This window comes from Alexandromys fortis, unplaced genomic scaffold (genome assembly GCF_014885135.2).
Source record: "Alexandromys fortis isolate MF-2015 unplaced genomic scaffold, M_Fortis_MF-2015_v1.1 scaffold_15, whole genome shotgun sequence".
Classification (NCBI taxonomy): domain Eukaryota; kingdom Metazoa; phylum Chordata; class Mammalia; order Rodentia; family Cricetidae; genus Alexandromys; species Alexandromys fortis.
Window position 1 is genome coordinate 3,992,473 of NW_026067911.1, and position 72,089 is coordinate 4,064,561.

The window sequence follows — 72,089 nt, forward strand, 5'->3', positions numbered from 1 at the left end:
TTTTTGATAATAAAGCCACACTGGAAGCTGGTGATATGATTCAGGATCCATCCACTCAAAACCATCTGATGATGAATTGGATTGATTTATGAATGAATTGAAGGAAACAGCTTCATTCAGCACCCACATTTGTGTTTTTCCATTGTGATTTATACCACTAAATTTGCATTTCAATATAGTAATTACAACAGAATTTCACTTCTATTGCATAGATTGAGCCTGAAATTTCTATAGAAACAACTGAGGAGAAAGGACACAAACACTCAGGATAACTTTAAGAGTCCCTTAACTTCTAAACCAAAAGAAACTGGCCCAAGAAGTAATATATTCTGATCATGTAACTAACTTTATCTTAAGTTCACAGTCTGGTAGTTGTGGCAATAGGAGCAGAGAGGCCGAGATTTATTTCATAGCAGCCAGCCCAGTATGATGACACCTGCCTGTAACCTCAACCCTCAGGAAACAGAGGCAGGAGGATTGCTACAACTTAGAGGTTAGCCTGCTCTACATGGCCAGTCAGTGAGAACGTGGCTCAAAAAGAAAAACAAACAAACAAACAAGAACAAATAAGTGAGTGATTTCCTAGTATTTGTTTTCTCTCACGTCTCTATTAATTTTTCTGGAAACCTAATTTCAATTTTGTTAAACAATAGCGTCTAAGCTCAGTATGAAGTAACTCAATGAACTTGAACCTCAGAGGAGATTCCAACAGTTAAAACGACATCTTTAACCAAAAATTAAGGACAGAAAGTGGCACTGAACCTGAAAAGGTTTACAAAGTAATTAAAATATTTCCAAGAACAAATATCATTACAGGGGCAGTTACACACACACACACACACACACACACACACACACACACATACACGTGTTTGTGTATTTAAAGCAAAAAGAACTCTAAAGTAATAATCCAAAAGGAACTAGTACTGGTTATTGATTTCACATCATCCCATTGTTTGTATTTAAACTTACAAAAACAGATCACAAAGTATAAGTTAGTGGATATATAATGTGATCATTTTATACTTGAATATTTATTTATATCCTATAAGGAAAATGATTTTATATAGTTATTTATTTAGCATGAATCAAAGTTTCCTGGGAGATTTCTAATATTGTTACAGATTTGCACTCAAAATCCAATCAGTAACTACTGAAAGATATTTCCAATGTCCCCTGAGTTCCACTTAGAGCAGTGGTTCTCAGCTTTCCTAATGCTGTGACCTTTTCACACGGTTTCTCATGTTGTGGTGACCCCCACCCCAGCCGTAAAATTATTATCATGGCTACTTCATAACTATAATTTTGCTTCTGTTGTGAATCATAACGTAAATATCTGATACACAGGATATCTATTATGTGACCCCAAAGGGGTGGAGACCCCCAGGTTGAGAACCAGTGACTTAGCAGCTCATGTCCTTGCACATCGGCTGCCACTGCTTGACATGCGCTATCAGAGACACAACCACCTGTGAAGAACGATTACTGACTGCAATCCATGACTGAGGACACAGACGTCCATAGATCCTGAGTTGCCCAGGCTGTGTTTTTCAGCCCCAAGTCTCTGACTGTTCTTGTGAAGGTACGCACTGTTCTACACAGCTGTGCCATTCACTGTTAAATGACAGCACCTACAATGCCACCTGCTTCCAGCAGACCCTCTAGTGTGTCACACATGTGGCTGCTGTGCTTCTCCAGACTGGCACATCCCTGAGATGGCATCCTCCACAGTATCGCGTGTCCCTCACCTTCCTCTCAGCCGAGGCAGTGCTGCCGCAGTGAAGTCATCTTCGTCGGACAAGACAAATGGTCACGCAAACGCTTTAGACGGTGAGCAGGATGGTTCCCTCGTGAATCCCTTTCGGAAGCAGACATGTGGCTGTGTCTTCCAGTTCTGAAAGATTAATTGCACGCAGCAGCAGCCCCATCGTCAGCAGGGCTGCGTCTTCAGTATCATGCAAATGAGGCTGCCTTCATCATGTCTGATTATTAAGCTGAGTCCGTTTGAAGATTTCAGGTAGACACACAAACTAGCTTAGGGTTCAGTTTTCTCGCGGGTAGTGTAGCTGATGCCCACTTACAGACCCAATGTAGCCATAATGGTGGCAATGACCAGCCCAATTAGAAAATGCATTGCTGAACTGTGCTCATTAAGACCTCAAAATAAAATTAAGTCCTGGATGCTTCAAGGTATCTAAAAACGGTCTTATGTTTGATTTTGACTATATAAATAAATTACTCACTTAAATATATGGATATTCAGCTATGTCCCAGGACTGCATTTGGATTTATTTTTCTCATATGATGCAAAACATACCTAAAATCCCAGTGTCATCTGTTGCATAGAGGCCCATCTGTGAAGCATTTCTCTATTTGGTGCATCGAGAATAAAACTCGGTGGGGTTCAATTGGGAGTCTGTATGTCTAGTATCTGCTATAAATTCCTTGAGCCTATATATTCATTTAATTAAAATTGCATAAAGCTTAAGCTCCCTGGACTATGAGAGCCCACGCTGTCTTGCTGGATTCATTGCCAATGTAATTGCACCTTCTCTGCCAATGACAGCGCTTTATATTCTTTGGGTTTTGGGCAATCTTTTACTATGAACTTTCTCCCCAGGTATTTTACAACCCTGTATAACACGATTAATGAAAAAAATTTTATAAGCCATCTTAGAGAGAAAGAGAAGGTAAGAACGTATTAGTCATGAGAGAGGTTTCTGGGGTGAGATCGGGAAGGGGGACAGTGGTCAACACAATGCTTTTGGAAAGCCGCTTCGGTGTCTACCGAAGCCAGCACTTGCTCCAATTAGCACTGACCTGCTGTGGCACACATCCTGAGGTCTTAAACAGCTGCTGGAGAAAGTTGCTGGCAAGAGTGGAATCTTTTCAGCTGGAAGCTAATTGGGACCAAGCTTTCTCTGGAGTTCCCAGGCTGAGCCTGGGCGGCCAGGCAGCTGGGCAGCTGCATATACTTTGATTCTGTGCATGTGAGCCCTTCAGGCTGGAGCTTTCAATGAGCATTGACCATTCGGGAATCCTGTAAGCGGAGAGGAGGGCTTGCATTCTTGAATTTCCTCCTTGGCCTCTAAAGACATGCAGTCTCTAAGTTTAATTGTGTGTTTTGCTTGGGGCCTAATTTATTTTTCTTTTCTTCCATTCCTACCTCAGTCAGGTTTTAAAAATGTTTTGTAGGGTGTGTGTATGCGTTTTCCTCCCTCCCTCCCTCCCTCCCTCCCTCCCTCCCTCCCTTCCTCCCTCCCTCTATCCCTCTCTCTCTTTTTCTGTGTGTTCATATTCTGACTTGGCTAGACTCACTGGTGAGCCACCCCAGGGTCTACCTTTCTTTGACTCTTCCCAATACCACTATTACAAATGTATGCGGCTACCCAGGGTTACACGTGGGTGCTGGGGATCTGAACTCAACTACTCCTGCTTGTGTGGCAAACACTTTACCCACGGCACCAACTCCTCAGACCCTAAATCAAAATTTCATTCCATAAGGTTTTCTAACATGCAGAGCAATAAAGAGCTGTAAAGAATTATTCTTAGCGCACCATGGAAAGTTAAGTGTCGCACAGAAATGAATTTTTAAAAGATGTATGTTATTTCTATGTGTTTCTGTCTGTGTGAGTGTATGTTTGCCTGTAGTTATAATATGATACTTTGCTCTTTGGACTCTTTGGGGAGCCTACTACCCAGCTCCCAAATGAATCACACATGGAGGCTTATTTTTAATTATAAATGTCTGGCCTTAGGTTGGCTTATTTCTTGCCTGCTTTTCTTAAATTATCTCATCTACCCTTTGGCCTTTATGTTTTCCCTATTTTCTTACTTCTTTAAATCTTACTCATACTCCATGGATTGCTATGTAGCTGATGGCTGTCTCCTAATGTCCTCCTCCTTCTCTGGCTACTTCTTCAGAACCCCTTCTCCCAGTTTTCTCCTTCTATATATTCTCTCTGCCTGTCAGCCCCGCCTATCCTTTCTCCTGCCTCACTATTGGCCGTTCAGAGCTTTATTAGACCATCAGGTGTTCAAGACAGTCAAAGAATCACAGCTTCACAGATTTAAACAAATGCAGCATAAACAAAAGTAACACAGCTTAAAATAATATGCCTCATGGGTGCAGATACCCCAGGAAGCTAGAAGTGGATGTCAGGGTCCTGGTGCTGGAGTTGCAGGTGGTTGTGAGTGACCTGTTACAAGCTCCAGTCCAGTGGGAGGTAAAAAGGTGCTCTTGAGAGCTGGGTCAGCTCTCCAGCCCCATAATCAGGCAATGTCCCACTGAGGTTTCTGAATACAGTAGAAAAACTTCCATAATCTCAAAAATGGAATAAGCACATCGAGAAGAGAGTGTCACAATGGAGTACTGTCAGAAGGGCAGTCTTGGGACTTCACTGGGAAGGAGACTTCCTAAGCATTGGGTGCTGTAGAACACCCTTCACACCCATCCATTATCTCTTGGATGCCTCCCTCCCACTTTGGCTAGAATGGTGAGCCAGTTTCAGTAGGAATGGCATCCACCATAGGCTCATATATTTGGATATGCAGCCGTTAGGGAGTGGCGCTACTTGACAGAGATTAGGAAGTGTGAATTTGTGGGAGGAAGTGTGTCGTTGTGGGTAGGCTTTGTGATTTCAAACGCTCAAGCCAGGCCCAGTGTCTCTCTTTTCCTGCTGCCTTCGAAACAAGATGTAGAACTTTTAAGCTACTTACCCAGCACCATGTCTGCCTGCATGGGTCCAGGCTTCCTGCTGTGATGACAATGGACTAAACCTTTGAAACTGTAAGCAGCCCCCATGAAATGTTTTCCTTTACAAGGGTTGCTGTGGTCATGGTGTATCTTCACAGCAGTAGGAATCCTAACTAAGACAGCTGGCATTATTTTTTTTCCTAATCTTGCACATGGGAAACATAATTAATCTAATTAGACCTCTACCGTGCTAACTGACTTGTGTTCACTTTGGTTTCTGAAATCTGACGGCCCCTTAGCATCTATTCTAACCATTTTCAAGGCTGGTGTTCCCTTCACTTTGGTGTCTGGAATCTGATGGCCCCTTAGCATCTATTACAAACTATTTTTAAGGCTGGTGTTCTGATATTTGATTTCCCATGAGGTCCAACAGACTCGGAATGCTATCACGCTGGGCAGTGCATAGTGCCTTCTTGATTGTCAAGTCAGGGGAGGGCAAGTTCACAGGAAAGGCAGTCAAGAGGGCCAAGGAGAGATGAGAGAAACCAACAGAAAGAAAACAGAATGAAGAAGAGGAATTAAAGATGAGAATTAGCTATCTGAGTCTGCATGTCTCCCCGAAAGCAGCGTCTCGGGCGCACGAGCCAGCAGGCGCGTCTTGTTCGGTGACAACACTGAGGCTGCACTGTGTGGCACTGAGAATCTAATGCAGTTTGACTGGCTTAATCCCAAGGAAATGACACGCCAGAAACGAGCCTGTCAGCTTGTGTAATTGAAAGAGAATAAGCTCTTAGAAATTGTATTTTTGATGAACTTCAGGAATGTTAATAAACTTGATCAGCAAACTCAGACGAAGGGTCTCTCTTTCTAAAGCTGTTCTGCTCTACCCCTGGAGGCAGGGATCCATGCACGGGAATCACTTGGTGAATGGCTGCGTTTGAGCCCTGCCTCTGTGAGTTTACACAGCTGCACCCACTCCCCAAGAGAAGTCCCTTAACTTCATAAATCGTACTTTGATATCTGCCGCACCCATCTAACTCTCTCCTTCCTTTGGAGAAGAAAATGAGCAAAGGATAAATATGGTAGTGTCTTCTCTGACAGGTTCCCTCCTCTCAGTCCTGTGTGTAACTCTTCTGAGTTACTATAAAAGCCTCCTATTGCTCTTTGGTAAAAATCCAGTGAATATTGTCTATGCTGTTAACACGGCTGTGCCAGCTGCTGGCCTCCTGAAGCCCAGCTCAGCTGACATCCATCTCTGCAGGGATGTGTAGTCCTGCACAGCTTTGGGGCCATTCAAGGGCAAGAAGGTCAGTATCAGTAGACTGGTTTTAATCTTAGTTGCAGGGCTACAGTGAAAGGAGTCTGGTAGGAACCTTGGACACGGACAAGCATGTTGTTCCATAGTCTGCTCTTAACCAGATGCATGAGCCCACCATCCAGCTGAGCAGCTTTCTCAGCAGCTTTCTGCTCTATTGCCATGCTTCTGCTGCAACCACATCAGCCCACTTGTCTGGGGCCTGGCCTTTTATTTCTCCCTCCCTTTAGGGATCAAAATTAGTCACCAGATTGAAGGAGCACAGCCTCTCTGGCCTTCAGATTTCCTACATTATCTGAGTTTGAGGCTAGGTGCATTTCTATATGGGCTGAATGCTGGCCATGGCTGGCCACCCTAGTTCATCCAAAGCAGATATTGCCTCTTGCAGCATATCTCAAGACCAGCATTTCTCCAGCTGCAGTCTCACTGATATGCAAGACTGCCTCCCCTTTTCCAGCAGCACAGACATTTAACAAACCAAGCATACCTTGTGGCCGCTTCTCTACCTTGAGTTATATTGGATTTCTGTGCATTCCACTGCATAGAGAGAGAATCCTGCACTTCAAAAAGCAAGACAGAGCTGACCACAATCATCTGATGGGAGAATTCCAAATGATGATTAACGATGCCTTATCAAACCTTGTAAAATAAGCATGTTAAATGATACCTTACAGGAGTGGAAAACAAGGCCATCAGAAGTGGTGGACTCATGACACAGTGGGTAATAGATATCTCTGAGGATTTGAACATGGGCTCTCTGACCCCAAACCCTAAGCCTACCACACTAGTTTGTCTTTCTGATGTGGGATTCTCAACAGCATTGTCTGAGCTCCATCTGTCCTTCAGAAATGCCCCCCTACCCACTGCTACCACCACTGCTACCACAGAGAACCATCACCTTGTAAGGTATCAGAGCTCAACACTTCCTTACAGATAAAGTCATGTGGAATATTACTTGAAGATGTGTTACACTCGTTTACGCCATGGAATGTTTGTTTAATTCTCTCTCCCTCTTCCTCTCTCTCTCTCTTTCACACACACACACACACACACACACACACACACAGAGAGAGAGAGAGAGAGAGAGAGAGAGAGAGAGAGAGAGAGAGAGAGAGAGAGATATGTTTATGTTGAAATAGTAACAACAGGTGTAGTTTCTTGATCCTTGTGTCTGGGTGCCGGGTTCTCTGTTGGGGGTGAGGAGAGCCAGACCCACCGGACTCTCCCCAGAACTGACCCCGGAGCTGAGCAGGATGCTGAGTGTGGAATGACCCAGCCCCGCCCCCCCCCCCCCCACCAGGGAGAAACACACGCACTGAGTTCAGAGTCTGTCAAAGCAGGATCTCGTTTAATGGTGTCAGGCAGGAACTTATATAGGGTTCTGATAGGGTAGAAAAGCTTGGGATGGGATGAGGCAGAGTAAAGAATAAGGGCCAATAATATTCTGCCACACTAGTGGTGGCTGGGCAGAGGCGGGTCTAGGTTGGGTAGCCAGAGACAGGTCTCCAAACTCGAGCTAGGCTCAGGAAGTTACACCGGGCCACACCGGGGTGCCTCAGTAGTGGCTGGAAGAGGGAGAGACTGTTTTCCCTGAGTATAGTGCCTACTACATCAACCATGTTCCAGAATATTATGGATAGAACAAACTGGTCTTGGAGGATTAATAAAGCACACATACACATGTGCGCACACACACAAACCTGGGAGGTAGGTAAGGGGTGTTTTTCTGGGAAGAGTTGTATTTGGGGGTGATAAAAATACATTGTATGAAACTCTCAAAAAACTAATTTTTTTTGTCTTTTTTTTTATTGAGAATAAGAAAAAAAAAGTTTCCGCCTCCTCCCAGCCTCCCGTTTCCCTCCCCCTCCCCCACTCTTCTCCCCCTCCCCCCTCTCTTCTCCCCCTCCCCCCACTCCTCTCCCCCTCCCTCTCCTATCCAAAGAGCAGTCATGGTTCCCTGCCCTGTGGAAAGTCCAAGGTCCTCCCCCCGTCCCCAGTTAGTCCCTTGGGAAGCTGAGGATAGGGAACCTGAACTGACCCTATCCTATAGCATTACTGACGAATATCTTTCATATCACCATAGAACCTTCATCTGGTGATGGATGGAGATAGAGACAGAGACCCACACTGGAGCACTGGACTGAGCTCCCAAGGTCCCAATGAGAAGCAGATGGAGGGAAAACACGAGCAAGGATGTCAGGACCACGGGGGGTGCACCCACCCACTGAGACAGTGGGGCTGATCTATTGGGAGCTCACCAAAGCCAGCTGGACTGTGACGGGAACAGCATGGGATAAAACCGGACTCTCTGATCATGGTGAACAATGAGGACTGATGAGAAGCCAAGGTCAATGGCAAGGGGTTTTGATCCTACTTCATGTTCTGGCTTGGTGGGAGCCTAGCCAGTTTGGATGTTCAAAAAACTAATTTTGAAAAGAGAGGAATCTGAGAAACTTAATGACAGTGAGCAGTGCTGATGTGGCTGTAGGGAAGTGAGTTCTTCTGTGGTATTGGTCAAGGTATAAGTTAGTAAACCACTCGTAGGGACAAGTCAATGCTTACTATTTACATTCAGCTATACATTCTAATTATTTCAACAATTTGTGTACTAGAAACCACCTATTAGAGTGACATGCACATACAAAAGGATGTAAACACGGGCTCAAGGATGGCTTACTACAGTATAGGTACATGTATGCATACTGCATGAGAGAGCAATGTTGGAGAATTGAATGGATTACTAGCTGTAGAGCAAGAGAGGAGATGGTGGAAAATGTGTACTTCTCATTTTAAACCCAAGTATTTTTTCATCTACTTTTCATAAACATGCATTGTTTACTCATAAAACACCTATTGTTCTTTCAAGTTCAATTGGTAGCCACAACTATCAAAGACTATTGGGATATAGAAAAGTGTTTGGTTCAAATTAATCTATATCATTGACTAAACAAATTATTTCTTTTTTAAAAAACATTTATTTATTAAGCATACAATGTACTGCTGGCAAGGAAGGCACTAGGTCTCATTACAGATGGCTGTGAGTCACCATGTGCTTGCTGGGAATTGAACTCGGGACCTCTGGAAGAGCAGCCAGTGCTCTTACTCTCTGAGCCATCTCTCCAGCCCCCACAAATTATTTCTTTTAAAAACTATTCTTGTCATCATCATTTGTATACACATGCTGTGATCATGCCACTGTATACATATGGCAATCAGGCAGCAACTTATGGGAATTTGGTAGCCTCCTACTGTGTGAGTTCCAGGGACTGAATTAAGGTTGTCAGTCTTGGTGGCAAATGCTTTACCAGTTTACCAATCTCACTGGCCCGAACCAATTGTTTTTAGAAATTCTCAATATGTATCATTCATTGAAATATCTGCTCAAGAAGGTCTTTACAACTTCCATTGAGTAATCAATTATCTTATGGAATGATAGCTCTCCCTGAGTTCCCTTTGGTTATCGAGGGACTTCAACTCAGTTTGGTCAGGCAACAGACTCTTTAAGACCCAGGTACTGGTGGGAGTGCAGTCGAGCGGAAACCAGTTCTCAGGTCAGCGACAAGAGAAAAGGGGGCTCCAGTCTTCACTGCTCTGTGAAGCCTGCATAGTCTTGAGCTCAGATGCGTGTAGCAAGCCATGCATGGCAAGCTCTGGACAGCACTCAGCTGGAGTTCAAGCCCAGCGTGGGCTAGGAGTCCCACAGTGGCTGTTTGGCTTGTCTGACAGCATCACTGACAGCACCAGGCTCCAGAAGGAGCCATCCCCAGACAGTGATTTTACTGTTCAGCCCTGTCTACCCCACAGCATCCGAAGCAGCTGCAGCAGGAGGCGGTAATTGATGGCTTTGATTTACCGAGGGAGAATGACCATGGGCAGTTGTCTAGTCCAGGGACAAGACCTTGCAGATGTGAAACTGTGCCCTCTCAGCTAACAGGGGACTATCGTCCATCTTGAAACTGTCATTTCTGCTGTTAACCATCCCCAGTCAAGTATGGGCTTCCCTCTGGGAACTGCTGTCTCTGATTAAGTCCCAGAAGATTCCGGAAACTCACCAGAGCTCCATCGCGGGTTAACAGCCTCCCTTCCCCCACCTGGTGGCTCCTTTACAGCCTAGGAATCCACTTGTGGTGTTTTGTGTTACTCACTTGACTCTTTGTTTTCAGGTTGTGTCACACACACACACACACACACACACACACACACACACACACACACACACACGTCTGCTCTCCTGTCTTAGACACAGCTTGATGGAGGAACGAACAAGAGGCAACAATGCCAAACAGTGCCTCCTTTATTAACAAGTTTCCAGTGAAGCCCTGCGCAACCTCGCAGACGTGCCAGCTTCTGTTCTTCGTTTTTTGTTTTCCCTGTCAGAGAGAGGAAATATTTCTTAGGCATAGCAAGGCTGCTTGCAATAGCCTCCAACTTGTGATTTACCTCAAGAATTCTGCAGATTTTGATCCTTCGTCCTGAATCAATATATAGATAATAATTGAAATTTCCTGAACAGACAAGCAAGTGGGTGTGCCAGCAAAAGGGCCTATGCCATAGTGGCTCAAATCACACGGCTGCACTGGAGATCTGGAGAAGCCAGATGTTTTAGTTACTTTGCTCGCTGTTGTGATACAATATCTGATTAAAGCAATGCAAAGGAGGACAGATTTCTTTTGATTCGCAGTTTCAGGACACAAATCCATCCTAGTGGGGAAGGCTTGAAGCTGAGAATCTGAGGTGGTGGGCCACATTGTGTCCGCAGTCAGGAGGCACAGAGGGACGAACCCTGATGCTCAGCTGTTCTTTCTCCTCTTTATTCGGTTGAAGAACCCTAGACCTAGGGATAGGGCCTTCCACATTCAAGGTAGGTCTTCCCCTCCTGTCAAATCTTCCTGGATTCACCCTTATAGACACATCTGGAGGTGTGCCTTCCTTGTGATTCCAAATCCGATCAAGTTTAGGAGGAAGATTAACATTGCACACGCAACATCCCTACTAGAAAAGCATTGCTGTCTCTCTTTTAGAAGCAAGCCCACTAAACCCCAGACGAATTAAACAATCCACTCAAGGTCACAAACTAATGTATGGCAGAACTGGGATCTGAATATGGTTTTGTCCACTCAGCCCTGTCACAGAGGTCCTATTTTATCAGTTTTATCTCTCTCCTTGCTCTCTTACCTTAGTGGCGAGAGGGTGCTCTTTATAAGTAAAAACATATAAGAATTATTAAGTGATGAATTATCTTCTAAGATATTTACATTTTAGGCAACAGAGATGAGGTGAAGGGGAGGCCAGTGCTTTACCAGAAGCCTCCGTGTGTGTGTGTGTGTGTGTGTGTGTGTGTGTGTGGTGTGCATACACGCACACACATACGCATATGCTCACAGGTAGACAAGTGTGAAATGAAACTAGAAAGGGGATCTGAGAAGTGGGACCCGAGTTCACAAAATTTTCAAAAGTGCTTAGCAGAGACCTGCCAGAGTTACCGTCTGCCTACCTGACAGGATTGGCAGCAAGCATCACATCCAAGTTCCAACGTGTAGCATGGGGAATGATTTCTCTTTTATGGGTGATCCCTAAATTTTCTGTACCTTTCTGTCTCTTGTGTTGTTGAGGGAGTTGGGAATGAATTCAGTGGTCTTTGAGGTCCTCATGCAGATGTTTTCCTCTGGGGGAGTGTGAATGGAGGTTAGAAAAAAACTCACACCCTCTAGCATAGAATATTCATAATATTTCTTGGGAAGTTATTTGATTTTTTTGGATAGGGTCTCTCTTTGTAGCCTGTAACTCACTATGCTGGCTGGGAAGTCAGAGACCTCAACCTGTCTCTGTTTCCTAAGTGCTGGGACCACGCCTTGCCCAATATTGGTGGTTTTTAGATAGTATTTTTCTCTCCAATACTGATACTCTAGATCTTTTTTTTTTTTCTTTTCTTAGATAGCCCTGGTGTCTAAGGTTTTACTATAACTGAACTGCAGGCCAAAACTGGCTGCTTCCCTCTCTCCTGGAAGGCTTATGTCAGTGTTTGGTCCTGATTCCCTTGACTGTCAACCGTCTGGACAACACCAAGACCTTTGTGCCAGCTTCAGCAAGGGCATGGTAGACTGTGATTAGAATTTCCAGTGCAATGGGTCCTCCTTGTCCCAATGTTACTAGAGACTTGCGGTCTTCCATCATGGACATAATAGAAATGAGGTCTAGTCTAGTGCTTGGGAAATACTTACTAAGCCGAGCTCTAATTAAACTTTTGCTTATGTGGGGGTTTTCGTGACAAATGTCCCCACAGGCTCAGATATTGGAATATGTAATCCTCAGTTGGTGGTGCTGCTTAGAGAGGTGGCTCATACTTGATGGAGGAAGGACATCACTGGGTGTGGGTTTGAGGGCTCATAGCCTTGCCCACTTTTATTTCGCTCTCTGTGTTTAGTGTTTATGGTTGAAGATGCAGCCTCTCAGTTTCCTGCTCCTGCAGCTGTGCCTATTTCTTGCTGCCATGCCTGCCAATCATGATGCATGCTTATCTTTCTGGAACTGCAAGCCAAAATAAATTCTTTGTTCTATAAGTTGCCTTGGCTATGGTATTTTCTCACAGCAACAGAAAATGGACTGATTTAGCTTGCTAACATAAAGGAGTCAGTACCAAGTAATCAAGCCATTCTCTGAATAAAGAGGAAAGCAGGTTTTTAATGTTTTTCAGGGAGGGCTAGCTAGTGGTCATCTTACTATAAGGGTTTCAGCTGCTTATGAGAAGGAGGCTGGAGGAGAAGCTAATGAACGCTCGTTGCTTAAGCTGCTGCAGCTTCTTAAAATATGCAAAGTGGTGGACAAGCTCAACTGGCAATCAATATGTCTGCATTTGGAGCTGAATAGAGCTTTGCCCAAAGAATAAGCCAGCCAAGGAGAATTCTAGAGATGCCATGTCTTTTTATCCCTTTCCAGACAGATACCGCCAAGGCCACACAAAGTTAAGGGTTTGGTTTCTTCTTGGGAAGCACATATTTTTCAGCCTCCCTTGCAGCTATGATGTTGGCATGATGTGCTCTGCCAATCAAAAGAAACTCCCTACAACTTTGGTTGGAAAGAGAGCAGCACAAGAAAGGAATTTCAGGGCATACCACATTCCTGTCGAGGGAAGTAGCAGCAGCTTTCTTGAGGCACTGGCAGAGGTTTTGACAATGTGTGCCCTCTAGTGTGCTGTTGGAATGCGTACTTAGGGGAGCTGCTGGGACCTCTCGGTCTGGGGCCACTGTACCTCCCAGATGGTCTTTGGACAGGAGTTAAACTTTTTAATTTTCCTAGTTTACAGCGTTCTGAGTTTCAACTGCTAAGATCCCTATGGAGTTTTAATACCTTCTTATCAGCTCCGAACAAGCACCGGTGCATCTAATCATGCCCTTCAAGACTTCCAACAGGCCATTTAACATCCTCCAGAAAACACTGTCATCAACATACTCAATTTTCAGCCAGTCTGAGCTTGCTATTTGTCAAGTGCTATTTAAAAAAAAATGTTTATACCTACAATGATTAGCTTTAATTGTCATCTTGACACAACCCAAATTCACCTACAGAGAATATCTCATGAAGGATTGCCTAATTGGTCTGGCCTGTGGGCATGTCTGTGGGGGACTGTCTTATTTGTGTTAACTGATGTGAGAAAATCTAGCACCCTGCAAGCTGTGGATGGTACTATACACATAGGCCCGCACTATGTAAGAATAGAGTCACTGAGTTGAGCAGCAACAAGCAAGCCAGTATGTGTGCATTCATTTCTCTCTGCTCTTAATTGTGGGTGTCTTTAGTTGCTTGGAGCTCCTGCTTTGAATTACCTGTAATAATGGATTAGAATTGTAAGCCAAATAAATCCACCCTCCCTTGTTTCTTTTCTCTTCTTTCTTTCATTCGTTTTTCTTTTTCTTTTTGGCCAAGGTATTTTATTAAAGCAACAAAAACGAAACAAGGGCACTAGTTTTTAGATTCAGCTCAGTGGTAGTTCTCTTGCCTAGCCAAGTCCTGGCTTCCACCCACAGCCCTGCAGCAAAATGAATTTCACACATCAGCAGTTCCATGGGTTTGTGAAGCCTGTCTTGGTGGTCTTACTATGGTCTCAGCCTTTATGTGACCCTGTAGAACTTCTTTTCCTTGTATTGCAATCTTTTGTTCATGTAACCATTCATACATCAATCCATTAATTGTTGTTGAGAAAATGCAATGTGCCAAGGTGCGGAGCTCAAATCTGTGTGATGAACAGGAACTACCCACGTAAGGGATGGAGGAGAGCCTGTTGCTATGAGCGTTAGTGTGGAAAGCTGCTAGGTGTCGTCACGGAGCGTATCACACCAGCAGAAGGAAAGCACACGGGCTAGGGATGGATGGCACGTCCACCTGCCCTCTTCTGTATGTGTTCTGGAGCCCGTGGAAGTTTGACTCTGTGCTTTCTGTTCAGCAGAACCAGAAACAGAGTGGACAGTCAATGACAATTTGCTGAATTAAGAAACGAAGGGCCAAATCTCATCTTACCCTGTGACTTCTTTTTGATGCCCGAGCGACAAGAGACAATTTTGGCTTAAAATTTTATATTCATCCATTCAAGACTAGCATATAGTAAATGCCTGTCATTACCAATTCAAATTTCCCCTTTCCTCATGCTGGCAATTCAGTGTTGCATTGATATAATCACGTTAGTTCAACACCACAAGTGGGTGATTACTCAGCTGTCATTGGTTTGTTTATCTTTGAAAGCTTATTAACACAGCAAATATTCCCAACCTTCCTTGCTATCTGATCCTGACACCGCATCTTCAGAAATCAGCTCTCTGACATATCCTAATATAGTAGTCTGAGCAAAATAAGGAAAATAATCTTCTGATCACGACACAGGAAACCAATGGCAGTTACCCCTTTAGACCTCTTAATCACAGCTACAGAGCCACCTTCAGGTAACCTAAGAATCAAATGAAGCAAAGCAGACATACTTTAAGGAATTGTGTACAATCGCATGGGCCCCACTGGGGGCTTCTACACATGTGGCATCTGGAAGAGAGCCTTCACGGTGAGGTTCTGACCAGAAGCACTCAGGTTTGGTGTTATCCACACAGCATGGACTTTAAATGCAAGCCACTGCTCCTTTGGACAGTTTGGAAAAGCCTCTCCTGCGATCAGACAGCAATGATTTTCCTTTGATTGGGTACCAAAGTAAAACTGAATTTTAATCACCTCCTTAATTCTTAGCTTCACAGAGAGTATTAGGGATATGTCTCTGATGTTTTCAGTGAACCAGAGGCTCAGACTCCCTGTTATCTTCAGCCAAGGACAAACTGTAATTGGCTAGACCAGCAAATTGCTTTTCTTCTTGGAAACTGCTATTGGCACATTAGATTGGAAGTAAAATCCTGACCGCATGGATATAGTGTGTCTTTTGACCATGCATCTGTAAGGGAAGCGTTTTTCTAAACTAATTTTTATAGAGATAATTCAGTTTGTGACACTGAGGGATATAAATTTAGGTGATTACTGGGCATGATTCAGCTGTCAGTGTTTTTCCTCAGAATTCTTGCAATTGCCTCTTTCCCCCGCCTTAATCGTGTGATGGCATCCATCCTGTAAGGAGCATCCTTGGTGGATATAAGTGAACAGTCTTCTTAAGAGAAAAGTGAAAACTGAAAGGAAGAATCTGCCATCATCACCAACACTGTTCTCTGGTGGCAGACAGGGGACTTTATATTATAGCCATCAATCACAGGGGGGGTCGTGACTGTCTGCTATCCAGTCTCAGCTAGACACACTTCTGTGTGTCTGCAAGGCTTATTTCTAGGGGTTATAGATGGTTGGCTCTGTGCTCCATTTTAGGGCAGGCTTCTGGCAACGGGAGACTCTTTCCTAGTCTGTATGAAAGGCATTCTGAACCATTTTTTAATTAGCAAGAGAGGCATTGCAAGTCTCCGATGCAGAACAAACTGTTCTTTAGGTGTGACCAGCCATTCCTAGATGAAGCAATGGGCTAACCTCGTTACACCAAAGACTGGGAAACTTGAGAGGGTGTGTGTTATATAATTCTATTGATTTTCAGAACTCCTCACTCCTCCATATCCAGAGCAAAGATAAGCATGGGGAGTACACCCCGGCAAAGCAGACACAGCAGTTTGGAAGCAGATTCTCCAGAAAGATCAGGGTCAATGAAAAGAGCAAAACCAGGCATGGTTGTCCATGCCTGTAATCCCAGTGTTAAGGACGCTGAGACAGGGGCTTGCTATAAGTTCCAGGTCAGTCTTGGCTATAAAATGAATGCCTTTCTCAAAAAAAATAATAAAAATGAAATAGTGTTAAGATTATATGACTAATGTGGTTTTCCTGAGAAACTTGGTATTCACCAAAAATCTAAGGGGAATTCTATCCTCAAATGGGATATGAAGAAGTAAGTTCAGCCATGCCACCCAGTTCTGTTCTTTCTGTGTCCTCTCAATCAGGGGATTTTGAGGTTAGCCTGCTGCAGTTTTAGTTCAGGGACACCAATTACAACTGTGACCTTGGGTGAACATATTTGGCCTCAATTGCTTTTGAATTAAAATGGGGGTGATAGCAGTCTCTGCTGCATTTTGAGGAGGGTGAAATAATACCTGTTAAACATTTAGCACACAGTACATGCATACAGGAAAAACTCAAGAAAAGCAATTGTTTTCCTTGATCTTCCAACTTATTGATATAGAGAAGTTGGGATTTGGCTTATCACTGTCTGCATTCCTGATGTCCAAAGTACCCATCTGTTGTTCTGGTGTTTGCCAGGTATTGGGTGGACCATAGCTCTCGTGACAGTGCCTACAGGATGCAGAAGACTGAGAACGTCTGTGAAAGGGTGTCCCACAAGACAACCATGAGAGGATATCTTTGTGTGTTGCGGTGGGAGTTAAATTCCTGTAAGATGTGAAATGGAATGTCAAAATGTAGGATACCTTTGTGGTGTACGGTGGATCATTTTAGTTAAGGATCAGAAGATCAAGATCATCTATGGTTATATAGTGAGTTTGAGGCCAGCCTGGACTACACTGGACCACACACACACACACAATCTCAAGAAAATTGTTGGATATGAAGCTGTCCAAGAGTGTCACTCACTGTTGACTAGCCGGGCTGATGAAGAAGGACACTCTTTTGGAGAAGGAGTGCAGTTCTATCTTTGAATCAAAGCTGTTGCCTTAGAACCTAGATGCTCAGTAAATGTGGATTAATGAATGAAAGAATGAATAAAGGGACCCAAGAGGTAGAATTTCTATGTGTAAGATGGGGGTTCCATGGAATCAAGCTGTTACCTATTCGTGAATGCACTCACCCTTCCATCATCACGCTTAAGGAATCCAGATAGAAGTAAGGCTTTCTGTTTCCGATGCTTAGATTTTCGTGGAAAGTCAACAACTCTGATTTTGTACCTGGAGATGCTCTTTTGACTTGGAGTAGTTCATACACAAGTCTGGGAAGGCTGTCCAGAGGTCTCACATAGCACTATGCCCTTGCTCATTGTACTGCATCCAACATGTGGTTGTTTCTCTGCGGTGTTGACTGCAAGCCCCTGGTGCTACTGATCCTTGCATCCTTCCTCAAGATCCTCAACATATTTTCCTAATAAATACTTATACTAGATATGGATGTTTTGGACTGATGTAGACATAGAAGTACCTAAATTTCTGAATTGTGGAACAGAATTATTATAGCTGAAGAGAGAAGTCCCAGGCAGGGTGCCAGCTCTTGAGAGGAACAATTTCAGGAGCTCAAAGTGCCTTTTGCTATTGATGGTAATTCTGAACCCATGGATCAGTGCCTCTCTGGTCAGTGTCAAGGGAAGAGTTAAGGAAGTATTTTTATACATAAACATCTTAAATTGCCTGAGTCTGTCTCCTTAATGATGAGACCATGATATTAATGAACCACTATGAAATTGCATAGTGTTTTTTGACTCTCAGGAAGTTTCCATGTCCTCTAGAGGTGGATGTTTGTATTGAGTTTTAAGATGCTAATGAGAGGCACTTCAAGCATAGTGTTCTGACTGAGGCCACAGAAGTAACCAAGGTTCAAAGCATTGTGGTTTGAATGTAAAATGTCCTCCACAGGTTCAGGTATTTGAACCTTTGTGATGCCCTACACCATCCTAACTTTTGTTAGGGAATGGTATGGTCTTTAGGAGGTACAGACTTTGATAGAAGAAGAGAATGGATAAGGGTGGTTCTTGATAGCATGGTCCCACCCTTGGCCTTCTGTTTCCTAAGTGTGGCTGTAATGTGGCCATCAAGCCTTCTCTTCCTGCTACCATGCCTTCCCTGCATGTTTCTTTTCTTCAGTACCATGCTGGTCTGTATGATTCTGTGACACCTAAGTAACAGACTCTGTCCTGTTAGTTGTTGTCAGAGTGTTGCGTTATAGCAATGAAACAGTAACTAATACAACATGCATGATGCATAGCAGACTAAAACATCATGGTAGGTGAGAGGAAAACTTTCCATGTATTTGTGTGTGTGTGTGTGTGTGTGAGAGAGAGAGAGAGAGAGAAAAAACTCTTGCGACTTGGCTCTCATAGCTCTTTTTGGTTAAACTAAAACTTAACCATTACTTTGGTTAACTGGAAACGGTCCAATAACTCAGAGACCAAGAACAATGAATATTTTTAATGAGAATGATCTCATAGGAAACCTGTAATTTGCTACTCCTCTTCATGTTAATGAATATTCATATTTATGAAATGCTTCTGAAGAGGTTAAGGCCTGTCTAGATAAAACTGTACTCCCCAATTTGCACTGTTCTCTAGTCTGTAAAATGAAAGAGGGAGATGAGATGATTACTGTGTCATTAGCTCTGACACCCTCAGGTCTAAGACTTCCTGAACTATGAATCTTTACTTCTAGGATTACTTTAAGAACAAATACTCACAGGAAGAAAGATGTGCATTGACATAATGCTGCATTTGTTTCCTTTCTTGTTGTTATGACGAAATGCCTGGCAGAAACAATGTCAAGGAAGAAAGTTTATTTTAGCTCAGTGTTTCAAGGGATTTGCCCATCATGGTGAGGAAGGCACGATGGAGCTTGTGGAAGAGGGAACATGAGGTGCTATCTGGTCCACATGGTAGCAGACAGAGAGAGAACAGAGAGCTAGAACAGCTGGACTAGAGTGGGTGTGACCTTCAAGGGCCCTTCCTTAGCAGTCTATTTTCACCAGCCAGACCCCACCTCCCCAAGGCTCCATAACCTTCAAAGGACTGTCACAAACAGTGGAACAGGTACTGAAAATGTGAGTCATGAGGAAGATTTCAGGCAAAGGCCATGATGTGACCATATACTCATCTTTAAAACAGCCAATGGATCTATAACTGGTTGATTGACAGATTATGAGGACTACTGCACCCTCATACTTTCTGTTGACTCTGGAACTCAGGACGGATTACTGGCGATTGCGCAGTAGCACTGGCACAGGTGGACAATGTGGAAGGAAATTCCTAGGAGATTGCTGTCTGTCCACCCTCAAGCTCCTCCTCTCCATCCTCGCCGTGCAGTGGCTTGGTTGGCTCAAAACCAAGAACACTGGGCTTCACCACCATATGGTTTACCCGGCTCCATTCTGTGTGATTTAAATCATTCAGTCACAAAACTTGAAGCTTATAAGTTAGTGGAGTGATCATCTGTATTTTGAGTCTTGGAGAACAGCATGTGGATCAGCATGAGTCTCGGAGATCAGCATGTGGATCAAAAGTCCAGACGCAGAAGCAGCTTAATAGACGCTCCTGTAGCTGAGTCTACTTTCCTGGACCAGAACTCTGTGATCATCCAGTATGGTGAGAATGGATGATGTAATGCCTGGGCGGAGCTACCCTGTGTCCCTCTCCAAGGGACAGATTGGACCTTAGACTAGGGAGAACGGCATTTACCACTTTGACTACATGACACTTCAGCCAAATCTTAGGAAAAGTTAGACTTGAACTTTATAGAGAGATGTATTGAAAAATTTGCCAGCTGGTTCTCCCTGGAAACTGATCATTTATAGAGCTGCTAAGAGTGACATTGTAAATTAGGAGGACAAGGGCAAAAATTCTATCGTCCAGATATCGATTCCACTTTAAATGGCAAAATCTAAAAGTTAAATGAGAAGTGATATACAGCGCAAAGGAAGCACGAACCCCAAGTATTTCTTAGTGGCTGGAAATGATGCATGCTATTTTCAATAATAGAGACTTGGGTGTGAGTTCGTGAGGTGTAGATAATGCATAGCCGGAAAGTCTTGGCAAGATTTCCTAAGTATGGAAATATATACCTGTATTTTAATATGATTGAACACCAACACAAATACATGCAAGATGGAAGAGCAACAGACTACACCGCTAATCACGCCTGCCATTTCTGATTGCAAGACAAACAATTGCATGAGATAAAGACGGATTGAATCCTGTGCCTTGCTTTTGGAAAGTAGCAGAATGCCATTATTTACAAAGATGATGAAGATATTCACGTCAAAGTGCAGTCAAACATGACAGCCATTAAATGCTTGTTTGGAAGATGGCTGTTAATTATGGAGGATATTAGATACAGTTGGATTGAGAAGGATTATTGGCCAAGTCAACACAATTACTCTCAAGACTAGCTTCATGCTATACTGGGGAATTTAATCCGATTGTATATTTTCAACTACACACAGACCTAGGGCTTAGACTTTCCTGCCTGGGCCCATGCTCAGCGGCTGTGTCTCTTTGAAAGGAGTGTTCTCATAGCCACTGAGGTTTATGGAGTGCAAGCTGTCAGAAAGGTTGCTGATGCTGAAGAACTATTCCCAGAAGCTTTCCGCCAAGTTAGAGCACTGATGGTGTAGAAACAAGCAATATGGGAAAAGCAAGGGTAGATGGAATTTGGGAGTTATGCCAGGATTGGGTCTCAGGCTCATAGGTGTGGGTTCTCTTTCTTGGAAAGTATTGGCAAGACGGAAGCAAGCTTCCAGTTCTGCAAGATCTGGTTGCTATGGACTACTGAATGCTAAGAGGTCAGTCAGAATTGTTGTTTTCCAGTGCTAAGCAATGTATATGTGCTTTGTTTAGTGTCTGTTTTTTCTTATATCCCTGTCTTAGTTAGGGCAACTATTTCTGTGAAAAGACACCATGATCACAGCAACTCTTATAAAGGAAACATTTAATCGTGATGACTCACTTACAGTTCAGAGGTTCAATCCATCATGGCGGGGAGCATGATGGCATGCACACAGTCATGATGCTGGAGAAATTGCCAGGTGTCCTACATCTTGTAGGCAACAGGAAATCAACAGACACACTAAGTGGTATCCTGAGTATATGAAACCTCAAAGCCCACTCCTCAAGGACACACTTTCTCCCACTCCAACAAAGCCACACCTCCTAATAGTGCCACTCACTATGAGATTATGGGATTATGGGGGCCAATTATAGTCTTAATATCACATTTTCCTTCTCAGGCATTGAGAGTCTAGAAGACTTAGTTAAGATTACATGGTTAGAACGTGAACTTATGGTGGCCCATTGTGTGAGCTACTCCTCTCTTTCAGTGGTGAAATAAAAACCAGACAAAAAATATGTAAGGAAAAAAAATACTCATACCGCAGGTAGCCACACTTGTGCCAAAATGCCAACATATGTTCAGAAAAAAAGAATTAAATATAAATAAAAAATTCAATGTTAAGAATTCAGTGTTAAAAAAATATGTAAGGAGTGAATAGAGGGCTTATTTTGGGTTATAATTTGAGAATAAAGCCCATGATGGCAGGGACGGCACCATGCAGGAGCACACAGGCAGTTGGTCATGTTGCATCCACAGTCAGAATGCAGATGTGGATGCTGGCGCTGAGCTAGCGTTCTGTTCTCCCCTCATTCAGTCCAGGACCCATTCACTGAGTAGTGCTACCCACAGTCCAGGTGGGTCTTCCCTTCTCAACCTAACTCCATTCTCAAGACGCCTCCTCATGGGGTGCACAGGTCCCCTCCTAGGCTAGTCTAGATCTTGTCATCATCTGTGACTAAAGAAATGGCATGATTTCTGGTCTTTCTGTACTAAAACCAGATAACCTCAGTAAACAAGGATGGGATTCCTCACCCTTAAACTGATAAAGAGCTCAGAGCTGGAGATATCTATCCTCATGCTAGAGACTGTTTTCTTAAGTCAGAAAGTCATGTTCAGTACAAGGTACAAACGACAGAGAGGTTCTTTGTCTAAGGCTCTGCTACCAGGTGTTTAACACATAGAAAGACTACATTACTATATATTAACACATGGGAAGACGACATTACTATATATTAACCCATGAGAAGACTACATTACTATACATCCAGAAACACAAAAATCAAGATGGCAGCTTTAAATCTTCACTTTAAAAAATGAAAACATCTTCCAGGGTTGGGTTTATAATTTTGACCCAAGGCTGACACCTTGTGGAAGTCTCTGGTAATTGTGAGCTTATTTCCTGGTCTAGGTACAGTGGTTAAATCCTGGCAGGAGAAGGAAAGTGTGCTGGCAACTTATACCAAAGAGAAGCCGGCGAAGCAAAGCATAAACAAAAGGTAAACAAACAGAACGAAACAAAACAAAAAAAAAAAAACCGTTGAATTTTTAAAGCCTTTGGGGAACTTATTTCAGAATTTAATATGAATTTGCTTTTATTATTTACTTGCTTTTAGTACTTTTCCAGCAAAAAAAAATATGACCAATTTATAATTTCTAGGTTCCTTTTCAGGCTGTATAAACCATAGGCCTCCATTTTCTGCTCTACATGTATTTTTGGGCCAGCTCTGCAGCTGATGACCGACCATCCGACTCCCCATCACTGGCTGGCTGAACAACAACACGACACAGAGGCCAGTAACAGTGCTGGAAAATTGATCAGTTCTCGGGTGGCCGTGGCCGAGCATTGAGCAAGCCCAGGGTCCTCATCATCACAGAGCCCTGCCTCCTGGCCTTTTGCTAGTCACTTTCGTGTCCACAGTATCTCTCTAGTAAATATATGTTCTTTGCTAGCAGATATAAATCACAACCTTAAATTGTCTTTAATGCAGTCGCTGTGACCATTTCCCTTTTTCTTAAAACCCCATCTTTAAAAATGAGGAAATAAACTGGGCAGTGGTGGCGCATGCTTTTAATCCTGGCACTCAGGAGGCAGAGGCAGATGGATCTCTGTGAGTTCGAGGCCAGATTCATCTACAAGAGCAAGTTCTAAGACAGGTTTCAAAGCTACAGAGAAACCCTGTCTCAAAACAAACAAACACACACACACACACAAAAAAAAAAAACACAAAAAAGAAAGAAAGAAAGAAAGAGGGAAAAAATGAGAAAATAATCCTGCTTGGGTTGATGCTGGCCTATAGCAACTTGGTGAGTGTGGACTGGGGTGAGCGTCGGTGGCCTGTCTTAACCATGCATCAGAACAGCAAACTCCTGTTTTCCTTCACCCAAGTGGCTTTCATGAAAGTCTCCCATGCAGACCATGACAAATCTCCTTTACAACCCATTCCTTGGGAAGCTCCCCATGCATCAACACAGGGCCCAGGCTTTAACTTGATCTACACTGATCTGATGCTCTTTGGATTAAGACTTCGAGGGATAGAATAAAGCAGGAGGAACCAGAAGGGACCCAGTGATAACTGCTGTAAGTCTCTGGGCAGTTTCTTTGAAAGAGAAAGGGATGTCTCAGCTCAGTAGTTTCCCGATGGTGACATGATGTGCTTCTGGACGCCTACTTACATCCTGGTGTGTCTGCAGGCATCAAGGGGAGAATGTGCCTGAGGCCCCAGAGAGTCCCAGTTGGCACATCTAAAGTACCCTGAACCAGTGGTTCCATCGAGAATGTATTTCTTGACAAGGGATGCTGTGAAAACTCCTTCAGCCAATGGCCTTTGGGATGCTGGTCCATCTTGGACATGGTCTCAGGTACTATATATGCAGATGAAGGGGCCTGCACCAGCCCCATGACTGCTGGATTCGGTTTCAGTTCCCTACTCATGCAGAGGACTTCTGATCACTACTCTTTCTTTGAGTCTACCCCTAAATTAATAAACCTTTATTAAACTCCATTCTGAGCTAGTGTGGAACTATTTTATCATAAATTGCAACAAAGAAATGTGAAAGTAGGAGAGAATTTGTCACCTGATGCACCGCGGTCCCAGCTGAGGTTGTCTTGTTCCAGGTCATACCATAAACGGGCGTTTTCTCCAATCCACCTAGTAATAAACACATCTCACATGTTATGCTATCGTGGATGGTTTTGTCTCAGGTTTAAGCTGAAGTTTAGTCCGGTGTTCTTGAGTGAAGAATTGATGCACTGGCCGTGAACTTCTGAGGCAGCACTGTGAGAACTAAGATTCTACTCTTCATAAGTTATCCCATGTGATTATTAGTGTTCATTGCCAGTTTGACAAAATGGCCTAGGAAAAGAATCTAAGTGAGGGATTGTGTAGAGCAGGTTAGCCCATGGGCGTGGCTAAGGGGGAACTCTCTGGATTATTTTAATGGAGATGAGAAGATCTACTCACTGTGTGTGGTACTGTTTTCTGGGCAGGGGATCCTGGGTTGCATGAAGGAAGCTGAGCACTAGCAGGCATGCGTCGATGCATGGATTTCTGCTTTTGACTGTCGATGTCATGTGACTAGCTGCTCCAAGTTCCTGCTGTCTTCACTCCTGCAGGGATGGATTTTAACCTGGAACATGGATGATTAGTCAAATCATCTCTTAAGTTACTCTGTCAGGGTTCCTTATCACAAATAAACTAAGACACCTAGCCTATGGTGTATTGGTATAGCAGCAGCACGAGACTAAGACAGTAACTGAGAAAAACAGAGAATGAAGTACATTTCTGTCATGTCCAAAAGACCGTGACCGACAACCAGGAGGGAAATATCCTAAGCCTAGTACTGGGCTTTTTATTTCACAACCATGGTAACCACCAACGCTCCCTTTCACAGGGCTTCTATGCTTTTTGGGCTGACGAGGGAGGGGGACTTGATTGGGGGAGGGGGAGGGAGAGGGGGAGCGGCGGTGGGGAAGAGACGGAGGTCTTTGATAAATAGATAGATTAATTAAAAAAAAATGAGGGTCTGGAGCAGGTAAAAAGACATTTGTCAAAAGTTCCACTAAAAGCAGGTCCCAGCTACTGGAAACTAGGGGAAATGTCCTTAATCTAGGAAGAGCTCCTTGCTGATTTGAGTCTAACGAGACTGTGATGATGTAAGAAGCCAAGCAGAGAGGCAATTTGACACTTCAAAACCAGTCTCTGCATGTACCCTGCATTCCCTACACAATAGAATGCCTTGCTCGGAGGCTTCCAAAGCCCACACGAAGACCCAACATCCCAGCCGGTAGATCAGAATGCAGCTCTCACCTACAGCTCCAGCACCATGTTCCCTGCCACGATGATAACGAAGTCTCTGAAACTGTAAGCCACTGCCCAATTAAATGCTTCCTTTGATATGAAAAGAAAAAGAATGCCTTAAATTACTTTTTGAAAAAGCTGCACATTCAAATGACTGTGAGTATTGATAGCTTGTTCAGGTCTATTCCTAGAGATCTAGGAAGGTCTCCAATAAGAAAGAGTGACATTCTCAAAGTCTGGAAGAAACAGCCCACACTTCCCTCCCAGCGTGAGGTGAACACGGGGATGGCTCTATTGGGGGAATGTGGTGTGAAGAGGCTCTGCTAGCAGAACTGTAGCCATAGGGAAGGAGACCAGAATGGGAATGATGACACTCACCCTGACCCCCGGTGTCTTGCCTCCTCTCACACTTTCAGACTGTCCTGATTAGACCAAGGAGGTGAGACAGTTCAGAGGCATTGTCCACTTCCTAGACGCTGTTCTAGACAAGACCGAAAAGTTTAGCGACAAGGTGGAGACACATACCTCCTTGAGATATTTATGAACAAAAATCTTAGCTACAGTGAGAAACACTGTTGGGAATTGTCTTTTTGCCAGGTGCAATGAAGATGAACCAGAATGGCAGAAGTATGAGTGCTAGGCACATTCCCCAGTAGCTGGGGCTTGGCCATCTGAGTGATAGTCTGCTCCATGCTCAGGTATGGTGGTGACAGTTTGTATCAACTTCTCATTTGCTCTTAAGTCTATTCTTGCTGTTCGAATCTCCAATTTTTAATAGGTCATATAAAGTAGGTATATTAGATAAACAGATTGTAGGTAGATAAGCAGATTGTAGGTAGATAAGTAGATGTTCAGCTAGATGTATGGTTATGGGAAATGCCCTTGAAGTTAGTAGACCCTTCACCAGTCACCTGCAAGTCAGAGACCTTGGAGGCTAGAAACATGACTGAGAGCATCTCTAACAGATGACAGACTCAGAATCAAGGAAACTGTAATAACTCTGGGTCTTGAGGTTAAAGGCCTGAGCATCCACAGAACCACTACTGGAATTGCTAGAGTCCAGAGGCTGATGAAGCTTCAGGTCTGATGTTCAAGGACAGGAGAAGGATGTCCCAGCTCCAGGACATGGTGAATTCACTTCTCCTTAGCCCTTTGGTTTTACTTGAGGCCCCAGCTGATTTAATAGTGTCTGCTTCCCCTTAGGGCAGAGCATCCCCTCTCATTCTATCTGATAAACACTCTCCCGAAACATGCAAGATAATTCTTTACCACCTATCCAGGCATCTCATGGTCTAGTCAAGCTGAGACCTAAAGTCAGACATTATAGCACAGAAGCCATGTGGCTTAGAGAATGGAAGTTGAGGGCTTTGGATAAGATAGATCCGGGTTAGAGACCTCTCATCATTGGGCAGGATAAATCCAGGTTAGAGAGCTCCTACCATTGGATAAGAGAGATCTTAGTTAGAGACCCCCTCCACCATAGGATAAGATAGGTCTGGGTTAGAGACCCCCATCATTGGATAAGATAGGTCTGGGTTAGAGACCCCTCCCACCATTGGACAAGCTAGATCTTGGTTAGAGACATCCCCCACCGCTCTTCAGCTGGATGACCTTGGGCTTTGTTTCTCTCTGGTAAATGGAGACCAATCCCCATAATAACTCTTTCATGTAAGTTTGTAACAAAAGAAGGGTGTGGAGTTTAGCATCCTGCCCAGGGCTCAGCCCAGTGTGGAGAAGCGCTGTGCTATTCCTGGTGGAGGAAGGAGAATCAGAATGTGTGCTTTATCCCCAGCTTTCAAGGTTTCGTTGAGGAGTCTCCAGTTCTTCCTTACAACAACTAAGACATAGAAGACTCCCCTGCTGTTGAAAACCCTAGATGAGGCCAGGCTGTGGTAGTGCAACCTTTAATCCCAGCACTTGGGAGGCAGAGGCAGGTGGATATCTGTGAGTTCAAGGCCAGCCTGGTCTACAAGAGCTAGTTCCAGGACAGGCTCCAAAGCTGCAGAGAAACCCTGTCTCATAAAACCAGAAAAAAAGAAATCCCTGGATGACACAGAACAAAATATCTGTAAAACTCCTCCATGACTTAGCACAAAGCAAGGTCACCACCTCCTTCTGAAAAAGCCAGCCTCTCACTCACTCTGCCTCCTGGATCCTGAGTTGTTCTTAATCAAGTGCTTTAACTAAGTATAGGCTTTAATAACTTGGTGGATTTTATAAAGGCTGTAAAATACATTTCATCTTTAGGAGCTAACATAGATGCTGTTTATCATGATCTCTGAAAAGTTCCATACGGGGACTCAATTACAAAAAGCTCATAGCAGGAGCTTCTTGGGCAGTTATAAAGCAAGGATGTGTATATCAGTCCAACATTATTTATGATGTGGAAATCTTAAACCTCTTCAGCGCTACACATAAGTCAATGGAATGCTTTCTCTCAAGCCGTGTACAAATTAATGCTAGAGAACAAAAATAATGCTGATAATGATTTATTGATATAGACTTGAGTTATTCAAACCAGACAGATGAAACATATTACTTTGATTGTGGCCAGATGAAGGACAAAGAAAATCCAAGCCTGAAGAAGACTTTTTGCTGCGGTCTCAAAGCTGCCTTTCTGGTGACCTATAACCCACCCCACACGCATCCTCACCCCCCCCACTTATACTTCAGGGTTCCGACCTTGATGGCTCTGTTTCCTATCCCTCAGAACTGGTTCATTTGGCTCTATCTACTTCTCCCCTCCCCGCTTAAAAAAAAGCTTAAGTCCATTTGTTTTCAAAACTTGGCATACACTGGATATTAATACAGGTTTGTCCAATGGCCTGATTCATCTGTCCCTTTGAGCTGTAATGAGTTTTGTAAGTACAGGAAGAGGAGCTTGTAGACAGCATCTGCACCTTAGCAGCTAGGTTTAAAGTCAGTTCTGCCAACAGAGCGTTGGAAGCTTTGTGTAATTGGACACTGTGCTACTCCCATTAGACCGATAACAACTGTCCCGAGGGAAGAAGGCCTTTCCGCTTGGTGTTGGACAAACACTGAGTGAACAGGTCTGTGTATCATCTGTAAATCTGTTTTCTCCCAGTGTATCTCATATTTAATGATCACATTAAAACGTCTCCTCACTTGTAGACCAGCACCACTGTTTCTGCTGGGACTCTTGTGCCGCTGATTTGGATGAGAGATTTGAGTCAATGTTTGTGTTGTGTTCACTGCTGCGACAAAACAGCAAGACCAGCACACAGCTTCTGGAGGGAAGAGAAGGTTTAATCTTCCGTCAGGGAGGGAAGCCAGAGCAGGAACTCAAGCAGGGCAGGAACCTGAAGGCAGGAACCGATGCAGAGGTCATGGAGGAGTGCTGCTCCATCTGATCCTTCCTTGCCTGCTCAATCTATCGTCTTAGAGCAGGCAGAACCAAGTTGCCAAGGGATGGCACCTCCCACTGAGCTGGGCCCTCCCATATCAATCATGAGTCAAGAAAATGTACCACAGGTTTGCCCGCTGGCCATCGTGGAAGGGGTATTTATTTAGTAGAGGTTTCTCTTCAAAAATGGCTCTCGCTTATGTCGTGGACAGACAACTGACCAGCACATATATGAAAGGTAGTTCACATACTTGACTAAGTGTAAAATTAGCTCAACTTTACTAAACCCTACCTTTATCAACCCAATCAGATATTTTATTTCTATAAGTAATATTTTATTGAATTTTGCGGTAATTTCTGTCAGGATCTCAAGTAGGACTCCCCTCCCAAATCCTCTAATATTTGACCTCACAGGGTATTTCCTGGAAGATCATAGAGGTTATATGCAGAGAGTCCTTTAACTGTGGTGTCCTCTGATGGTCAGAAGCCAGTTTGAATTGTATGGACTCAAGATTGCTGTTCCCTCATGGTGACACACATGCAGATTGTCTGGGGATGACATAAAGATACAGGTTATGGAGCGAGGCACACATGCTCAGGTTTATTCTTAAATCCCTCTGGGAAAGACCTTTTCATCCTCCTTAATGAGATATTTGCAAGCAGATGGATGCAAAATAGTGTTCCTGGTAAAGTATAGGTTTCATACGCAGAGCAAATATCAGTAAAAACAAATTAGTAAACATCAAAGAATTTTCCACAGTGTCTCATATTCTGCATAGGATAGATCTGCACTAAAAATTTGTGCCTTTTTATCCCTTTTTTAGCTTTTTATAGGAGTAGGCAAGAATTACTGCTGGAGGCTATTCCCCACTTTGCCCCTGCTTCTCTTCTGAGCATCGTGTATTTTTGTTTGACACATCTGGTGACGCTACAAGGGCACAGAGAGAAAACTATGTGGGCTTTGGGGACGGCGCTACCTTCTGACTGTCATAGTTTCCTGTTGCTATGGTAAAATAGCTCGAAGAAAGTAATGCAAGAGAGGAAAGGTCTGTGGGGCTTACATGTCAAGGTCACCATCCAACATTGCAGAGAAGTCACAGTGGCAGGAACCTGAAGTCGCTAGTCACACTGTATCCAGACTCAAGAGCATAGAGCGATGAATATATGCATTCATGCCTGTGGCCAGCTTACTCTCTCCTTTCCATACAGCCCAGGGCCCAGCCCATGAAATGGTACTCACATTCAGTGTGGGTCTTCCTGCCTCAGCTGACCCAAGTTAGACAGTCCATCACAGGCTTGCCCACAAGCTAGCCTAATCCACACGAACCCTCACCGAGAATCCCTTTCCCAGTGATTCTAGATACTGTTGTACTGACAACTGAAACTGGTGATCACACTGGGCTTATTTACAACATAATCTTGTGCCACAAGGGTCTCTATTTTACTAATTTCCAAGAGCATTAGCCATGCATGGCTGCTGCGGAGATCAAATCAAATGGAACAAGTTGGGCTATGGTAGGTAATTGATAAAAATGATGCTGTCAACAGAGGCATTGCTGATGTATGCCCATGATGGGGCTTGTGTGGGCAGAGAGCTAAGTTAACTAAGGAGAAACACTGTGATGTTCATTTCACTGGCGCTGAAAACGTGCCTTGATTTCTTATGAATAACTTTTAACAGTGATTCTTACTGTCAGTACAAAACATAATCACCTGAGTGGTGTGTTAAAACCCAGATTGCTGAGAGTCACTATTATGGAATCTGACTGAGTCTGTATGGAGCAGGGCCCAGGATGTGTGTGTGTGTATTTGTGCATAGGGGAGTGTACACACATGTATTCACAGACCGAAGATCAAGCTTGGATATCTTACCTCAGATTCTATCTTTGTCTTTTTGAGAAATAATCTCTCTTTAGACTGGAATTCCTATGAAAAGCTAGGCAAGATAGCCCCTGAGCCCCAGAGGTCCCTCTGTCTACACCTCCTCAGTTCTGGAATTACAGGTGCGTAGCACAAAGATGGGCTTTTAAAACTTGGCACTGGATTGTCTCCAGTTTCTCACTATTATGATATAGCCACAGTGAACATAGTTGAGTAAGTCCATTTACACAATAGAGTATTATTCAGCTCCGTAGAAAATAACATGAAATTTGAAGGAAAATTGATAGAACTAGAAAAAAAATCATCCTGAGTGAGGTAACGCAGACAGAAAGATACATATGGTATGTACTCGCTTATAAGTGGATATTAGATGCTATCATAAACATGCTACAGTCAATAGAGAGGTTAGGTGAAGAGGGGGACCCTAAGGGAGATGCATGGATTCCCCCTAGAACAGAATAGATTTTATAGTAGGAACTGAGGGTGGGTGGAGATGGGAGGGGGAGTCAGGTGGGAGGGGAGATGGGGTGGAAGGAGAGGGTAGGGGACAGATGGTTGGAATTGGGGGGCCTTTGGGGGTGATGTGGAAACATAGTGCAGTAGAAACTTCCTGGAATGTATGAAGATGACCCTAGTGAGGACTCCTAGAAACAGATGGGGGGGGGGGTTACAGAGTCTCAACTGGCCATCTCTTGTTACCAGGTGAGGCTTACAATAAGACTGGGTTGCATTCAACTGAGTTGTTGGCCAAGGCGACTTCTATCAAAATTACCAAACAACTCAGGCTGTTGCTGAGACAAAGGATTGCTCTTCCCAAACCAACAGTGGGGTTCTATTGCCAAGAACAACACCCACACATCTCATTGAACATGGAGAAGTCCAGCTGGAACCTACATGGAGTATTCATTGCTATATTCTAGTCTATTTGTTGAGGGAAGGTATTCTGTAGGCTGCTTAAAGAGAAACATGGACACCAAACCAGCCACAAAACATTTGACCTACATCTGCCCTGCCTATAAAATATGCTATGGCAATGGTAGCACAGAACTTGTAGAACTTAAGTCCCACTCCTCAAGAAGGAACACCTACCTGACACCACTTCGGTAATTAAGAACCAGAGACTAGATAGCCCAGAAATCTAAACACTACTGGCATTAAAAAAAATCAAATGATATTCTGCTATACTCATAGATCAATGCCTTGTCCAGTCATCATCAGAGAAGCTTCCTCCTACAACAGATGGGAACAGATGCAGAGACCCCACAACCACAATATAAAAACAGAGAGTCTAAATGGGAGGTCTCTATCAATTTCCTCCCCTCAGAGCTCAGGGAATCCTGGGGAAGAGGAGGTAAAAAGATTGTAAGAGCCAGGGGGTGGTGGAGGACACCAGGAGAACAAGGCCCTCTGAATCAGCTAAGCAAGGCTCATGTGAACCCACAGAGACTGAAGCAGCAAGCACAGGGTGGGGCTGCACCAGGTCCTCTGTACATATTACAGCTGTTAGCTCGGTATTTTTTATAGGACTCTTGACTGTGAGAACGGGTGGGTCTCTGACTCTTGTGCCTGCTCTTGGGACACTGTTCCTCCTGTTGGGCCGCCTTGTCCAACTTTGATACATGTTTTCCTTCATCTTGGTATATTTTTACTTTGTCATGTTTGGTTGTTTTCTCTTAGAAGCCTGTTCTTTTCTAGTGAGAGACAGAAAGGGAGTGGGTCCAGAGGGCCCAGGTGGTAGAGAGGAACTGGAAGGAGTAGAGGGAGGAGAAACTATAATCAGGATATACTGTATGAGAGACGGATCTATTTTTAATAAAAGGGTAAAAATGAAAAAGGAAACAAGCATACAAAACAACAACAACGAAAACCCTTGGTGCTGGGGATCAAATTCAGTTCCTCATCTCAGCACAAGGACTCTACTGAGTGAAACATTTCCCCAGCCCAAGATTATCCTTTTAATTTGTTTATTTGTTTGTTTATTTACTTATTTATTCTTGAGACAAGGTTTCTCTATGTAGCTTTGGAGTCTGTCTTGGAACTCGCTCTATAGGCCAGGCTAGCCTTGAACTCACAGAGATCCACCTACCTCTGCCTCCTGAGTCCTGGGATTAAAGGCATGAGCCACCACTGCCCAGCTATACCTCAAAAAAAAAAAAAAGTTCTCAGGTGATGGCAAAAATGTTGATCTGATGACTATGACCTGAGACCTTCTTTTTCAGTACAGTGGAATCTGCTGGCATTTCCGTGGTTCTTTTGCCCAACTGGTGGTTGAAATGCTGCCACCTGCTGGTCACAATAGAGACTTTGTAAAAGAAGCCACTGCTGTAGAAAATGATGACATCTACAGGGAGCTGTGAAAAATTTTATAAACTGTGTGTTCTATATAAGAGTTAGGAGTAGAAAAATGATTTTTGTTGTGATGCAAGGAGGTCATTTCAACTTTTGTGTTTCTAGAAAAACATTTAGAGCAGTCTGAGTGCTGTTTCCAGCCGCAGGATGAGAACCACAGCTCTCGGGGGCACCAATCTCCTGCTGCCTTCATGCTTCCAAAGCAGACACAGTGGCGGATGCACCTCAGCACGCAGGCACAGCACTGCTCTCTTTGGAGCCCCTATTTAGTCATCTGTATAACGAGGAGGTAAGATACATCAGAAAGCATTTTCTGGTATTTTCTGACTCTGCTGAGGCTATATTACACTGTGCCCCTGAAGGGAGGAAGAATGATATTTATTAATAGAATGAGCTCTGTTCTTTGACTGCATGCCAGCTTTTTATTTTATAAAACTATCTTCAATGTTTTGGGTCTCATCAGCACTTCTGCCCTTTTTTCCCAGGTCACGGTTTTTATAGTGAGATATGCATAGTTACAGGGCAACTTTTTTTTTTTTTTGCAGAATTAAGACCATCACAGGCATAGACACAGCTGTCGTATTAGCCTGCTGGGGCTTCCTCAACCAAGTCCCACAGACAGGGAGGCTTCACCAGAAATTCACCTCTCATTTTGAGAAGTCAACCTGCTGGTTACTTTGGTCTGAGCTGTCTCTCTCTTGGCCTTGATCTGTGGGTGTCTTCAGGCAGATTTGTTTCCATGTCTGCATCCACATTTTCTCCTTCTATAAGGAAACTAGTCTCTCTGGATTAGTGTTCATATTAGCGATCAGTCTTAACATCTGACTTTAGAATGGCCGGCTGGCTGACACTTTGAGGCACAAGGAGATCGGGGCTTCAATGTATGAAATGCAGGAGACTTACTTTTAAACTGATGTCCAAATGCCTTTCAAAACCATCTTATGGGGCTGAGAAGATGGCTCAGTATATAAACTGCTTGCTGACTGTGGTGGTTTGAAAGAAAATGGTCCCCCAAAGGGAGTGGCACTAAAGAGGTGTGGCCTTTTTGGAGGAAGTGTGTTTTTGGAGGAGGGCTTTGAGGTCTCTTTTGCCCAAGCTTTGCTCAGTGTGACATTTAGACCACTTTCTGTTGATTGCAAGATATAGCACACTCAGTTCCAGCCCCAATACCATGTCTGTCTGCATGCTGCCACGTCCCACCATTGATAATGGACCGGACCTCTGAACTATAAGCCACCACAATTAAATGTTTTCTTTTATAAGGATTTCTATGGTCATGGTGTCTCTTCACAGCAATAGAAACTCTAAGACACTAAGCAAGCTTAAAGACATGTGTTCGAGTCTCCAGTATTTACATAAAAATCTACATATGGCAAGTAGCATGTATCTGTAACCCTAATACCAGTAGACAGAGACAAGGAGAATCAGGCAAGTCCTCACTGGCCAGTCAGTCTAGTGTAGCCAATGGGCTCCAGGCTTGGTGACAGACTCTACTCCAAAAATAAGGCAGAGAGTGTGAAGGAAATACTGATGTAGATATCTGGCCTCTACATGTGCATGGACAAACACACACACATATACACACACATACACACATACACACACATGGACACACACATACATGCACATGCACACATGCACAAATGCACACACACATACACACAAATGCACACACATGCATGAATGCACACACATGCATACACACATATGGACACACACATGAATGTACACACATACATGCACACACACATGCACGAATGTGCGCGCGCACACATTCATGTCTTTTCATTTTTGAAACAGAAAAGTTTCCTCTAGACCTTGTAGCCACCTAATCTTTTTGTTTCTCCGAGTCTCACAGTCTAAAGTCTAGGAGAGCTTCTTCCAGGGATCACTGTATGCCAGACCCCAGGGGGAAGGAATGAGTTAGAGGACCTAGTGTCATTCTAACGCAGTACTTTCTTTACCAAGACTCAGGTGTGATGCCCTCTCTCTGGTACTCAGTTTCCTCTTGTACAAGTGGGCATAACAGGAGTCTAGAGATGCCACAAAGTTAAGGAAGAACCGACATAAAGCACATGGCGTCCTTAACAATGGAGTCCCAGAACACGGCAACACACAGTGCACGTTCAACCTTGCCTTGTTTTTCTGAGCTGGAGTGGGTCTTGTATAAATGTTTCAGAGTGTTTCAAAGACTATGCCATGTGTCTCCTGGAAACAGTCTCTGCTGTCCTGCTTCCCTCTGAGCCTCATTGCTGATGGGAATATCTAAGACACACCTCTGCCTCCCCACCGACTCTATGGGGACCACTCCAAATAACAGTTACCCCAACAACTAACTTCACCACTACAACTCAGGTGCTTTGATGTGAGCTCTGAAACCCCAACATCGCACGTGTTTGACAAAGCTACCTTCTGTACCATCTTTCAGGAAGACAGGAGATGTAACATCAGGTCCAACATTAGTGTGTGTGAGAGCAAGGGTCAGGAAACTACCTGGGGCAAGCGTTCTCAGTGCCAGAACACTGGGTGGCACGTCCGGGAGTCTTTGCAAGCTCTAATCTTCTTGCTCCACCCTGTGCACAAGTAGCCCAGCGCTTTCTGTCGAAGTCTCTGGTAGGCACCTCTCGTAGTGAAGCAACTGCGTTAGTAAACAAGTGGAAGCATTAATAAGCCAGGTATGCTTATTAATAAATTAAGCAAAGCTATGCATCATTGCTCTAAAATTTTAATTTATATTTGAGTGCATATATATTTATATGTGTGCTTATACATGTTTTATAGAGCAAAGTTTATAGTCTGCATATACTTTCTCATGGCAGCTTACCCAGGAAGCATTTTTGCTATTATTTTGATGTTTGAATTGTATTCTACACATTTCCTTCTATCTTTCCACTTAGGGTCATTTCAGTTGCTTTTTGTTTTTGTTTTTTTTTTAATTTATTTATTTATTTATTTATTAAAGATTTCTGTCTCTTCCCCACCGCTGCCTCCCCTTTCCCTCCCCCTCCCCCAATCAAGTCCTCCTCCCTCGTCAGCCCAAAGAGCAATCAGGGTTCCCTGCCCTGTGGGAAGTCCAAGGACCACCCACCTTCATCCAGGTCTAGTAAGGTGAACATCCAAACTGCCTAGGCTCCCACAAAACCAATAGGTGCAGTAGGATCAAAAACCCATTGCCATTGTTCTTGGGGTCTCAGTAGTCCTCATTGTCCGCTATGTTCAGCGAGACCGGTTTTATCCCAGGCTTTTTCAGACCCAGGCCAGCTGGCCTTGGTGAGTTCCCGATAGAACATCCCCATTGTCTCAGTGTGTGGGTGCACCCCTCGCGGTCCTGAGTTCCTTGCTCGTGCTCTCTCTCCTTGTGCTCCTGATTTGGATCTTGAGATTTCTGCTTTTTGTTTTGTAAGTTATAGTGTGATATTGATCTTGGACATTTATTTTCCCGTTACTCCTTCTTTCAAATCACTTCCTTGGGATGAATTTCTAGAACTGGACGTGGACTATTCCATGCAGGCTTTACAGTGAATGAAGCTCATGTACTTCTATGTCCCTGCGAAACACTGCACATTCCGTACTCTCCTGCCGTTAAAACCCAGTCTTGCTACAGAGGGGAGAGCGCCCTCTGCTGCTTCAAAGCAGTGCAGTACTTCGGCAATGTTTTGCATTTCCTTAGAAATTGAGTCTAATTCTGTGCCAGGATGGGTTCTAACCTCAGATTGGACATTAAACAACGGGAAGAATGTTCAGCATATCAACTCACCACAGATTGTACTTACAGAGGGAATCCAGGCACCATTGTTTGCATCCTTTGAAAAAGTCCAAGTTCTAATAACGGGTTGCTGAGAGCTGCTAACGCAAATTCCTGCACAGGAAAGTAAGCTGTGCTACAGGACTCTGCCCTGAGCTTTTGGGTACATCTGTACCCTTTCCTGAGTTTTTGAACCCTCCTGGACCCTGACCTGAGCTTCTGGGCCCCCTGGGACTCTGCCCTGAGCTTCTGGAGCCTCCTGGACCCTATCCTGAGCTTCTGGACCCTCTTGGACTCTGCCCTGAGCTTCTGGACCCTCCTGGACTCTACCCTGAGCTTCTGGCCCTCTCTGAACACTGCCCTGAGCTGTTGGTTTTCCTGTATCCTGCCATGAGCTTCTGAGCTCTCCTGAACCCCGTACTGAATGAGCTTCCAGGCCCTCTTGAACCCTGCTGAATTTCTGGACCTTTCTGGACCTTTTCTTGAGCTTCTGAACCTTTCTGGACCCTTCCCTGAACTGTTAGGGTTCTCCTGGACTCTGTCCCGAGCTGCTGGGCCCTCCTGGACCCTGCCCCGAGCTGCTGAGTCCTCCACCCTGCTGCCTTCTCCTTCTCATCTGTGCAGGCTTGCCCACCTCAGTGACATTAGCAAGCTGTCCAGCTCTGCGGTTTTGTCCGATGCTCCTGTGAAATGGCGTCCCCATTTTTCTTAGTAATTTGACTTATAGTTAGCTTTGGTGTCTCACATTAATTCTTTCCTTTCTTCTCTGAGTTTCCTACAATTTTCCATTCTCTACTAGAATATATCCCCCTGACTAGTGGTGTGTGTGTGTGTGTGTGTGTGTGTGTGTGTGAGCGCGTGTGCATAACGCATGCATGTGCACACACATATGGATGCTAGAGATCAACTTCAGGTCTTTTTCTTCAGGTTCCACCCACCCACCTGTTTGTTATTACTTGTGTACAATTTTAATTAGTGGTATGTCTCTCCAATCAAATGTGAAACCCAACAGAACGATCCTTTTATCATAATACAATTTTAAAAGGCCATATAGCTTTGGAAATGGTTTTTTCATCTATTATCCCTCAGTACAGCCAAGAGGGATATGGCTGGTATGGGGGCGTCTGTAGGAGGAAGCCATTTGTTTGTCCCAGCCGCCGGGGTAACCTAGTCTCGAAATAACCACATAAAAACTGTATTAATTAAATAACTGCTTGGCCCATTAGCTCTAGTTTCTTATTGACTAACTCTTACATCTGAATTTAACCCATCTCCATTAATCTGTCAACAGATTAATGTCAACAGAAGGTCGTGGCCTACCAGCAAAGTTTCAGCATGTCTATCTCTGGCAGCTCCATTTGTCTATATCACTCTGCCCTTCTTTTTCCCAGCATTCAGTCCATCTCCCCTGCCTACCTAAGTTCTGCCCTATTAACAGGCCAAGGCAGTTTCTTTATTCATTAGTCAGGAAAAGCAACGCACAGACAGAAGGACCTCCCACACCAAGGGTTCTTCTGTCTGTGTGTTGCTTTTATTGGCTAATGAATAAAGAAACTGCTTTGGCCAATGGCAGGCAGAATTTAGCTAGGTGGGGAAAACTAAACAACATGCTGGGAGAAAGAAGGTGGAGTCAGTGAGAAGCCATGTAGCCCTGCCAGAGACAGATGCCGGAACTTTACCCAGTAAGCCACAGCCTCATGGTGATACACAGATTAATGGAGATGGGTTAATTTAAGATATGATTACCCTTAAGCTATTGGCCAAACAGTATTGCAAATAATATGTTTTCTGTGTGATTATTTCGGGGCTGAGCAGCCGGGAACAAACAAGCGGCCTCCTACAACTAAGAGCTATGAGCTGGAGTACTGTGTTCAAAACTATTGTTAAGTTACAAACTCTTTTGAGCCAAGCTCCCTTTCTCACTTCTGTAAAGAGGATTAGAGAGTGGGGGTGGATGACATCATTCCAGTACGTGATCACAATACGCCATATGGCAGCCACCGTTTATGGCTGGTTATGGAAGCTGCAGTTAGATGGAACAATGATGCTAACCTTTCAGAGTCTCCAGCTGTAGCTTGTCTCTCTGATAGCCACAGGTGTGTACAGGTGATGGAGACAGCCAAAGCAGGTACGAAGAATTCCTGTGATACTTCCATAATGCAGATTATTGCATAAAGGAAGAAGAAGAGGAAACATGAAAGGGACTCAGATCAAAGCCTTTATTCAGTGGATAGGCCACAGAACTCTGGATTTTGTGTCTGATTCCAGAAGGTAAACGTGTGTGCCCCCATGTGTTTGCGTACTCCCTCCCTCTGCCTAGGATTAGGTTCTGCCCTAGGGTTTTACATCTTGAAACTCCTGTTGATGTTTTATTATTTTTCAAAAGTGTTTTTATTTTTATTTTATTTTACTTTTTTGTGTATGGGTGTTTTGCCTGCATATGTGTCTGTGTACCACATGCGTGCTCTGTCCATGGAGGCCGGAAAAGGGCTTCAGTTCTTCTGGAACTGGAGCTACAGATGCTTGTGAGTCACCCTGTAGGTGCTGGGAATTGAACCTAGGCCCTCTGGAAGAGCAGCCAGTGCTCTTAACCACTGAGTCATCTTCCCAGCCCTTTTATTGTTAATCTTAAAAAATTAGTTTTATTTTATTTGTACATTTGTATATCACTGCTTGGAAGAGTGCATGGGATAAAGTGAAGAGGGAGGCCCCAAAAACACTCAATAGGCAGCACAAAGGAAGACTGTGGAACCTTGGGTAGGACACTAACACAAGCATCTAGGACTTCCCAGGACAGGAGCACCTGAAGAACTGCCATAAACAAGCTACCCAGGCATGCTCAAGTGTTGCCGGGGCGTAAATGACGACATGTACATATTCATGTGTGAGTGTCAAACTTGGATGCCATGCCTCAGAACCATTGTTTAATTTTGTATTTACCTACGTATGTATTTATTTATTGACTTGTGAGACAGGGTTTCTTAATGGCCCAGAGCCTGCCAAAGATGCCAGTCTGGCTGACCAGTGAGCCCCAGTGATCTGCCTGCTGCCCTCTCTCCAGAGCTGGACCACACACATGCACCACGACCCTGGCCGTTCACATGTGTGCTGGTCACTGAACTCAGTCTTCATGCATGCATGGTGAGCACTTTACGCACCGAGCCATCGCTCTGCCCTCCTCTCCCTTTCATCTTAACAAGCCGCCGCTAGTTCTCCCTTCTCCTGCAATTCACGCTTTCTCCAGATGGTCTCTGCTCTGCCACCTGCTTCGCATACATTTATTTCCTATTGCCCTTATTATAATGCATCAGTGTTGATTTATACACCACACATTTGTAGTTTCTATTTGCTGTTGAGCTGTTTTGGCCAGAAAGTGTCCCCTGACCATCATGGTGTCCTGGGACCGAGGACACCCACGTTGTGTGCAGTGAACAGATGGATGTGTGAGCATCTAGGAACTGGATCACGACTATGTCTCTGGGGATGCTGCCCCATCCTCCTGACATCATCTTAGCTTGCGAGGACGAAGATGTGCTGTGGAACCTGCAGAACCCAAGTAAAGAGTTGGACACTGCAGCATCACCTGTCATCCCAGCACTGGAGTGGTTTTCTTAAGTTATTCTATTACCAGTAAAGACTCAGGAGTCAGATACTAGGGTGAGAACCTGATAGATCAAAGAAGCAAGGGAGGAGTGACCAGCTGACCTTCTCACCACCCCTCCCAGACCAAAAGGAAAGCAAAATATCCCAAACAAAACAACAACATAAACCTAACCAACCAGACTAAAAAAAAAAAAAAAAAGGTAAACCTCCAAGTCTCTCCCTACTCCTTCCTGTGCTTCTCTATCTGTATCCCAAGTCCTCTGTATTCTCTATGACTAATTATTATCATCTAGTCGTTGGCTCTGACCGGTGATTCATGATTAACTTTATTAATGCAGCTTCAGGGTGTCACAGTGTGATCAAATATCCTGAGACAGCCAAGAGGCAGAGACAGCAGGCTCCTGGGCTGACTGACAGCTAAGTAGGTGAGTGTCACATTCAGTGAGCTACATTGTTTAAAATAAAATAAGGTGGAGAGAGAGCAACTGCTCCAAGTTCTCTGAAGTCTCTCGATCAATGGTTTCCTCAATCTGAAATCCTGAGATTGTCATGTACTTGTCAAACACTAGAAAAATAAAAAAAGAACATGCCTTCACAACTGATGAAGAAACCCCTCCCTTCCATGATGTCAGGGCCACCCGGTGCCAAGCCCTACGCAACAGTTTACTTATGTTGTAATGCATGTCATTTGTTGAATTAGGAGCGGCGGGGCTGCTTCCCCGGCACCCGGCCGCCCGCTTGGCTAGGTTATGCCCGAAATAATTACACAGAAACTGTATTCTATTAAACACTGCCTGGCCCAGCTAGTTCCAGCTTCTTATTGGCTAGCTCTTACATATTGTTCTAACCCATTTCTAATATTCTGTGTAGCCCACGAGCTGGCTTACCAGGGAGGATCTTAACCTGTGTCTGTCTGGAGTGGGAGAATCATGGCGACTCCTTGACTCAGCTTCTTTCTCCCACAATCCTGTTCTGTTTTCTCCACCCACCTAAGGGTTGGCCTATCAAGGGGCTTAGGCAGCTTCTTTATTAATAAGAAACCACTCCCACATCAGTCATTAGAGCAGAGTCTGAGCTCACTTCCTCTTCCTCCCAGCATCCTATTCTGTTTACTCCTCCCACCTATGTTTTAACCTATCAGGGCCAAGGAGTTCCTTTATTGCTTAACCAATGAAAGCAACAGATTGATATGTGACACTTCCACATCAGTATATACATATTTTTACATGTTCACTGCAATACTATTCACAACAGCAAAGAATGAATCAGTGGTTTGTCCATCAGCTGATGAGGAAAATGTGTTATACAGACATAGACTAGTACACAGTCAGGTAAAGATTGAAATTCTCTTATTTGCAGCAACACAGCTAGAACTGGAGCCCTTACATCAAGTGAAAGAAGCCAGACCCAAGACGAAAGTGGCCAGCTGTTTGTAGTCATTTGTGGAATTGAAAAGGCAAGCTCATAGCACAGTGTGGGACAGGGGCCCCTCCCAGTGGAGAAGCCCCAAGGCAGGGGGAATGCAGAAAGGTTAGACAAAGACACTGAATACTGAGAGGTCAACTGTGATTATATCAATCTCTTACATTTCTAAATAGCTGGGGAGAACACAGTCCTGAAAAGCAAAAATTACTACTGTTTGAGGAGATGGATGTGGAGTAGCATCCAGTCTCTTCTAAGTTTTTCCAGCCAACACCGTGATTCCTTTTTATTTATTTATTAAAGATTTCTGTCTCATCCCCGCCACCGCCTCCCATTTCCCTCCCCCTCCCCCAATCAAGTCCCCCTCCCTCGTTAGCCCAAATATCAATCAGGGTCCCTGCCCTGTGGGATGTCCAAGGGCTACCCACCTCCATCCAGGTCTAGTAAGGTGAGCATCCAAACTGCCTAGGCTCCCACAAAGCCAGTACGTGCAGTAGGATAAAAAACCCATTGCCATTGTTCTTGAGTTCTCAGTATTCCTCATTGTCCGCTATGTTCAGCGAGTCCGGTTTTATCCCAGGCTTTTTCAGACCCAGGCCAGCTAGATGCCCTTCAATGGAAGAATGGATGAAGAAAGTATGGAATATATACATATTAGAGTACTACTCAGCAGTAAAAAACAAGGACTTCTTGAAGTTTGCATGCAAATGGATGGAAATAGAAAACACTATCCTGAGTGAGGTAAGCCAGACCCAAAAAGAGGAACATGGGATGTACTCACTTATATTTGGTTTCTAGCCATAAATAAAGGACATTGAGCCTATAATTCGGGTTCTTAGAGAAGCTAAATAAGAAGGAGAACCCAAAGAAAAACATATAGGCATCCTCCTGAATATTAACCTTCATCAGGCGATGAAAGGAGACAGAGACAGAGACCCACATTGGAGCACCGGACTGAAATCTCAAGGTCCAAATCAGAAGCAGAAGGAGAGAGAGCACGAGCAAGGAACTCAGGAACGCGAGGGGTGCACCCACACACTGAGACAATGGGGATGTTCTATCGGCAACACCGTGATTCCTGATCACATAATTGGCATCCGTCTTAATGACATTTCCAGTTTCTGTGACAAGGAAGGAAGGGTTCATCTTGGCTCACAGTGTGTGAGTGTAGTGCACCATGGCAGGCAGCTCACATGGTGACAGGAGCAGGACATGGCTGGTCAGTCACAATGGAGTGAGGAAGTAGGGAGAGATGATTGCTGGTGCTCAGTAAGTTTGCTCGGGTGTATTCAGTCAGGACTCCAGGCTGTGGAAAGATGCTACCCACATCCAGGATAAGTTCTTCTATCTTAACAACTCAGTCCAGAGACTCCTTCATAGATGAGCTTAGAGGTTTGTTTCTTAGGCGATTTTAGATCCTGCCCAGGTGACAATATCAACGAACTTGTTCAACATGCTGCCCTGGCTAGAGGTGCAGAGACTGAGCAGAACCACTGTGCCTGTGTGCTCAACACGACATGGACTCTTAAGTTCTTCTTGTTCTTGTTCTTCTTCTTGTTCTTCTTCTCCTTCCTCTTCATTTTTCCTTCTTTTTAAATTTATTTTTACTTAATGTTCATTGGTGTTTTGATAACATGTGAGAATGTTGGCTCTCCTGTAACTGAGTTGCAGAGAGTGGAGAGTTGTTATGTGGGTGCTTGGGAATAGAACCCCAAATCTCTGGAAGTACAGGGAATGCTCTTAACTGCTAACCCATTTCTACAGAGCTGCATTGACTCTTGTTCATATGAAGGGCCATGGAACAAAGGGAGCTTCAGTTGTAGCTGTCTTCATTCTTTGTTTTCAAGGCCCACTGGGCCGTCTGTAAATCTACTTAGTGTGCTACCAAGAATTATAGAAAAATAGTAATTTTCCTAAAACAAGGATTTTTTAAGGGTGATGTGATATTGTTGAATATTAGGAATGAAAAGCCCTTCAGCAGCTGCCATGATTAGTTCATCAACCATGATGTGCACTTTCCCCTGTGTTCTTAATGTGTCTCAAATTGAGACACAAATTGTCATTGATGAAACAGTGCTTAATTGGCCTCATCTTTGTTTCTCAAGAGTCATAGAATAAACAATAATGGTGCTGTCACCTTAGATGAAATACTATGGAATTGACTTTATGAACCATAGAAAAATTTCTTCAATATTCTGTGGCTTACGTTATGCATTGATACAAGTCTACTTTATGGAGTTGCCATGAAGATTAAATTAAAAATGTATATAATTTTCATTCCATAGTGAAAATTATGAAATAAAAATCACTATTTTACCCTACTGTAATTTTTAGATTTTCCTTACTCTATCTCCGTGATTGATGGCAGAACATAAATTAGATTCATTTTAATATTAAGAATAAAATGCATTTTGTGATTACTTAGTTATTTATATTACTAATATACTAATATTAGTAATATTAATATCACACGTTGGCTTACTTTGGTATGAAAGATGGCATGGATAGGACAGGGAAATAAATATATTCAAAACTTTTCATAGTCTTAACCCTCATTTGGTCTTTCTATCTTCCCCAGGAGGTGAAAACAAAGTACAGCCCTGATTTACAGGGGAAGAGAACAGCCTAGGAACCTTGGGGACTCTGGAGCACATTTCTGATTCCTAGTCCAGTTTGCATCCGTCAACACACTCCTGCTCACACCCAATGAATTAAAAAAGGTCACTGTTTTGTTTTCAGAAGGTACTTTCCTATTTATGTTTATTCCCATGGTGTGTCTCATGCATTCCATCCCATTAGCTGGTCAGCCTTTCCCTGTGGCAGCTGTGAAGAATTGGCATTTAGATGCATCTTATCAGTCTTTCCAGTCCATGTTTAGTGCCTCCGCCCTATGCTTCAGGTTCTGTCAATGCCTGGGGTTCCTCTCCCATGACTCACATCTTTCCTTTGGAAATTGCTGTTTTTTTTTTTTTTTTTTTTTTTTTTTTGCATTAGTTGCCATCTGCCAATCAGCTTTTCCCCATGTACATGACTGGATTCTCAACTTCTAAATACTTCCAAGTGTTTCAGAATAATATTTTATGCAATTAGATCAGCAGCAGCTAAATGCCCCTAGTGTGTTAGAAATCACGTGGTATTTTTTTTTATTGCCCATTTCCAGAAAAGGAATCTATAGTCAGAAAAGGGAATCTATAATCAAAAGGAATCATCTATAGTCAGAAATGGAATCTATAGTCAGAAAAGGAATCATCTATAGTCACGTGTGTTTAAGTCCTCTAAATCCTTTGTGCACAGGTTTATTTTTCAAGATGAAGTCTGTATTTTCTGTCATGCCTTAGTTCATGATGAATTTCTCAAAGGTAAGAACACAATGTGCTAGCATGGAGGCATACTCCTTTAATCCCAGCACTCAGGAAGCAGGAACATTTCTGAGTTCAAGACCAGCCTGATCTATACAGTGACTTCTTGTATGTTTAGGGCTCCATAGAGAGACCCTCTCTCAAAAAGTCAATAATCAAATAACTAAGTATAGTTAGCATTCTCCATGATTAGATGATCCCATTAACAGTCTTGAGGCTGGTGAGATTGCCCTGTGGATAAATCGCTGCGGGAGACTAAAGATGTGAATTCAATCTCCTGAACCCATGTAAGGTCAGAAGACTGGACCTGCCTCCATGAACCTGCCCTCTGACTTCCATGTGCATACCCACCCCCAATAACAGAAATAAATCATCGAGGGTCTGTGGGGAGCTGGCTCAGCCCTTCAGAGCCTGTGCTGTTCTTGCTGAGGACCCAAGTTCCGCTCTTATTACTCATGCTGGGTGAATCAGAGCCCCGGGTAAATCCAGCTCCAGGGAATTCAAAGCACTTAAAAGGTTTTGAACAGATTGTTGGTGGGTAGTGAGTGTTTTCGTGTTAAGAGAGAAATGAACGTGTTTGAAAGAAACATTGTGGGCAGGGAGTGGGATAGTGTGCGTTCCGCAGCATCTGCGGTTGGTATGATTACCATAAACATGCTGTACAGAAGGGAGGCTGGTTTTTTTTTTTTTTTTTTTACTCTTTAAATTGGATTTGAGAACTATAAAGGCCATGGATACAGCTGCTCAGGACTGGGTTCACTTGCATGAGTATAGACGACTGCTCTTTTCCAGGGCTTCACCACACAGGCCCAACAGCATCCATGTTTTCCTCTGTAGCATGTGAGGCTAGCCTGAGCTCAGATAGTCTCCCCATCGTTTAAAGCAAAGAAGACATGCAGATAAAATTGGGCTAAATGGAGGAACATTACATCAGAGGAAACTTGCCTGTCTGAAAGTAATCACGCATAGTTGACACACTTTCCTGTGTGGGCAAAGTTCAATCCATCCATTAGATTTGAATTCTCTCTTCCACTCACTGTTCACAGTATTTCAAAGTCATTTTATAAAATGTGAATTTTCAGCTGGGCGGTGGTGGCACATGCCTTTAATCCCAGCACTGGGGAGGCAGAGGCAGGTGGATCTCTGTGAGTTTGAGGCCAGCCTGGTTTACAAGAGCTAGTTCCAGGACAGGCTCCAAAGCTACAGAGAAACCCTGTCTCGAAAATACAAAACAAAACAGAATGCTGGTTTTACCTTTTTAATCAAGTCATCCAAGGAGCTATGTATCAGGGAAACTGCTTTCCATACGGGCTGTAGAGGGAGGGCAACTTCCTCACATCTTCCCCTGTAATAAGTACTAAACTATGGAAGACCGCATTAGAATGTTACAAATATTGGAGTCTAGTGTCACGGCTCATTGATGGCATGCCATTTTGTAGGAAACCTCATAATTGCAAGCTCAGGCTGTAGGAAGGGCAAGCCGTTAGGAGACTGGAGACAAGGGAGACTTGCGGATTTCATTTTCAGTTTGTGGACGCATCGTACATACAAATATGCATTTTCATCGGGTTTTCGCAAATCCCCACTCACCATGCTGTGTAGTGACGTGAGGGGCTTTTGGGTGAGATTAAGGATAAGTGATCATGGCTGCCTCTCCGGAGTTCTTGAATGAAAGACTTCATACCTGGTTAGGATCAGCTCCTTGCTTCAAAACAATACAGTTACAAAGAACTGATTTTAATTTTACTTAAATAAATGTTCTTGCCGATTTCTAGTAAAATGCATTTAATCCTTTAACTTTTATGTAGTTTTGCATGTTAACTTAAATACTCAATGTAAATCAGAGGGCGATCATTTTTCAAAGGTGAAACAAGGTTTGCTCAGGTAATCCTATACTGAAATTGATTTGTCATAACTGATCCTAGTTTAAAACTTTCACTAGAATACATGGTCATGGTGTATTCTAGTGAAATAACGTAAGTTTATTTTTTGTTCTAATCCTCAGTTATTTCTAATATTAAACAGCATGACCCTCAAGCAATACATTAAAACAATAATTTGCCATTTTTTTTTCTCTAATTTTTTTTTGTTCAAGGCAAGATTTCTCTGAGTAGCTCTGGCTGTCCTAGAACTCACTCTGTAGGCCAGGTTGGCTTCAAACTCACAAAGATCCGCCGGCCTCTGCCTACTCTTTAATCCCCATGTGCACCACCACTGGCTGGTATAATTTGACTTTTCTTGTCAAATTCTTGATCACATAATACAACAGTAAACAAGAAATTAAAAAAAATCCAGTTTGAGGTTATACATTATCGACATTTTATTGCTGTTAAGATTTATCTTTTATGTTTTCTTCTTTTCAAATATAAAAACAGAAAAGCCACTTTCGTACACTGTATTCAACACTTCCAAGTTCCTTCTCACTCTGAAACCACACCTAGGTCCACTTCCTTGTTAGGGAGCAGAAAAAGTTAGCACACAGGAGCATTGTACAAGTCTCAGTAACTTGTAAAAGTAAGTGGAAAAAGTTCTGCTGAGTGTGTCTGGAAAATGACTTCACATCTGTGTGAGCTTCAGAGCTTGGGTTTAGGTAGCAGGGAAGCTGGCAGGCTGAACATTCCCTGGCTTACTCATAACAGTGCCCTATCTAGAGGACCAGGAAAGAGTAGATGAGACAACACAGAAACCTGGAGGGAAGAACGCCCCAGAGCTTGGGAGAGAGGCTTCTGTGACACATACCTGTTTTCCAAGTGTTAGGATAGAGAGCACACAGGCACATGATTTAGCTACTGGAATGATGTTTTAGCAGAGAAATCTATTAGAACTAATCTTATATGCCAGAATACAAAGACTTACCATATACTTTTCAAACCAATGTGGCATACAATGTCTGTTGTATTAGGAGCGGCGGGCTGCTTCCCGCCACCCGGCTAGCTTTATACACGAAACAATTACATGGAAACTGTATTCTTTTAAACACTGCCTGGCCCATTAGTTCCAGCCTCTTATTGGCTAGTTCTTACATATTGACCTAACCCATTTCTAATAATCTGTGTAGCCCATGAGCTGGCTTACCAGGAAAGATCTTAACCTGCATCTGCCTGGAGTGGGAGAATCATGGCGACTCACTGATTCAGCTTCTTTATCCCAGCATTCTGTTCTGTTTTCTCTGCCTACCTAATGGTTGGCCTATCAAATGGGCCTAGGCAGTTTCTTTATTAATAAGAAATCACTCCCACATCAAATGTCCAATGACAGAGATCCCTGATTTTTTCAGATTTTAAGAGATTTACAACAGGCGCATAAAAACGGAGATGGTTGATGTGGTGTGATCACCATAGGAGCGAGATTGGGTGAAGGGTGCTGGTGAATCAGGGCCTGACACACGCTAGTTAAATGCCCATCACCCCAAGCTATATAGCCAAACCCTAGTTCAGGTCTTCATTTAGGTTACAGAGAAGTTTGTGTCTTAGAAGCTTATTTTTACAGGCATCCCAAATTGCAGAATCCCTCTTGTAGGTGAAGTAGTCAGTGCTAAGCGGAGCTTACTCAGAAAGACACAAGCCAGCTGCTGTTTTGGCATGATCAACATCTTTGATGTGTTTCTCTATGCCTGATGTGCTCAAACAACAGCATTTTCAGAATAGAGAACAGAAACAGAACTACAAAAGTAAACTCACCTGACCTGTGACAAAGAACAGAGGTCATTTAATGGAGAAAAACATAGTCTTCCCTACAAATGATGCTGAAACAACTGACTACTACAAGGGAGAATGGGTCTAGAGACAGGTTCTAAACCCTTCAGACAGTAGCTCAAGTGGACCACAGAATTAAATGCACAACCCAAAGCCAAGATACTGCTACAGCATATTGTAAAATAAATCTAGATGGCATGGAGTTTGGCAGGGACATTTTAGATATAATACCCAAAGAACAATGCATGAAGAAAAAGAATCAACAAGCTAAACCCCATTAAAATTCAACTTTTTGCTCAGAAAAAGACTTTGTTAAAGAAATGAAGAGATTGGAAAGAAATATTCCCAAAACCCAAAGCTAATATGGGGCTGATTTTCAAAGCACACAAAGAAGTCTTTGATCTCAGTGGTAAGAAGAGGAGAAATGTGCTTCAGCTTGAACTCCTAGAACAGCTGCCCCACATGCTACACCCACAGATCTGCATACGAAAGGTTGTTCTACCCTGTATGTCACCAGGAACTACTGCTGTCCACTGCTGAGCTGGCCACAGTCAGAACTGGTCACCATGGAGACTGAGGAAGCACAAGGCATTAGGGATTCCCCTTCATCGTCACAGCTGATTTTCACCAACTTGATAGCTCCTAACAGCACTCATCACACCCTTACTACAGGACCCAGTGATCACAGTACTTGAACTGAAAGGTTATGCTCTTACAAAAGCCTGCATGTGTATTGTTGTGAAATTTTGTTTAACTATGCAAAGTTGATAGGCTTTGTTTAACTATGTAAAGATGTGCTGCATTTGTTTAGTTATTTAAAGATGTGTTGCTGCTTTATCTTGCCTGCCTAAGGTACCCGACTATATGAACAGTCAATAGCAAGGGAGCAGGTATAGGAGAAACTTCCTGATTTGGAGAGTAAGGAGGAGGAATTTAGGTTCAGGGGAGAAAGAAAAAGAGATGCTAGGGAGATACCAGGCCAGCCAAACAAAGACGAAGCAGGAAAGCAGGGCATACAGAATGAAAGGAAGGTAAAAAGCTTTGAGGCAAAATGTAGAAGAATAGAAAAAGGTCAAATTATGTTAAAAGAGCTAATTGGCCAAGTCTAAGCTGAGGCCAAGCATTCATAATTAATGATAAGTCTCTATGTCTTTATTTGGGAGCTGGTTGGCAGCCCAAAGAAAATTCCAATTACAGTGTGTGGTGATAGCCATTTTATTCATGACTGCTTACACCCAGAGGCAACCAACAGGTCTACCAGCAAGTTCATGAATAAAACATCTTGGTACACCCAGAGAACAGGAATATTATTTAGCACCAAAATGATATGAGCTGAGTTTATGAAGCGAATTAGGAACACTTTAAATTCCTGTTTCTAAATGGAAAGCTGGGTGACACAGCCACATGCTGTATGATTCCATCTATATAAATCTCTGAAAAAGGTAAAACTGTCAAGATCAAAAAAGAACAGTTGTTGCCAAGGAGGAGAGAGGGGTGAACAGGCGGAACACAAGACTTTTAGACAGAGAAAATGCTTTGTTGCTTCCTTAATGCGGCGTATGGATTGACCTTTTTGTCAGTGCCCATTGGATGCACAACGCTGAAGTGATCCCAAGTAAATTTGAAAGTTTGTGTGATAATTACTTTTTATTTTAGATGTTTTCCATTTTCTTTGCTACTAATCTTAAAAATGGTAGCTGCAGCTACATCTGCGCGCGCGCGCACACACACACACACACACACACCTCTTACATCTTCATGCATGTACTTCACAGACAAAACTCACAAGTTCGTATTGATACTTCTGGTTCAAACTTATTTACAGCGCTAGGGTAATTTGTCTTACTTTATGTTCTCATTGCTTTTGTTTCACATGAAATATTGCTCTTCAATATTAGTAGCTGTAACACTAAAGTTTACACACTTTATCCCATAACGTTCATAGGCAGCTACATGTCAAGATTCCAGGATGTTACAAGCATGAACCATTTATCTCTTCAAAATTCTTCTATAGTTAATTTTTAAAAATAATCATGTTGGGGTGAGCAGAATCCCATACATAGTGGCATTTACAGCAGAATACTTGGATTATTTAAAATAGCATTGTATGGGTAGTTACAGTTCAATTTGAAAGGCAATTCATTTATCTGGGATTAATTTTAGTTTTTTATCCCCTTTTGCCTCATTCTACTTTTAAAATAGAAAAAAAAATACCCGATCAAAAGTAAACAGAGTACTCAAGAAAGAGGGTTTCCCTCCTTGTCATCTCCCTGCCAACCCCACGCCACAGGCAGGAAACACATCTCATTAGTTTTGCTCTTCCTTTCCTGTGTTTATTTTTAAAGGAGCTGAACATGTGTGACTAGGCTGATTATTTCTCTGCAGACATGAAACCATTCTCTTATTCCTTAAGCTCTTCCCGGTTCACTGCCCATTTGCCGAGGATCTGCTTCCAGCAGTTGCCACCTGGAGTCCTAATGCACATACTCTTTCTCTCCAGGTCTTCAGGATTTAGGTTTTAAATTCTGCTGTAGAGAAGAATAATCTCTTAAACTCTGTTTAGTTATGTAGTGGATTACTTAGCAACAGCAGCATGAACTTGTACGTGTTTGTTTGTTATTGGCTTCTAATACAACAGCACTGTGATTTGTGTTGTGACTCAAGTTGTTTCAGACTAGTGCATCAATCCCATTCTCTGCTTTGCTTTTAGCCACTTAGAAATTCTCCAGCTCAGCTAGGTGGTGGTGGCGCACGCCTTTAATCCCAGCACTCGGGAGGCAGAGGCAGGCAGATCTCTGTGAGTTCGAGGCCAGCCTGGTCTAGAAGAGCTAGCCCCAGGACAGGAACCAAAAAGCTACAGAGAAACCCTCGAAAATCCAAAAAAAAAAAAAAAAAAAAAAGAACTTCTCCAGCTCACCTTGCACTGTTTACCATGCTCTATAGATCCATAAACGCTGAAAATTTTGATGGTTACAGAATTGTTTGCAAAAGTCATGTAAGTTTTTGTTTTTACAAAAATAGTGTTGATGGGGCTGGAGAAATGGTTTGGCAGTTAAGGGCACTTCCTTCCCTCACCCAAGACCCAGCAGGTTCCATTCCTAGAACCCACATCAGGAAATTCTGCTTCTCTGGTTGACAACTTCACGTTACCTCAGCATTCAAATGGTGCTACCTTAAGTCCATTCTAGTTCTCCGCATTCCTCACTCCTGTGTGTACATACTCATATTTGAAATAAATACTCACCAAATACCTCTCATTATACATGTGACAGGACTGTATTACTCCAGAGAAAGAAGTTTTTGTTGTTTTCCCTTAACATCTGTCTTCATTTAGCTGGTACATTTCTGAGAATCTGTTTTATTTTTTCCTTTTATTTTTTTTTATTCTTTATTTTATTTTATTTCATTTTATTTTATTTTTCAAGACAGGGTTTCTCTGTGGCTTTGGAGCCTGTCCTGGAACTAGCTTTGTAGACCAGGCTGGTCTTGAACTCACAGAGATCCGCCTGCCTCTGCCTCCAGAGTGCTGGGATTAAAGGCGTGCGCCACCATTCTACCTTCCTTGCCTGGCATAGTTATGCCTGCCTGTTGCACAGGTAACATTCTAGAAACATCCATTGGTTGAACAGGAAGATGGATAGACGTGAAGCTCTGTGACATCATTTGAATCCTAACTCAACAGCAAATGGCTTAGCTCGAGTTTCACTATGGCTCTGATACAAGGTGGCTCATGATAGTTAATATTTAATCTGTTTTCTCAAGGGGGCTATAAAAATCCCTCTAGCACAACCTTTTACAGCAGGGACTATGTAGCATGTCTATGCTTCAGAAAGGAGACGGTAACTTTCACCTGTGGAGTGACCGATATACAGATATCTGTTTTCCTCTGTGAATTACCCACAATTGTAGTTATCTGATGTTTTGTAAGATTACCGACATTAGGTCTGCTCCCTGCAGAAGCAGCAGGGGAGTCTGGAAGAGGGGGAGGCCGTGATGAGCACGTGTAGGAGGGCTCTGTGTCTTCAGAGGCTACTCGGAGACTACGTATTCTGTCTCTGTCTCTTCCTCTGTTAAGAGCAAGAACACCTGAAAATGAGTAGCCACTCAAATAGTCAGGTGACCAACGCATTGTTGCTAGCTCAGGCTGAGCAAGGCAACGTGGGAATAAAAGAGATACAGACCCCTACTGAAGCGTGTCCTTTAATCCGAGCAACAGACCTCAGTCTCTCTGCAGTAGAGACTGTGCGCCTTGACACGGGAGGACTGGGGGTTTTAGAGGGCAGAAAGGGGAACTTTTAGGTGGAACGAGGCCATCTTCAAGCCTTCTCTCAAAATCTTGAGTGGTAGATACCAATGGAGTTTGGTTTGTTTACCTCACCTCATCAGAAGCTTCGCAGATCCTTACATACACAGCAGCTGTTATCAGCGTGCTAACCTTCCTGCCTGGGTTTTCTCATTCCATGTAAAGCTCCACCAGTTCCATACTGCATGCTATATGGTACTATGCCTGTAATGCCCATACAAGACGGTAGGTGAGCCTTGGGAATGGGGCCTGGAGACTTAAAAACACACAGACACAGACAGAGAGAGAGACACAGACACGGGTCATCCTTGATACAAGAATGACAAGTTTATTGTGCTCAGGGGCAGCTTATATAGGGCTCTGGCCATGCCCCAGCTCTGGGATCTTTCAGCTGCAGGCTCACCAACCTGTCTGTCATCAAGGTCTCACGCGCAGAGCAGCTGCAGGCTGCTCAGAGCAGAGGAAAACAAGTTGTTTTGATCACAGCAGCTGAAAGCATAGGAAAAATAAGCCACTTACAGAAAATTAAGGGTCCGGGGGTCCACAGCCCCCAGTAGCTCCCAACAATTCCACCCGAGGCTATTGGGTCAGTAACACTCCGTCACTCATACCCCTTCTGTCCCATGGAGGGAGCAGCGTCTGGCTTCATGCTTGGGGAACAGGAAATGGAAAGACAAATCTTATCTGGTGCTTTGTCTTTTTTTCAGTTTGCCTGTAGGAGGAAAACACACATGTCGCCTTTGCGAGCTCTCTGAAGACACAAAAATTCCCAATAAAGCCAAATCAAAACAAGCCAAATTAAGAAATATCCAGGTTTAATGGGAGATCTGTGCTCTAGGGTAGCCCCGAGGGGGAAACCCGGAAGCTGCAGGAACTCGACCCCCAGGAGAAAGAAAGGGAGATGACGTGTTCTTCTTTTGGGGGATCAGTTAAGTACCCTGGGGAGTGGTCCTGACCTCACCAGACCAGGCCTGGGGGCTGGGATAGATGCAAGGGGCTGGGACCTATGCTCCCAACCTAAAATATACTATGTGTTGTAATTTTTTTTTTTTTTTTTAAAAAAAACACCACAAAGAGAAGCCATGCCATATAACAGGACTCACATGCGAGGTTTGCTGGAGGGGCAGAGACAGGTCCCTGGGGATAAGAGTAATGGGGGGGAGAGAAGTGGGGGAGGAAGTAGGAAGAGAAGGACCCACCTTTTAAAAAGAAACTTAGTGAGTGTGCACAGGAGGTGCTCTTAGTGGTTGCAGCTGAGGACGTTTCCTGTCAGGACCCCAAGGGCAGGCCAGTGCAGATGCCTGAATACTAACATTCCTCCCTTTTGTTTATTATAAAAAGGTGAGGATTTAGAAAGGGGTTGCAGGTGAGGTGGGGATGAGGCCGCATTGTCCTGAAGACTACTTCCTGCTGACCTGAGAGGTATCGTTCATCTTCTGGGAACCTGAGAAAGCTAGGCTGCTGGCCATGTTCCGGAATATCTGACTGTTTCACTTCGCTGCCCAGGCTCGGTGGAACCGTTAGATGCCACTTGGACCTGGCAAAATGCTGTTTGAGGTGTATCCGAGTCAAGTCCCCAGACCTTAAAGCCCCTGATCCTTTCCCACCACCACAGCATCACGCAGACACTCTCCTTCTGTCCCGTCTACCAGCACACACAGGTGGCTGATTACCAAGAGCAGTCATTGTAGAGTTTGTACTTCAGGGGCGCTGCTGGTTCTCACCACGCAGACGTGTTTGGTAGTCTAGTGCCTTCAGCTCTATGGTAAACAGCTGGTATCCTGCAACCATAGCTGATTAGGAATGGTCAGTGGGTCTCCAAAAACATCCCAATGGGAGCAAGGAGACATAAACAATGACACAGTTCCCGTGAGTGTTATTCCTTGGAAACTACAGCTCCCAGACTTCCCTTCACCTGTGCGCGCTGGCGCGTCCAGGTGAAGACCATCACTCCCAGATAACCTTGCGCCCCCCGTTAAAAGCGAAGGTCCACGAGGTTTCTCTCCTCTTGGCCCCTCTCTTGTTCCCTTTCCCCCTTGTGTGTCTTGCACGCCCCGCCCTTATCGTGTTCCCCTCTCCCCATTAAACGCACCCACGTGGGAGCTGCGTGTCCGTCTCTTCCTTTGCGTCCGTCTATCCCGTGTTTGTCCACACACCCACGCCGCCCCGCCGCCGTTTTTTAAGGAATATTATTGGTGCCGTCGACTCGGGGACTTCTCCGTGCCGGATTCTCCACCTGAGGTCCGGGCTCCGGGCCCGGGACCTCACGCCGGACACAGAGTCAGAACCGGGACCACCACCGCCCCACGGCCATCTCCAACTAACCGTGAGTCCCCCCCCGCGGGCCTTTCCCTCCTTGATACGCCTAGGGACGTCCGGCCGGCTCCCCCTGGCTAATCTGGGTTGGAATTGCCTTCCCATTGCCCCCCTCCCTTCTCTTGGTCTTGTGCTCCTGGTTTGGTTCTGCCGCTGCTGGGAGCTTATTGCTCTCAGTCGCTTTCTCCCCAGGGTTTGGCGCCCTGGTTTTCCTACTGCTCTTTCTTCCTATCTGTGTCTCCCGCGTCGGGTCCACTAACGGAGTGGACACCTTTCCGGCTGTACGGTCAGCCCTAACGGCGTGATTGTCCTCCTGCCGGCCGAGTTTGGTACTCGTCGGTTGCCGGTTTCGAGTCAATCTTCGCCCATAACACGGCCTCCTCTTTCCTCGGACGCCTGGATAGAGGACTTGCTGTGCTCGCCAGCGGCCAGATCTGTCATGGGTTCAAGACAATCTAAGCCTATTCCCCCTGATTCACCTCTGGGTCAACTCCTGGAGTCTCTAAAACCCCACGCCCTCATTCCGTCCATTAAGATGGATAAACTTGTCCGTCTTTGCTCCAAAACGTGGCCCCGTTATAAATTGGAGGGCAATATCCGCTGGCCTCCTCAGGGCTCATTTGATCCTGACATCTTACGTGAATTGGCTAATTTTTGTCACCGCTCAACAAAATGGAAGGAGTTAATGTATATTATGGGATTTTTTTACATGGCTCTAAAGACTAATCCTTCTACAGTTGCTCACTGCTCACCCGCTCACATGTTCCTGGCACTGTCCTCACAAAATCTCCCTTCCCAACAGGTATTCCCTTCTCTGGCTACCGCCATGGACCCGGCTGACGAGCCTCCTCCTCCCAGGCCTCGTGGGACCGCCCCTTCCCGCCCCCTGACCGCCCCTTCCCGCCCCCCTCGGCCGCACGAAATCTCACCCGCCCCTTTTCCTCCCACAGATCCTAAGTCTTCACCCCGCGCGCCTCGTTCTAACATTCCTCTTCCTTCTACAGCCCGTTTTAACAAGTCTAGGTCTTCATCCCGTTCTCCGCCGATACGCAGACATTTTAACATTCCTGCCCGCAGGCCTTCCTCCCGTTCACCATCTCCGCGCAGACATTTCCCCAGGTCCAGATCTCTTTCCCCAAGGAGTTTTCGCAGCCTCCGTTCTCGCCGACATCCTAATTCTCATTCCAGTTCCAACTCACCCTCACCTCACCTCTCCCGCAGGCGCAGTCGCACCCACGAACGGCTAACCGTTTCTTTTGGCCACAGACAGCAGGAAGGACTTTCAGACTCTTCCCGGTCTCCCTCCCCCCCTGCTGCTTCCTCCTCTTCGCGGCGCAAACCCCCCTCAGGCACTAAATCCACCCGCAGTCTGGCTCCGACTTTTACCCCGCCTCTTACCCGTTCGCAGGCCGCAGCGAGGACTAACCCAGGTCAAATCAAGCCAGCTACAGTTCTGCCCTTGAGGGAGGTGGCCGGCTCGGAGGGTCTAATAAGGGTTCATGTACCATTTTCCTTATCAGAGCTCTCTCAGGTCTCAAAATTGCTCGGGTCATATACTGCTAATCCTACCAATTTCATAAGAGAATTTCAATTTCTGACTCAGTCCTATTCCCTAACTTTTCACGACGTACAAACCCTCCTGTTCAATAACTTGCTCCCCGAGGAACGCAGACGTGTCTGGGAACAGGCGAGACAGTACGCCGACGAGGTACACCAGACTCTCGCCTCCCACCCTCCCGGGGCGGAGGCGGTGCCTGACCGGGAGCCCCACTGGGATTATAATTCCCCCGCCGGCATTCTGGCCAGAGACCAATTCTTAACCTGTCTTATGGCGGGACTCCGTAAGGCCGCCCTTAAACCTGTAGATTATTCCAAACTCTCAGAAATTTTTCAGGATACTAAGGAAAATCCTTCTGCATTTCTTGACCGACTAACCAAAGCTATGTTACAGTTCACAAACATGGATCCAGAATCTACCGAGGGCAGACAACTCCTAATGTCTCACTTCATCAACCAATCCTACCCAGACATCAAAGGTAAACTTAGGCGCTTAGAAAAAGGTCCCCAGACTCCACAGGCACAGCTCCTGGAGGCGGCTTTCAAAGTTTACCACGCGAGAAACGAAAAAGCCAAAAATCACTGCCACGTGATTACTGCACCCGCCCGACCAGCTGAGGCGACAGACTTCACTGCTCACCCTGTTCGCGCTGCTCCCCCGCCGCCCCCCGGACCCTGTTTCAAATGCGGTAAGACGGGTCACTGGGCCAAGGGCTGCCCCAATCCTCATCGTAACCCACGGGGCCCCTGCCCTAAATGTCATCGGGAGGGCCACTGGTCTGTGGACTGCCCCCGTGTGTTCAGTAATGCTGGGGCAACGGGCCCAGAGGCTCCTCAGGCCGACTTGCTGGGCCTGGCCCTGGAGGACTGAAGGTACCCGGGCTCCATCAACAACCCGACCGCCACGCCCATCTGCAACCAGGAGCCACGGGTATTGATAACCGTGTCGGGTCGTCTCATCTCATTTCTCTTGGACACCGGAGCAACATACTCGGTTCTAAGGGAATTTTGGGGACCAACCTCCCCCTCAAGCTCCCCTATTGTTGGGGTGGGAGGACAGCCTTATCTACCTCACCAAACCCCGCCTCTCAACTGCGTATTTAGAGGTATTTTTCTCAGCCATTCATTCCTGGTTCTACCAACCTGCCCAGTTCCACTCTTGGGAAGGGATCTTCTGACCAAGCTGGGAGCTTTCATTTCTTTCGCGCCCCCAACCCGTTTCATTCCAGATTCGTCGGTGACGCAGCTGCTGCTTCTCCTGACCCCGCGATCTCCTGACACTAATATGTCTTTTCCTCTTCCAGCCTCCCAAGTGAACCCTCTCGTGTGGGACACCCAAAATCCCGCTGTCGCTGAACACCATTCCCCTGTTGTTATTCAGTTAAAAAACCCCACCGGATACGTCACCCAGGCTCAGTATCCCCTCTCTTCCCAAAGCCTCAAAGGGTTAAAACCTATAGTCTCTGACCTTCTGAGAAAAGGGCTGCTTCGCCCCACCTCTTCCCCCTTTAACACTCCAATATTGGCTGTCAAAAAATCTAACGGAACTTATCGTTTGGTTCAGGACCTCCGGCTCATTAACTCTGCTGTGGTACCTCTACACCCGGTCGTGCCTAATCCTCTCACTTTGTTGTCCACCATTCCTTCAGGGACCTCCCACTTCTCCGTCTTGGACCTCAAGGATGCCTTTTTCTCTATTCCCCTCAGCCCTCAATCTCAAAACATCTTTGCTTTCACCTGGACAGATCCTGATACTAATTTTTCTACACAGCTCACCTGGACCGTTCTCCCTCAGGGATTCCGGGACAGCCCACACCTCTTTGGCCAGGCTCTGGCCTCTGATCTGCTTTCTCTGCCTCTCCCTAAATCAAAGCTTATACTCTATGTCGATGACATCCTGCTGTGTAGCCCATCTTTGGAGACCAGCAGGACTGACACTGCCGCCTTATTAAATTTTTTATCCAAAAAGGGCTACAGAGTCTCACCAGGCAAAGTTCAATTGTCCACGACTCAGGTAACATATTTGGGATTGACCATAACCCCAACACAAAAGGCTATTACTCTGGACAGAAAAAGACTAATTCAATCTCTTGCAGTTCCTTCCACCAAAGAAGAGGTTTTATCATTCCTGGGAGTGGCTGGTTTCCTGCGTTCCTGGATACCCTCCTTCTCCCTCCTTGCTCGCCCGTTATATGAAGCAGCTCTCGGCTCTCTACATGAGCCCCTTCTTCACCCCATCACAAAACCTTTCCGGAGACTCCAGCAGGCCCTGATCCAAGCCCCAGCCCTCCATCTTCCGGATTTAACCCGCCCCTTTTCTCTTTACGTAGCAGAGAAAGAGGGCTATGCCCTGGGAGTCCTAGGACACCAACTGGGACCCTCCTTTGCACCTGTAGCTTACCTATCAAAGAAGATGGACCTTACCACCCGGGGCTGGGCACCCTGCATACGTGCTTTGGCAGCTGCTGAACTTCTTATTCGTGAGTCAAAAAAGCTAACCTTTGGAGCACCTACTACAGTTTTCTCTCACCATAACCTGTCTAACCTCTTAACCTACAAAGGTCTACAAACCTTACCCCCTTCTCGAGTTCTTTCCCTTCAGGTGGCGCTGATGGAAGATACGAGCATCAATTTCCAATCTTGCCAACCTCTCAATATTTCAAATCTTCTACCTCAACCTAATGCTAATGATTCCCCATCTCACTCCTGCATTGAGGTCCTAGAGGACCTACTACCCCACCCCTCACATATACAGGAGGGCAGTCTGTCCCAGGCTACTCACACCTGGTACACAGACGGCAGCTCCTTTCTATGTGACGGGACGCGCAAAGCAGGTTATGCCATAGTGTCAGATACAGAGATAATCGAGGCCAGGGCACTACCTGCCCTTACAACAAATCAACAAGCCGAACTGATAGCTCTCACCCGAGCTTTTCAGTTAGCCGCGGGACAGTCTTTAAATGTTTACACAGATTCCAAATATGCCTTTCATATTCTGTTGTCTCATGCAGCCATCTGGAAGGAGCGCGGACTTCTCACGGCGAAGGGAGGATCCATTACCAACTCAGAGCATATTATGAACTTACTAAAAGCTTCTTATCTCCCTAAAGCTATAGGAATTATTCACTGCCGGTCTCATCAATCTGACAGTTCCATTGTCTCCAAGGGAAACAACCGAGCGGACAGAGCAGCTAAGATGGCAGCACTCCAGAATACAGGCCTGCCTCGGCTACCTCAGGGAGTATTTACAGTACAGCCCACAGTCCCACAGGCATCTCCCAACACCCGACAGATCCTGTCCTACCTACACCAGCTTTTTCATCCCAATGAAAAAGCCCTACTTCATTTTGTAAAAACACATGTCAAACCCACACCTGACGATATCAGGTTTTTAAAAGCCACCACTGCTTCCTGTCAGATCTGCCAAAAGTCAGATCCCAGGACCAAATATCGCAGCTTCCCTTTTCCTACCCACCAAGCCAGAGGTTCTCTCCCGGGAGCCGACTGGCAGCTGGATTTTACTCATATGCCCACAGTCAGGAAAATTAAATATCTCCTGGTTCTGGTGGATACAATGTCTGGATGGGTTGAAGCTTTCCCCACCTCTAACAAGAGAGCCCAGACAGTCTCTGACATTCTTCTCCGAGAGATTATCCCTAGGTTTGGATTCCCAGCCTCTCTCCAGTCAGATAACGGTCCAGAGTTTACGTCACAGATCTGTCAAACCCTGTCCAAGGCACTCGGAATCCCCTGGAACTTTCATATCCCCTACCATCCACAGTCTTCAGGTAAGGTAGAACGAACTAACCGCTCTCTAAAGACAGCCCTTATGAAGATGTCACAGGAACTTCACCTCGATTGGGTAAGACTTCTGCCCCTTGCTCTTCTCAGGCTCCGGGCCCTCCCCAAGGGTCCCCTCTTCATTTCACCTTTTGAACTTATGTATGGGCGGCCAGTTTTAACACCCGGCCTCTCACCAGAAACCTCCCCCCTGCCCGATCACCTGCTCACCCCTCTTCTTTCACACCTACGTTCACTTCTATGGGACTTTGCGGATCACGCTCTACCTCAGCCCTGCACTGACGCATGTTTTCCACCAATTAAAATAGGTGATGAGGTATTGCTCTCACCCCCAGGTCAACGCCCCTCACCTCTTGCCCCTAAATGGCAGGGACCCTTTAGAGTAATTCTTTTAACTCCCACAGCTGCTAAGCTAAAAGGGGTTCCCCACTGGATCCATCTGACACACCTCAAGCCCTTTATTTCCACAGCTCAAAATAATCCTTCATACACGGTAACCCAGACGGGACCCTGTTCCCTTAAGTTCCAAAAGACACCTGGCTTAGCCCCTCCTACCCCATCTGCCACCTAATTCTCCTGCGTTAATACATCTTTCCTTCTCCAAAATTCTAAATAACTATTCAGCTGCCATTACAGATCATCAAATACGAAGCCAAGGGCTCCAGCGGTAAGCAGATTTTTAACAAAGCCACTTAACAGGTCAGTTCACCTAAGCAGATTCACAAGCGGCTCAGTAACGGAATAAGTATCATTTAATTTTTTTTCTTTTATCTCCTTCTTTCTTTTATTCCTAGGACTCCTCCCCCACCCCCTAAGTTTCCCCTCTAACCAAACCTTCCAGATCTCTTCTCCCTAATTTCTTTCTCCACTAATGCGATTTTTTGCCTTCCAGCATCCCAGTGACTTCTTCAATCAGCCAGCCCAGCTACTCAGAAGGAAAAACCGGACGGAGGTGACTTCTTCAATCAGCCAGCCCAGAACGCCAGCGGACCAACTGAACATTCCCTGGACCCCTCGACGCCCAAAGTCAGCAGGAAGCAGTCATGAGAGACCGGGCTACGCCCCCATTCCCATTCCCTAAAGACCCCCCCCCAATTTTAATTTTTTTAATAAACTAAAAAGGTTGGAATGTTATTCCTTGGAAACTACAGCTCCCAGACTTCCCTTCACCTGTGCGCGCTGGCGCGTCCAGGTGAAGACCATCACTCCCAGATAACCTTGCGCCCCCCGTTAAAAGCGAAGGTCCACGAGGTTTCTCTCCTCTTGGCCCCTCTCTTGTTCCCTTTCCCCCTTGTGTGTCTTGCACGCCCCGCCCTTATCGTGTTCCCCTCTCCCCATTAAACGCACCCACGTGGGAGCTGCGTGTCCGTCTCTTCCTTTGCGTCCGTCTATCCCGTGTTTGTCCACACACCCACGCCGCCCCGCCGCCGTTTTTTAAGGAATATTAGTGAGTGAGCAGAGAAGACCCACGTGTCTACAATTCCTAGCATCCCAGGTATTCAGAGAGGGTCGAGTTTGAGATGCTACAGGCTGTTCATCGATTCATCAAACACAAAGCAGGGCCAAGGGTCCTGGGCCCAAGAGAGAAACAATAACATGGTACCAGGACTTTGAGAAGAGTCAGGTGGCAAGGAGAGGACTGTGCTCGAGAAATGAAGTCTCACATCTAGGGGAATGGTCACAGTGGGGAGCCCCACATGAGACCCAGCTGCCAATGGAAGGTGACACAGCTGCCAGTGAAAGAGAAAACAGAATTTTTGCAGGTGGAGGAGAGCAGATCTGTTGAGGGTGGAGCAGGTGGGTAGAGCTCAGTGGGAAGTGATCACCTTTCAAGGGATCCGCCACTAAACAAACATGCTCTATGCAACAGAGTTAATATAAGAGGTTATTGGGAAGGGGAGGGGGGAAGAGTGAAAGGGTGACACCTCCTTTCTTCTATTGGGATCGTTGGCAGAATATTGTAAGTGTTCCATAAAATATCAGTATATAAGATTCCGGGAAGCAGATTTTTGGTAGGCTAATTCCTCTTGAATGAATCACAAGATTCAATGACTTTTTATAAAGCGAGAATCAATCAAGAAAGGCACAAGTCGCTCAGTGATTCATCGAGAAAGGAGCAGGGGCCAAAGGGCAATGGTGCAAAGACCCGAGGGTCGGAGAAACGAGAAAGGCACAGGCTGCCCAGTGAGTAGTCATGCCAAGGGTGGGGGCCGAGGGCTCTGAGCTCAAGAGAGCCGTGGTTGCCTGGTACCAGAGCTTAGTAAGGCCAAAAGTCAAGAAACTATGCTCGGAGATGAGCTGGAAACAAAAGGTTTACTCGTGGGAAATGGCCAGAGGTGGGGAAAGGGGAGGGACCAATCATGCTGGTGTTGGATAGAGGGATCCATTGGGGAGGCGAGGTTGTCATATGCAGATGGGGTTTCAGAGTCCTCGCACCGCTGGCAGGCAGGAGAAAGCACCAGGATAGCCTTTCCCGGTTAGGGAACCAATGTTGTAACTTAGAAAATACCACAAGATAAGTCACATCATACAATAGGGCTCACGTGAGGTTGATTGGAAGAGGAGAGAAAAGGGGCAGAGACTGGTTCCCGGGACCAAGAGTAGCAGAAGTGAGAAAGACAGAGACAGAGAAAGGAACAGATGAGGGAGGGGTAGATGCGAGGTGGATAAGGCCCACCTTTTAAAAGGGAACATAGTGAATGTGCACAGGAGGTGCTCTTAGTGGTTGCCCTTGAGGATGTGTTCTGTCAGGACCCCAAGGACAGGCCAGCCCAGATGCCTGAATAATACACTATATACCTTCAGTCAGGCAGCCCTCCGATGCCGGGCCAAGGCTGCAAGAGATTGACATGCACAAGGGTAGGCAGGGTGCAGAGTCCGTGAGTTGTGAGCTGCAGCACCTGCTCTAAATGGTCAACAGCTGGAACTTAACTTCAGCTCGTGACAGGGGACATGTGTGGGCATTGTTTGGTGAGTGATGAATATTCTCCTCCTCATCGTTCTGACCACTAGAGGAAGGCTGGAAACAAAGGCTAAACATTCTACACACAATTTAAACCCTCCCTCCCAGTCCTTGCAAAAGAAATCTCCTACTCTACTTTTTAATTTCAATGTTTCCTTTCTCTTTTCTTGATTAGATTTGGCCCTTTCCCACAGTGAGTGCCATAGAAACCCAACTCCCATACAGCAGTGGAAAAGATAATTTTAGGAACAATTTGAGCTGTAAACATTTATGCCTATTCAAACCTGGAGTCGAGGGTGTTATAGTTTTGCTTGCAGCTTTTCAGGGCAGTCCTGACTGATGGAGGCTGCACGGGGCCACTGGTTTTGCTTTGCTTTCTTTTCTCTTTCTTTCTTTCTTTCTTTCTTTCTTTCTTTCTTTCTTTCTTTCTTTCTTCCTTCCTTCCTTCCTTCCTTTCTTTTTTTATACCCATTAATCCTGAAGAAAGTTTCAGACTGAGGTCTTTATTGTGTTATTACAATTTTTGGATTGCTGGCATGTTTTGGGGTGACCTTACTCTGTGAAAGCCTGCTGTACAAGAAAGTTCATGCAGCTGAAAGTTCTGGCTTGCTAGAAAGTTGAAATGGGGATTTCGGCTGGGGAGTGAATTGAAGGTGCTTTTTACTGAAAGGTCACTCAGTTCTCTCCCATCTGAGCTTACCTTTATTTACCTCTTTGTGGGCCTGCTTTTCAGCAGCACCCGGACTTACCAAAACACCCTTTTAAAGGTGTCTCAAGTGCAAGGCTTCTCTAGTGCTGTTTGCTCTTTGTGGAATAATGGGAAAGAATTTTTTATAAACATTTATGCCTATTCAAACCTGGAGTCGAGGGTGTTATAGTTTAGTGGTGGCGAGAACGAATCACGATGTACAGCAAACCCATGTGGTAGTTTATTGATAGGGGGTGAGAAGGGAGGTCGTGTCTGTCCTCAGAGAAAGGGAAAAGATGAAGAGAGGTGGAGGGCCAGGCAGAGCTTACTTTAAAAAGGGAGCTTATGTTGGAAAGGACCTTTGTGCGTGCCTACAGTGCCTTACATAGCAACATACGGCCGTAGGACCCTGGGCTGACTAAGTATTTGCCTGAATACTGACAAGCGATCCTGCCAGATGATAGGGGCGAGCTAGCCTAAAGCCTGAATGCTAACAGAGGGTGCATCTAAGACTATGTAGGGACTGGAGGGGTTTTTCTTCTGAGATTACTCTGAGAGTAACCATGTTCTAAAATTGTTGGGAGAGACAGCTGAGTTCACAGCAGAACTGTTTTTGGCTAGGTTCTGTATTGAATTGCCATGGATTCAGGGACAGCGCAGTTTCATGTAGTTATTGTTCACACATCATCCTTGCCAACAGTATTTCCTGAGTTCTTCCTATGGAGCCCATCCTGGAGAGGGCATGGTAGACACTGGAACCTCTGGGCACTCAGACAGGACATTCTGCATCATTGTCTGTGCACTTTCTCCTAGTGTGCAACACTCTGTATCAACAAATGTATGGGCTTCCTTCCAATTAGACTGCAGTTGTGACAGATAAAAAAAATTAATATTTTGTTTTGTTTTTCCAGACAAGGTTTCTCTGTGTAACAGCCCTAGCTGTCCTGGAACTCACTCTGATAAACTAGGCTGACCCCAGACTCACAGATATCTGCCTCTGCCTCTTGAGTGCTGAGATTAAAGGCATGCACCACCACTGCCTGGCAGTATCCTGAAATTTTTTACATTTTGTAAAATAGTATTATTTTCTCTCATGCTTTTTCATTTATGCAGAAACCGAGGATCTTGAACATGCACAGGTAAGCCTTCCAGATGTGGTCCTTGTGTAATGGTCTGTCCTGTTCCTTTAAGAGACAAGCCCAGCCCACTCCCTACCCTGCCTAGTCAAGTGGATCTTCCTTCCACTTCCAACCTGAGCTCTCTCTCTCCTTTCTGTCTTTCTCCTGAAGAGGTAGCTTCTCCTTTCTTCTCCTCTCCCCCTCCTCTCTCTCTCTCTCTCTCTCTCTCTCTCTCTCTCTCTCTCTCTCTCTCTCTTTCTCTTTTTTCTCTCTCTGCCTCTCTCTTCTCATCCCCTTTTCCCTCACTCTCCCTTTTCCCCTTCCGTTCCACAACCCACTTTCTCTGCATGGTGTGCCTATCGGTCTCTCTCTCTCTCACCCACTTTGGCTCCTCAGCTCCTTGTGAGACCAGTCTCTCACCCACTGCCTCCCACCTGCCTGGGTGGTGGGACCAACCGTCCTTGTGGACCACTGTGATCTCCCACCTGCCGCTGCCCTAAACCACCTGTAGTAGCCCACCGTTTTGCCATTACACTTTGGGCTCATGCACAGGTAAGCCTTCCAGATGTGGCTCTTGTGCTTGTGTACAGGTAAGTCTTCCAGATGCAGCCCTGGGGCTCATGCACAGGTAAGCCTCCCAGATGTGGGCTTGTGCTCTAGGCTAACCATTCTTAGCTTATGCCACAAATGAAACATCATGAGCACCATTGCTGGGGAATAGTGTAGACTTTCTAGTATTAGAAATTGGACCCTTTTTAAGATGCTGCGAGGAAGAGCTTTACAGAGCCTGCCCCACCCAACTCTCAGTCTCTCCCCTCCTTGTTGTTTGGAAGAGCTGGTAGGCCATACCCACCCCTAAAGTCTCTCTGTTCTCACAAAGGGCAACATCTCACTCCCACACCTCTCCTAGCAATTGGGAGGCAGACTGACTAAAGTCATCTAACACAAGTCTCATATTTAGTGAATTTGATTCCTTGGCATGGGCTCTATGCTCTCCCCTGGAAACCCTTTTCCTTTAGACTCCAGTCTTCTAGAGTGTTGCAGCATAAATCAGCCTCTTGTCTGAAGGATGACTCTATCAGTGCCAAACCACACTCTCCTTTCCCTCTCCAAACCTGACACGTAGGAGTTTTGGAATTATTGAGTATATATTTCTCAAGGTAATGGAGACTCCTAAGTGGGAGCCCCCAAAAGCAGAAGGATATTTAAGTTCTGGTCAAAAGAAGAAGCTGCAGCAGCCCAGAGGCAAGGTAGTACAGTAGGCTGAAGTGCCTGTATAGTAGTTTGAATGTAGTTGACCCCAATAATCCCATAATCCAATAATCTCATAGGAAGTAGCACTGTTAGGAGGTGTGGCTTTGTTGGAGTGGGTGTGGCCTTGTTGGAGGAAATGTGTCACTGTGGAGGTGGGTTTTGAGCTTTCCTGTGCTCAGGACACTGCCCAGTGAGTCAGTTGGTTTCCTGTTGCCTACAAGATATAGCAATTTCAGTTCCAGCACCATATCTGCCTGAATGCTGCCGTACTCGTACTCCTTGTCATGGTGATGATGGACTGGACCTGTATGTGAGCCCCCTCAGTGAAGACTTTCCTTTATAAGAGTTGCAGTGGTCATGGTGTCTCTTCACAGCAGTAGAAACCCTGACTAAGACAGCCTGTGTGAGACTGGAAGAGAAATGTACTTCAGGGACCACAGGGACCACACTCCGGACAACTTTGCTTGCCAGATAAAGGAAAACTTGAGTAGGAATTATAGGTAATTATATCAAAATTAGATTCAATTTGTAATTTAAAATATTCCTTTAGAAACTGTCTATCTGGTCTCTCAAGAAATTCCTTTGCCCACAATCAGGCATTTAGACAAAAGCCAACATTCCTTCAGGGGCTTGAAGAAAGTTCCTGATTGCTAAAAGGGGAGTCATTCTCTTATCTCTGTGGGTCTTCCACTGCCTAGGACTGTTGTGCCTCCTAAACTTGTCAAGGTCAGTGCTAACCTCTGGGCTCTCTCAGTCCCTGCTCACAAGCCCCACCCCAGCTCACAAGCTCCCTTTCTTCTGTTCCCACATAGCCCTTGGCAAAAATTTCCCTGTTACTTCTCTCTGCCTTCCCAGGAGACAGCCTTGGCAGTTTGGAATAAACTTCCCTTTTCAACCATAGAGTGGCTATTTTGGATTCTTTACTGCACCCATTTTTCATTCATTATGCTGTTTTTTTTTTTTTTTTTTTTTTTTTTTTTTCATCCTGACACAAGCCCGGGGCATCTGGGAAGAAGGAACCTCAACTGAGAAAAGACATCCATCAGGTGGCTTGTAGGCAAGTCTGTGGGGACATTTTCTTGATTAATGATTGTTATGGAAGGGAGGATGATCTGCAGGAAGAAGGTCCTGCTGGTCTTTGAAAGCAGCCTGAGAAAGCCAGCTAGAAGTATTCTCTACCGCCTCTGCCTCAGCCCTCATCTCTGGTCTCCAGCTTCCTGCTTGAGCTCATGTCCTGCTTCCCTGATGATAAATAAACCCTTTCCTTTCAGAGTTGCTTGTGTCAAAAACCAGGAGTAAATGCTGAAATGTTACAATCTAGAAGTTTATTCAGGTCAGGCCAAATGTGCAGGCTCCTCCAGAGTAGGAGGCTGAAGGGTCCCTGACTGAAAGTAGGGGCCTTGTCATAGTGAAGCTCGAGCCTGAGGCACACAGCAAGTGGTTATAGAAGCAGATTTATGAAAATTAATTTAGTTAGCTCTCAGCCAGTTCTCAGAACATACCATGAAACAATGGAAACAGTTTTCAATGTGTAAATCACAAGATTAAAGAGAAAGAACAATTCAAAAAACCAAATTGACCTGTTGCAAGGTATTTGATTGCACTGTGAAACCTGAGACTACATTAATAAAATCAACCTTCGATCTGGGGGAGAGTCAGCAACTAATTGACAAGAATTCATCATAGAGAGTATGGAAGAGCCAGAAAGAGGATAGAGAGTAGGGAAGAACTTGAAGCCTTGTGCTCTTTTTTGGTGTGGGGTGGCTTGAGATAGACACTTTAAAAGGAAGGTCAGCTGGTTGCTTCTTAGCTTCTCTGTCCTAACAGGTTTTTACCCCAACATCTGACTCCAGAGTCTTTACAGTAAATAGAATGGTAGAGACTTAGTTTAAACTACATCTGGCAGGAGAAGCAGAGCCAGTGATGTCAGAACTGGAAGTCACATCAGGCTGTGGGTTGACTGTGGGACACCAACTGCAGGGCTGTGGGGGCTCAGATGACAGCTAAAATATCAGTATATTCAGGTGCAGTCACTAACCTGACAGAAAAACATCTTTTTGGCTGGAAAAAAAAAAGAAAGAAGAAAAAAATGAAGTCACCTGTCTCTTAACATTCTCCCGTAGTACAAATTTTAATTGGTCTTAATAATAAAAACCAGGAGTCAGATATTAGGGGGTATAAGCTGAAAGCAGCCAGTCTCTAAAGTTCTTGGCTCAAGAAAATCCTCAGACCCGAAAGGCTAAAAACTCCTGTCTCCTCCCACTTTTCTATTCCTCTCTCTGCCCAGCCATATCACTTCCTGTCTCCACTTCCCTAGTGCTGGGATTAAAAGCCTGTGCCTTCCAAGGGCTGGGATCAAAGGCTTGAGATCCCAAATGCTGGGATCAAAGGTGTGTGCCACCACTACTGCAGTGCCAGGGCAGGGACCCCAAGAAGACCACCAGAGCCTCAGACTCATCGAAATGCAAAGGCAAGGTTTTATTAAGCAATTCACTATTTGCACACCAATGCAGTGGGAGCCAGAGGAGGTATCCTTCTGTTCTTAGGCAGGGTTAATAAAGGCAAAAAAAAAAAAAATCACAAATCTATTGTGCATAAGGGGCTACTCTCTGGTTGGCTCCAGTCCAGGGGATTTTCCACTCTGCTGATATCAACCTCGAGCAGTTGTGCCACAGTCTAGGGAACATCCCCCTCTGCCAACAGCTCCTTCAGCAGCTGGGCTCCAGTCTAGGGAACTTCCTGCTCTGCTGACAGCCACCTTAGGGCCTAGTATAAGAGTTGGTTTTGTCCCTTGACTACCTGGCCTCTATGGTTATCTAGTGGATAGCTCTGCCTTCTCATCTTCAGGCAAGCTTTATTTGTTAGAGCACAAATAAAATATCACCAATTTCACCCTTTTTGTCTAAAATAAAGAAAGAAGGTTGTAATCAATATTAGAAAAACTATATACAACTAGTATAACAATTATACACAATATATACAGGCAATAAATACATCAACAATGTCTAGTGCATAAACATTAGACAAATTCAGAGAAAATACTCCATATCTATCCTATCTTGGTCAGTCCCAAAACTTGTACCTAATTCACTTTCTATTCTAACTTACATTGCCAAGACTATCTTTTAATGTCTCTCAACCTTATACACTTTACATTTCTTTAGTGAATTTCTTTTCTGAATCTGATAGTAAGGAAAACTATAATTATAAATATAATGTCTTCAACTACATCAGAGACATGAAAAGGAAATAATATTACCTGAGTAAGCAGGAAGTGCAAGCAAGCAGCTTCCAAAAAGTGTGAGAAATGATAGAAACAGCTGGATATCTAGACAGTCACCCAGGGTTCCTCTGCAACATTGGAGTATCCATTTTTGGCTTACCAGCCTAGAATATCTGACAGACATTTCTGTGAAGCAAGATATTCTGAAGGGCTGTCCCTCCTTGTCTAGGTACTGTTCGGCAGTCACTTTCCGCTATCCTACTTGTCCAATTTGAAGAGCATACTGTCAGCAGTTGAGGCAAGAGCACTTTTTTGCCCAGTCGTTTTCTTTTGCCAAAAAGAAAGTAAACTCCATGTGGAGTTTCTTTGATGCCCATCATCTTCTCTGAAGTAGATTGGTGCTTCCAGGAGCAGACATATCTCATTGTCGAGAAAAGTCTAAGTTTTTAAAACATTTGAAATACCATATTCTGTAGGCCTTTTAAGTATTTGATAATTATCTAATTAAAATATATCTTTGCATACCTAAAAAAACCTAACTAATATGATCATGTTTGACTATTAAAGATGACTATTAATTTGCATTTTAATTATATATTACATTTTAAATAAGGTACATAGACATTAAACAAGAATATAAATATACATACAGTATAACAAAACTGACCTTAAATTTGTATTAATAAGCTAAAACCCTTACCAATGTAAAACATTTTGAGACTAACAGTTGTTTTTGAATAAAAATAGATTCAATAATCTACCCTTTTCTCCCATCATTTCTACATCATAAATTTTTATATCGTATTCCCCTTCCTTCTTTTAGGAAGAGATTGACTATGACCGATAGCTTTTCTGGTATGACAGTTGGCATTATCGGTAGCCATTTTGTCCCTTATGCCAGGGAGTTTCCTTTTGACTTAGTGTTTCGGCCCTTTGTGGGTCAAGGGAAAATGTTTTCTTTTCTGCAACTACTTCTAGATTAAACTAGGAACTCATTCTCAGGTCCCAGAAGAGCTGAAATACTGTTCAAAGACTTAGAGGGGATTCAGGCAATGGTGTATTCATCTGGTTAGCTGACCCAACTGAAGACTCAGGGAGCAATCACATAGGTAGGACTGATTTTCATCAGTGTTCAGTAATTCCAGACTTTAGCAGTTTGCAGCCCACAGGTGATTCCTGGATAGAGTTTGTCAGCCAAGTGGTGACATACACCTTTAATTATAGAACTTTGGAAGAGGAGGCAGGCAGATCTCTGAGTTTAAGATCAGCCTGCTCTACAGAGTGAGTTCCAAGACAGTGAGGGCTACACAGAGAAACCCCGTCTCAAAACAAAAAACAAAACAACAACAAAAATCCACAAATATTTTCCCTCTGCCCAGAGAGCTGGATATGTTTTTAGCCCAGTGATAAGTATCTGTAGGTCTATGTTTAGAAGACAACCAAAGGAAATTTAAAATCTTGAGCCTGTGGCTAAATAGTAAGTAGTCAGTGCTCTACCAGCTGATCAGAATTCTGAACCTTTGAAACCTTAGTATAAAAATAGCATAAAAAATTTCCAATTTTTAAATGAGAAATAATTTTGTTAAACTACACAAGAACTTAAGTTTTCATATCTTTAGACATATATATATATATATGAACATTTTTTCATATAATCTTTTTTCAAAGATACGAATAGTTATTATTGAGAACAATCATTGCAAGACATGTTCTTTTAGTGAAAAGTTACACCTGAAACCTGATATTCCTTTACTATGCCAAGGCAACCCTGTCTGCCCCTTCTTAACAGGAGACTTAGTAGCTTTAGATGAACTAAGAAGGTGGCTTCAACCTGGGGGAGGAAGCTGGTTGCCTGCTGCTGTAAACTGACAAAGCCACAGTTAGCATAGTCACCAATGCCATCAGAGATCTGAGAAGGATAAATTATAGCAGGGAATAGAACCCAAATGGCCTATGATAGACATCCCAGCCTCCTATGTTCTCCACGGCACTGGGGGCAGAGGTAGCAGGAGAGCATCAGTTTTCAGCTGCCAGACCCAGATGATGAGAGGCTTTCCTGTGGAGGAGGAGCATGGTGGTGAAGGGGG